This window comes from Equus asinus, chromosome 22, assembly GCF_041296235.1.
Source record: "Equus asinus isolate D_3611 breed Donkey chromosome 22, EquAss-T2T_v2, whole genome shotgun sequence".
NCBI lineage: Eukaryota > Metazoa > Chordata > Mammalia > Perissodactyla > Equidae > Equus > Equus asinus.
Genome location: NC_091811.1, coordinates 56711714 through 56783802, shown reverse-complemented (window position 1 = coordinate 56783802; position 72089 = coordinate 56711714). Strand labels below are relative to the sequence as shown.

The following is a 72089-nucleotide window of genomic DNA, read 5'->3' as shown; positions in this document are numbered from 1 at the left end:
TTGATTTTTAATAACGTTTTACTCATTTAATCACCACAACCTATAAACATTAACAAAAAGAAAATAATTAGTTCTTCTGGTATTGGATCATGATAAACATGTTAAATGATGATGTGTAATTTAAACAGATTCTATAAAGAAAAATCCCAAATTCTCATTTATGTTTATTGCAGTGGGATATTTTATATTAGAAAACACATAAAGGAGTTATCCATGTCCTTGTATTCAATGAACCTGAAGATCCAAACAACAGCAGCAATAAGAAACAAAAAGGAGCCTGAAAATATTGTTCAGTGTGCTAAAAAGGTTGATATAGTTTTCTTTTTATTTTTAAGACAATTGGGGTACTTAATCCTAAAAGCAAACCAAGTAGTATCAATCTATAAAACACCAAACTATTTTGATGGATACTCTGATGAACATACACTTAAATAGCTGACCGCAAATTTCATCTTCCATTCATTGCGCTATGCGGATGCACATAGAGAAGAAAATAGTGAAATCGAATAATTATATTCAATCTGAGTAATGGATCATGAGAAATGTCTCACCGGGTAATTTTGTAAAATAATCACACTTAAACACATTCTACTGGAATATGTTCTTGGGACTTATAGTCTTCCATCTGCTGATTAATGTGGAAGTGTTGTATTAGTAACTGTGAAGGCTACTCTAAGAAAAAGAATGGTTCTAGACTTCTAAAAAAACAAATCAGTTGTTCAAGGGAAAGTCAACCTATATTAAGGAGGGATTGATATGATAAGATTTCTTTTTCTCCTGTCTGTGTGCTAAATAACTCTAGCTTTGGCCTTTGGGAATTAAACTACACTTCCCTAAACAGCGTCAGATAATGAAAGAGAGAAAAACAATCACTGAGATGTAAATCCTTATCTTATATTCAAACCAATTTTTCATTGTATATATATATAGAACACTCCATCCAAAAACAGCAGGTTACACATTCTTCTCAAGTGCACACGGAATCTTCTTGAGGATAGACCATATACTAGAAAACGAGGTAAGCCTCAATAAATTTAAGAAGACTGAAATAATATCAAGCATGTTTTCTGACCATAATTCTATGAAACTAGAAGTCAACTACAAGGAAAAAAGCTGTGAAAGGGGCAAAGATGTGGAGATTAAACAACATGCTACTGAAAAATCAATGGGTCATTGAATAAATTAATGTAGAAATCAAAAATTATCTGGAGACAAATGAAAATGAAAACACACTGTACCAACTCATTTGGAATTCAGTAAAAGTGGTCCTAAGAGGGAAATTCATTGCAATACCGGCTCACTTTAACAAACCTTAACAAACAAGAAAAATCTCAAATAAACAATCTCAAACTACACCTAAGAGAATTAGGCAAGGATCCCTTAGAAAGAATACAAAAAATACTAAACATAAAAGAAAAAATGATAAATTTGACTTGATCAAAATTTGAAATCTATGTTCTTCAAAAGATATAACATTTTATATGTGAAGATAAAACGTGCACAAAGAGAAAATATCCATGATTTATGTTTCTTGACAAAGGGCTTTTATCTTGAATGTACAAGAATGCCTATAAATCAATAATTAAAAGACAAATTCATCACCGTAAAAATGGGCAAAGGAATATAAATCTATTTGACCACAAATGGCCAGTAGTTAATGGAATTGTACTATTTGGCATTACTAGTGTGGAAATTAAAATTAAAATCACTTTACACAGACTAGACTGACTAATAAGAAGACCGGTAAGTGTTGGCAAAGATGCAGAACTACTGAAATTTTCTTACTTTTCTAGTAACTGTGTAGAAACATTTTGTCAACTTCTGAGTTAGTTAAAATACATAAATAACAACTTAATAAAAAACATTATTAAAATATAAATACTCTTTTTTCTTTTCTTAATTGCAGTAACATTGGATTATAACATTATATAACTTTTAGATATACATCATAATATATTTTGAATTCTGTGTAGATTACATCATGTTCACTACCCAAAAACTAATTATAGTCCATCCCCTCCCACGTGAGCCTAATCACCCCTTTTGCCCTCCTGCTCTTGCTCTATGGTAACCACTGATCCAATTTCCATTGCTATGTGTTTGTTTGTCATTGTTTTTATCTTCTACTTATGAGTGAGATCATATGGTATTTGATTTTCTCCATCTGACTAATTTCACTCAGCATAATACCCTCTACGCCCATCCATGTTGTCACAAATAGCCAGATTTCATCATTTCTTATGGCTGAATAGTAGTCCATTGTGTATATATACCACATCTTCTTTATCCATTTGTCCCTCGATGGGCACCTAGGCTGCTTCCAAGTCTTGGCTATTGTGAATAATGCTGCAATGAACATAGGACTACATATATCTTTATGCATTTGTGTTTTCAAGTTCTTTGGATAAATACCCAGCAGTGGGATAGTTGGATCATATGGTAGATCTGTTCTTAATTTTCTCAGGATACTCCACACGGCTTTCCATAGTGGCTGCACCAGTTTTCACTCCCATCAGCAGTGTACGAGGCTTCCCTTCTCTCCACATCCTCTCCAACATTTGTTGTTTCTGTCTTGTTAATGATAGCCATTCTGACAAGAGTGAAGTAATACCTCATTGTAGTTTTGATTTGCGTTTCCCTGATAGCTAATGATGTTGAACATCTTTTCATATGCCTGTTGCTCATCCATATATCTTCTTTGGAGAAATCTCTGTTCAGATCTTTTGCCCATTTTTTTAAGTGGGTTGTTGGTTTTCTTGTTGTTGAGTTTTATGAGTTCTTTGTATATTTTGGATATTAACCCCTTATCTGATATATGGTTTGCAAATATCTTCTCCCAATTGTTAGGTTGTCTTTTCATTTTGTTGATGGTTTCCTTTGCTGTGCAGAACCTTTTTAGTGTGACGTAGCCCCATTTGTTAATGTTTTCTTTTGTTTCCCTTGCCTGCTCAGACATGGTACTTGAAAATATGCTGCTAAGACCAACCTCAAAGAGTGTACTGCCTATGTTTTCTTCTAGAAGTTTCATGGTTTCAGGTCTTACATTCAAGTCTTTAATCCATTTTGAGTTTATTTTTGCACATGGTGTAAGGTAATGGTCTACTTTCACTCTTTTTTTATTTATTTTTTATTTTTTTGTATGTTGATTTTTTTTTAGGTACCCTCATTTTAAGAGAATTACATTTCTCTTGGGAGAAGGGAAACTTGATTTATAAAATGTCACAGCTATAAGAGATTACATAGAAAAGTTGAAAATTAAAGCATAATATATTATTTATGATGATATAGTACATTATGGGTAAATATGATGTACTTTTCTTCTCTTGAGTTTTCTAAATTTTGTCTGATGCTTAAAGCAAAAATTATAATACTGTCTTCTGTGGTTCTAAATGTATATACATGAAATATTCAAGAAAATTACATTATTAGTGGCAGAGGGTAAACAGACATAAAGGGAGAGTAAATTTCTGCACTTAAACACAAGTGATGCAATATAATTTAAGCTTATATTTCTCAAGGGTAAAAGAAGCAGGATAATTATTTACTTAATAGTAAAATATACAAAAAAGGAACATAGATAAACAAAGATATTAAAAATGGCAAAAGTGCAAAATAACAGATTAATACAATTAATGTGAAAGAGATAGATTCCTCTCACTTAAAAATCAGGTGACTCTGCTGTGTATGTGTCGGGGTGGGGTGGGACTAAGTTTTAGAAAGTCACTGCTATAAAATGCTACATAAAAGAGGTAAAACTCAAAGATTTAATAAGACATATTAGGTAAAATCTTTAAAATAAGCCAAGAGCGATATTGATATTAAATAAAGTAGAATTCAGGATAATGCACTTATAAATATAACAAAGAAATGCATCTACATTTCTAAAACATATAACCAAATGTTATATAATACAATAAATCTAAAATTATTGTAGCAGAGAAAATGACCAAAGAAACACAAACGATACTTTAACACATTCAGTTTATGATATACCAAGAAAGCAAAAGTAAATGAAATTAGAGAGATTTGAATAAAATTCTTAATACCTTTGAATTAATAAATACCTTTATAATATGAAAACCTATAGAGGATAAAACTTCTCTGAGCAACTGCCACATAATCTTCACCTCTATAGGCACTGAAACCATAAAACTTCTGGAAGAAAACATAGGCAGTACACTTTTCTACATTGGTCTCAGTAGTGTCGTTTTAAATAACACGTCTCACCAGGCAAGGAAATGAAAGAAAAAATTAACAAACGGGACTACAAAAAACTAAAAAGCTTCTACAAAGCAAAGGAGAGCATCAACAAAATGAAAAGGCAGTCTAAAAATTGGGAGAAAATATTTCCAAATAATGTATCTGACAAAGAGTTAATATCCAAAATATATAAAGATACAATTCGATGAGAAAAAAACAAACAACCTAATTGAAAAATGAGCAGAGGCTCTGAACAGATTTTGTTCCAAAGAAGATGTACACTCACAAATTTTCACCAAATAATACTTATTTTCAATATAAACAATGCAATCAGTTCAAGTTACTATCTGCCAAATAAATGCTCTATGAGAAACGAAATGACATATAACTCTGTTCACACCCTACAGTTAGGTTAAGAAATTCATTCAGAGGCAGTTTATTCTACTTTGTAGGGTTGGGATGACGGTTGACTTGACCATGGAAAGCTCCCTAGCAGTGCCATCTGGTGGACAAAATTTATAATGACTGTATCTGAAAATAAGTCCTGTCTGGATATTATGACACTTTAAAAATATCTGACAGTTTATAACATTCTAGCTTTCGAGATAATATGACATATACAATTTTATTGAGTATAAAATTTATTAACATCATTTAAGTATCGAAAACTATATTAGGGAAAATTTATATACTCTTCTCATTAGCAACAGAATAGTGCCAAGTAATTGAGTAAAATATAATTTTGCATCTTGGTACTAGAAACAAGAGAAACTCTGGATAAAGTTTTTCTAAGGATAAGGGAAACAGTTCTGGAAAAAGAACTTTCGTTTTAGGTTATGTTTATTAAATTTAATTATAAGATCACTATTTCCGCTGAAGGAATAAGAAATGCAAATACATTTTAAACTAACTTCCGGGGATTAAGGAATGTAAAATGAGTTTCAACCAGAAGTCTATTCCTTTAGAGTAAACTTGAGAGATTTTTACCTTTTAAGGATTTTTTTTGTTTCATTTATGTCATTAAATGTTTTTGGCATTAAGTTGTTCATAATATTCCCTAAAAACTCTTCAATATTTGTGAATCTGTAGTGATGTTCTTTCATTCCTGATATTAGTTAATGTCCACTTTTTCAGTTTTCAGTTGGCTAAAGTTTTATCAATTTTTATTGATGTTTTCATAGAAACATTTTTGTAGATAATAATGTTTATTTTTTTCTGTTTTCTTTTTAATTTCAGTGCTTTCTCCTCCTATCTTTGTTATTTCCTTCCTTCTGTTCATTTTGCACTTTGGATGTTCTTATTTTCCTACTTTCTAAGGCTGAAGGTTAAATAATTATTTCAGACTTTTCTTGTTATCTATACATTCATTTCTACACATTTCCATTTAGGCCCAACTTTACCTTCATCTCAGTAATTTTGATGTTTTTTTCACTATTATTCAGTGTCAAATCATTCAGTTAATTTTTTTCTTATGTTCCTTCTTGTGAGGAAGATTGGCCCTGAGCTAACATCTGTGACAATCTTATTCTATTTTGTATGTGGGATGCCACCACAGCCTGGTTTAATGAGCAGTGTGTAGGTCCACACTCAGGATCTGCACCAGCTAACACCAGGCCATTGAAGCAGAGTGCATGAACTTAATCACTATGGCACTAGACTGGCCCCCAAATTTTTTCTTTTTAATTCTTGCTTTGACCCATGGCTTTTTAGAAGCTATTTAATTCCAGCTATTTGGGGATTTTCTAGATGCCTTGTTATTATTATTATTTTTAATTTTTTATTAAATTACTGTTTCCCTATCATGGATTGAACCAGGATATAGTGTGAAGAATAAAAACATGGTAATTTTTGAAGACTCACTTAATAATAATGACTTGTGTTTGACAGGCATAATTGTGACGTTAGAACGAGTAATTTAAAGGTATTGACAAATCTCTTGGTTTGATGTTCATTTTATTTTCTCTAAAATCTGATAGGTACCCGGTTTTTGGAGTTGAATATGGTTCAGCCTGGGGAATAGAGCAAGAAACAGAATATATATTAGTTTGCATGGATTTTTAAATTTAGTTTTTGAAAGAATCAGTGATATGAGGCTGGTATTCTTAAGAATTTTACATGAGAAATCCCCCAAATGTAAAATTATTAGCTCATATGCACACTTCTTATTGGTCCTAATTCACCACTATAATCTTATTCTCCTTATTTTAAATTCCATATTTTTTCATAATACTTCACCCATATTTATATTAGATAAGAAAAAATATTTTTGATAGCTAATTTTTCCCCCAGATCCTAAGAATTTGTATAATTGCTGAGTAAATTTTCTGATTAATTTTTTGTTGAGCAGAATCTCATCTTAGTTATGCAAGAGGACAAAATCCCTTTAAGATATCTTTTTTATCTAAAGTGTCAAATGAGCCTTCGGGAGTTCATAGTCAAAAGAAATTTTCATCTTTAGTGCAGCAAACCCGGGAGAGCAATCAGAAACTCACATAACATTCCTCTACTGTTACCATTAATCATCTTTGTCCTTGGACAATATTTATACGAATATTTTTAGATTAAAGATGAAGTCATCCTCAGGGTAGCATGTTTGTAGTCAGCTCCACTCTGATGGCTTCTGAATAGTGTAATTCCCACTGGATACTTAAAATAATACTCCATCTTCACAGTTAAGTGTGCCAGTTAGAGACCTAAGAGAGACAGAATCATGCCTTCTAGAAGGTTAATGAGAAGATAAGACCCCATTGGTCTTGAGGTACACTTGGGGTGTAGGGTAGCTAATTTCTCAAACTTCCTCAGACAAATTGTTCTGGTTTTGCCATAATTAGCTATAGGTTACAGCAGGGCAACAGATGATTCCCACTGGTGGAGAGAAAGTTTTGTATCTTGCTACAAATTATCTTAAATAAAACCCATGTAAAATAACTCATGGTTTTAATCACTCTCACTGGGCCCTTTTGAAAAGTGAATTTATTCAAAGAACAAAATTAGAAAGAACCTTAAGAAATCCCTGAGTAGGTGATTCTAAGGCAACTTGAGACTGAAATAGTTTTAAGTGGTATGTTAAATGTTAAAAAACAGAGTTAGGAACAAATGTAACAAATGTTTCCTTAAGTTTTCATACTTATACACACATGCAAGCACAAGAATCTCTTGGGTGGATGTCAACATTATTAGAGTGGTTTCCAAGAGGTCCACATGTTGAAAGTAACTTTCATACACATGCAAACACAATTTTCTGATTCCTCCCATGGAGGATTAAATCTGCTCTGCCTGACCATACAACTTTTTAAAATCTCTGCTTGAAAGAATAATTTATAGGGCCAGGCAACTAGGTACAACCCCTATAACCTAAAACTCATTGAAATTATTCAAACTAGCCAATCCTAAACTGTTCACCCTGTCTTATCTTGCCTTCCCCACAGAGACCTCAATGATGGCTCTGCCCTTATGCTTTCTCCTTGCTTTATTAGTTTCTTTTCTTAGTGTCGTGTTTGTCTGATTCTTCATGATCTGTGTAGCCTTGAATTGGTGTCTGTGCATTTGAAGGAGCAAATATCTCTTCCAGTCATTACAGACTGTTTTCAGCAGGTAAAGTCCTTCTCATGTCATTTCCCTGAGCTAATGGGATTACCTCCAGAATCGCAGTCATGCTGGATTGAAGCCAGTTTCAAGGTTGTCGCTGGGTCTGCAGTGGTGTCTCTGGTTGACGTGCTTGTTACCAGGGGTTCAGGTAGGCGTGGATCCTATCTGGTCCTTGGGTGAAGAAGATTGCCTCCAGTAGCTTGTTCGATAGGATGGCACTGGGGGAAGGATCCACTTCAGGGTCCACAGTTGGATTCTCAGTCAGCAGCCTAACAGAAGTGAATGGACAGGAGTGTCTCCCACTGGGTCCTTGGAGCTGCGGGACTGCTGGCAGACTGTGGCTGTGAGGGGGCCTGAATCCAAATACAGGATGCTTTCAGGATCTCTGGGGATGCAGGTAGGAGTGATTTCTACCTAGTCCCTGGGACAGCAGGACTCTTTGTGGACTGCTGCTGGGATGGGCTAGAGTCCAGCTACAGGGCAATTTCAGAATCTACAATCTGACTGAGTTTGGAGGGCTTATTTCCAGCAGCTCCTAAACTGTAGGAGACAAGAGGGGCTGTTGCCAGCTCACCAGCCACTTCAGGGTCCACAGCCAGACTGAGTTTTGTGTGCCTATTATCTGACGCATGGATGGGTGTGATTCCTCCTGAGTCCCTTGACATATGGTACTGTGACAAGACCAAGGCAAATGGGGGTCTATTCAAGTCCTCAGAGGTGTAGAGTTGTTTCTCGGAATGTAGCTGAGACTACATCAGTGAATTAGCCAGCTGGGTGTGGGCCTGAAATCTAAAAGTGATTCTCCTCCATATCGTACTGCACTGGGGTTTCACAATCTCCTACTCGGATCCCACAGCTTCCACAGAGGCATTTTGTCCACAGACGGATGACAAATTATTATTGTTCAGAAGGACTATAAGAGGAGAAAATCTTATTCTGTCATCATCCATTCCTCTTTGTGATTTTTGAACAATATTTTCCTATTGCATCATGTAAAGGATTTTATAATTTTCCACATTTAGGTCTAATATGTCTTTTGCTAAATTATTCCTAAATCTTCAATAATCTCTGATACATGGTGTAGTTTTTTTAAATTGAATATTGTAGTTGTCTACTGTTGTCGTATGCGCATGTAACTGATTTTTATGCGAATACAGACATATTAATAAACACTTCTTTCAGATTTTCTTTGGAAATCATCACATAAGTGGCAGTTTAATCCTATATTGTGTTCCCACCCTGACCTTGCTTGTTACTGGCAATGTGAAATTAAGCACATTACTTAATTCTTCTAAGATACAACTTCTATATTCATAAAATATGTTAATATAAATTACACATTTAATACATATAATGTTGTCTTCATCATAAGTCTGATTTTAGGAATAAAGAAATATACGTGAACTTTATATAGTACCTGACACATATAGAACGGTTTTTTTAATTAACATCAACACTTTAAAAAACTGTTGATGGAAACTTTGCAAAAACTGACGCTACTGGCAGTCTTCAAATCTACTATTTAATTTAAAAATTCTAAGAATTGAGCAAAAGTTTAGTAGGTTGAACTCATACAAAATAAAATAAATAGTTATTTAAAAGTTCTCTGAGTCCTAAAATTATCAGAAAATAGAAGCTAATAAAGATTTTGTCACAATAGCAATTAATATATAAAATACATGGAAAAATGTTTACTGAAAAATATGTGGCTTCAAATATGGAAACTCTACAGCATTGCTAAAATGTAGAAAAGATGATAATGATAATGGTAATTATAATAATAGTAGCACTAATTGAATACTTTCTGGTGCTAAAAGCTCGGGTTATACTATTTTATGTGATCCTCTCACCTGTTGAACGAAGTAGGTAAACTGACAGCATCCCTTCAAGCTTAAAACCACTCAAGGACTTCTCACAGCTGTGATCGGGGCAGCACAGGGACTTACACCTAGGCTGTCTGACAGCAGAAGCAATACTCTTGGCCTTGTTCTCACAAAGGTGTATTCAAAATAAAGTCAATTACTTGCTAAATGAAATTCTGCTAAAAACAAATAGGAGTTATTTTTTTAAACACAAAATAATTCTGAAGCCGCTGAATTACTGAGTAATATTAGCTGAGAAATGCTCGAAAAAAGATGGAGCCCTACCAGGCATTCAATACTACTGTGCAACAAGTATGTGACACCAACACAAAAACAGACAAACAAATTGATGGAACAAAGCAAAAAACTGGAAAGACAATGTAATATGTATAAAATGCACTGTACAATCACAACAATAAATTTCATGAGACAACAGAAATTATCATTTTGTACTAATTTGGGTTATTTGGGTCCAATTGATTACTATCGAAATATTAATAGAAGACCAGTGGTTTCCTGATTCTGCTATAGCCAGGTTGTGTGTCCTATCAATATTTATTATCATCTTGCACTTGCTAGACTTCTACTAGAATGCTGAACTGTATTTGAGGATAAAGGGCACTTTGTCTTTTTCCTAATTTTAAAGAAAATCCTTCTAAAATTTTGCCATTAGAATAAGTCTTCATTCAGTTTTTATAGATATTTAACAGGCTAATGAAGTTTACTTATTTTTCTAATTTTACTAAGTTTTTCTTTATTTTGAAGATTATCCCTGAGCTAAAATCCACCACAAATCCTCCTCTTTTAGCTGAGGAAGAATGGCATCGAGCTAACATCTGTGCCCATCTTCCTCTATTTTATATGTTGACATCTGCCACAGCATGGCTTAATAATCGGTGCATAGGTCTATGCCCAGGAGACAAGCCAGAGAACCACAGGCCGCCAAAGCAAAACACAAACTTAGCTGCTACACCACTGGGCCGACCCCACTTTTTTTTTTTGGAGGAAGATTAGCCCCGAGCTGACATCCACCACCAGCCCTCCCCTTTTTGCTGAGGAAGACTGGCCCTGAGCTAACGTCCATGCCCATCCTCCTCTGCTTCATGTGGGACACCCGCCACAGTGTGGCTTTACAATTTCCTGAACACATATTTATATATTTCTATCTGCTTCTACATCCTCTATTCTCATTTTTCACTTAATTTTACCTGGTTTAGTCTCAGAATCCTAACATGCAGAGGAAAACTACAGTTTCACTGCTTCTCTTGATTTTGTTTTGGTGTACAAAGTGGGAAGGTTGGGAATGACACAGAGGTTGAGGGGATGAGAATACTAATGAAGATGGCAAATAAATATATTCTCAATGCCTCATAAGCATTTATCTGAAATTTGATCTCAGCCATTAAAATAAATACAAGAATCAGGCATTTGAGTTTTATTAGTTTAGTAAAATGGTAAAGGTAAACTAACCTTGTTTATTTATAACGGCTAGGTTTGCACGTGTGTGGGTGTGTGTGTGTGTTGAATTCAAAACAGGGGTTGATGTACTTGTAATGACAGGTATCATTTTGGTTCTAGTGTGCAAACCTCTTAATTGAATGGGAAATGGCCTCCATCCCACATCTTCCAAAAATCGGAAAAGCAAAAAACATTTTTCAGTGCTTTAAAAGTCCCTTAAATTTCTCCCTAATTCGTTCACATAAAAACAATCAACAATTACTATCATTATACAGGTTTTCTTGTGGTATAGTTACAAACTAAAGATTGAATTCTCTGTCCAGATATGCTGTAAATGCAAATATTGTTCTTCCTAGCAGAACCATCTTTATAACATGAATGAGCACTGTGTTACTCTATCAGAAATATTGCTTTGTGAACTTTACCTTAAACACTAGTTATCACTGTTATTTTTCCATTGGAATGATCGTTTTCTTTCTTTTTTTCCTATTTAGACATGGAATAGTAGAGGACAGTAATGGGAAACCTTACAAAAGTGACCGTGTTTATCCTAGCAGGTTTGACTGATGACCCAGAATTATTAGTCGATGACATATCACCTCACATTATTTCTAATAGAACCACTACCATTGGCCTCTGGATTCTGAATCTTCAGGTAGTTCAATAGTGGTTTTTGAATTTATTTATTTATTTATTTTTGCTTGGGGAAGTTTGTCCATGAGCCAACACTGGGGCCACTCTGCTTTGTATATGGGACACCTCCATGGCATGGCTTGAGGAGTGGTGTGTGTGTCTGTGCCTGGGATCTGAACTTGTGATCCCAGGCCACGGAAGCAGAGTGCACGTTTAACCACTGTGTCACCAGGCAAGGCCCATGCTAAATCTTTTTAATTGTCTTTTTTTTTTTCCTTTTTTTAAGGAAGATCAGCCCTGAGCCAACATCTGCTCCCAATCTTCCTCTTTTCCTCCTCTTTTTGTTGAGGAAGATTAGCCCTGAGCTAACAACTGTGTGCATCTTCCTCTACTTTATATGTGGGATGCCTGCCACAGCATGGCTTGACAAGCAGTGCTTAGGTCCACACCTGGGATCTGAACTGGTGAACCCAGGCCTGCCAAAGCAGAGTGTATGAACTTAACCACTATGCCATCAGGCTGGCCTCTAAATTAGGTCTTGAGCAAGTAACATAGCTTCTTAAATAGAGGTACAACTTATATCTTAAGAGAGCTTCCACCTGAAATGCTGAAATGCTTTATCCTGAAATGCTTTCAGCTTTTCTTATCAGTGAAGGAAGCTGAACAACAATCTGATAAAATAAAAGATCTTTATATGTATGGTGATGGATAAAAAATAGACTATTGGTGAGGCTGCCCCCATGGCCGAGTGGTTAAGTTCACAGGCTCTGCTTTGGTGGCCCAAGATTTCACCAGTTTGGGTCCTTGGATCAGATATGGCATTGCTTATTGAGCCATGCTGAGGTGACATCCTACATAGCACAACCAGAAGGACCTACAGCTAGAATATACAACTATGTACTGGGGGGCTTTGGAGAGAAGAAGAAGAAGAAGAAAAAAAGAAGATTGGCAACAGATGTTAGCTCAGGTGCCAATGTTAAAAAAAAAACAAAACAGACTATTGGTGGTGAAGATGATACAGTCTAAGAAAAACGGGTATATAATAATATATACCTGAAATTTACACAATATTATAAGCCAATATGACCCCATTAAAATAATAATAAAAAAATAAGTTCTCTATTTTGTTAACTACTCAATAAATTACAGGCATTAGTAGGTATTTTATATGTAATTCTGGAAACAAGAGTGTGATATAATTATTATTATTAGCCTTATCCATAGGAGAAACAGATAGCTCAGTAAGAATAAAAACATTTTGATAGACACAGAGCTAAAAAATAGAATCGTGAAAATTCAAAGTCGGATATGCTTAGTTTTCATTACTCCAACTGAGACGTAATTAATTAGGTAATGATTAGTAAAAGATTATTAGTAGTAATAATTAGAAGTAATAATTAGTAAAAGGGGAGAAATATAGAGAGGATCAGAAAAAGGGAGACATTAATAAAATCAATGTTTTTCCTAACAGATGCTTAAATTGGGAGCTCAGAGAAAGCTATTAAACAAGTACATCAAAGAAATACTAGTCATAAAGTACCTGTAACAGAATATGAAAGAGTTTAATAATAATGTAAAAATAACATGGGTAATAATATGGATAGTTGTAGCACTTGATGATTTTCAATAATTTTAACTTCCAGGGTAATCCTGTTAGGACATATTAAAAAACCTGTGTTTGAATTGATTTTGTGCCCTAATTGCTCTGGCCAATACCTCCAGTACTGTGTTGAATAGGACTGGCAAGAGTGGGCACCCTCGTCTTGTTCCTAGTCTCAGAGGGATGGCTTTCAGTTTTTTGCCATTGAGTACGATGTTGGCTGTGGGTTTGTCATAATGGCCTTTATTATGTTGAAGTACTTTTCTTCAATACTGATTTTATTGAGAATTTTTATCCCATTTGCAACAACATGGATGGAGCTGGAGGGAATTACGCTAAGCAAAATAAGCCAGACTGAGAAAGACAAACACCAGATGATTTCACTCATATGTGGAATATGAACAAGAACATGGACAAAGAAAACAGTTCAGTGGTGACCAGGGGAAGGAGGGTGGTGTGGGCACAGGAGGTGTGGTGACAGACAAGAAATAATGTACAACTGAAATTTCACAATAATGTAAACTATTGTGAATCTCAATTTAAAAAGGTCTGTTTGGGTAAGTCTGGCCAATTTTTAAATGGTAAAATAAATATTTGAGTGTAAAGGAAATGCAGAACTCAAAGAGTTAAATGTAATGAAAGTGTTTTCACAAATATTGGAGTAAGGACCATGAGAAAGTATTGAAGACCACTGCCTCATGAGCAATAGACCAGAATGATAATTGCAGCAAATACAAAACTCTGGTTTTGAAAATCATCCAGATAGACAGATCAACTTTTTATGGTTTGTACAATGATAAATGAGTTGAAGGAATTGTAAATTATAAATGATGCATTCCCTGTATGTATCCTTAAGGAAAATGAAATTAAGGAAGGCGCTTTTGATTTCTCTTCTATTTAGTTTTCCTATAGTCATGTTTCTTCCGTTATATCAGACAGATTTAGGAAAGCATCAACTCATTTTTTGGACTTAATGTCAAGTGATAAAACAGCAGATAGATTGAATTTTTAATCAAAAAGTGGGATAATGATAAAAAATAATAAACAAGATTTTTCTGTGTTGGATAAATGTATAGAACAATATTCAGGGTTTATAGGTTAAACTTAGGAGCTGGATGAAAAAAGAAATGTGAAAAGCATAACATTGGCAGATAAACATGGACTTAAAAGTCTTGCTGAGGAGAAGCTTTGGAACATGGATTATAGTTGACAGTGGTCTGTATTCCTAAATTCCTGATAACCATGGTGACAAAGATTAGACAATTTCCTAGAGTGGTGGTGCAACTCAATTACTTTTCTTATCATCTTTTGGAAGCTTCATCATTTTATGTTCTATGTCCTATGACTATTCTATTGTGGTCTGCGAACCACTTCATTGTCTGATCGTTATGCGCAGCAAACTGTGCTAACAACTTGTATCAACTCGTCCTCATCTTATGGGAAATGGATTACTGGATTAGTTTCTTAATATAGTTTGAGGAACAGATCAAAGTTCATTCGATGGTATTTGGATATCCAATTGTTTCAGTAGCATTTGCTGAACACTATGCTATTTCCACTGAATCATCAGAGAAGAACTCTACGAGAGAAAAACAGAAAAACCAGTGAAGACAAAAACCTAATATTTAGAATACAAATATAAATATAATTGCTATACCTCTCAGTAGAACAGATCCAAGTATTTCTTGCTTGCTATCCTATAAATAATGACAATTAGTATTGTTAGGGGGAACATAAAATCTTAGGTAACCTCTTTGTACAATAGTGTAAGTTTCCGCTACTATGGCTGGTTTAGGCCATTTGTCTAAGAGGGTTCCTTTGGGTTACCCTTTGAAAGGCTTCCTTTACTTCCTTGTTCCTCAAGGTATAGATAATGGGATTCAGAGCAGGTGTTACAAGGGTGTACATGAGGGCAGTGGCTTTGTCTGTTTCTGGAGTGTGTGCCATCTTAAGTAGGAGATAAGTGAACAAGGCAGTGCCGCAGAACAGAGAAACAACCAGGATATGAATGAGAAGAACAATGTGTCTGCCAGCTGCTGAAGGGATTCTCAAGATGGTCACAAGAATGTGTGTATTGGAGCACAGGATGAGGACACAGTGACTCATAATGAAGAGCACAGAGACTGCAAACATCACAATCTCATTGTAGGAGGTATCAACACAGGCTAGTTTCACTACAGGCATGATGTTACAAAAAAAGTGCTGAATCTTTCCTGTTCCACAGAAAGGCAGAGAGAAGACCCAGGTGGTCTGGGCTGACTCCACCACCACCCCGTGGTCCAACATGCTGCAGCCAATTTCAAACACACATGAGGGTCCATGAGAGTTTAATGCAGCGCGTAACAAAGCTATAAAGCGGTCATAAGCCATGGCTACTAGCAGGCAGCATTTTGTCAGTCCCAAGATGGTAAATATGTACATCTGAGCTGCACAGCCTCCACACTTATGATCTCAGTCTCCGGCAGCATGTGAACCAGCATCAGAGGCACCACACTGGCAATGTAGCACATTTCTAGGAAGGAGAGTTTAACCAGGAAGAAATACACGGGGGTGTGCAGGGAAGGGATGGCCCAGATCAGGCAGATGATGATGAGGTTTCCTCCCACAGTAAACAAGCAAATGATTAAGAACACAAGGAACAGCACAGGTTGTAACTCTGCTAGAGAGGAAAAAGCCACAAATGTGAATTTGGTGCAAAGGCACTGTTTTCCACTCCTTGTAGACTCAGAACTGGACATCTGCAGAGACAAGAAAGAGGGGCAAATAACATAAGGAATCCAGTCACCTAGCATAGGTCTCTATCAAACCTCAGAGAAAGGAGCTTTCCTAACATCAGTGGTCTGACACAAGAACCTAGACACTTAGATTCCTTTTGCTAAACCTTTCTAAATAACTGCCCAATGAAAATGGATGCAATATTCCTTCCTGATTTGGGCTTCTGGATCTTATGGTATTTTCACAGAAATTTAGAGAAAACATAACTTTAAGTTACATAATCTGTTTTTTTTTTTTTGTTTTTATCTTATTGATATTCTAATCTTATATACAGGCTATAACATAAGTAATGCATGAAAGCATTCTAATTGTAAAGGAGTGACATAAAACTTAAATGTATAGAGTAAAATATAAAGGTGCTCTATCCTGGTCTTCTCAATTCCACAACCTTCCTTAAAGCCACACTTAAGAGTTTGGAAGGGAGTATATTTTCAGTCATTTTTCTATTCATTTTCATGCATATTTTTGCTCATTTATATTTGAATAGAATAAGCCAATGATTAGACAGCTAAAATCCATGAAAATCGAAAGGAATAGAATCTCCTTTCCACAACCTCAGGTAACTTTACAGGAAATTATCAGTAGGTAAACATACCTAGAAACACAAGGCAAATTTTCTTTTCCTTGTTGGACTTCTAGACTTCCTACGATTCCACATTACAACATGGTAATGGAATACGCAGTATTTCAATTCTGACTAGAGACCATACGGATTGCATCCACTGCACAGCTTAATTATATTTGTCTCAAGAGGAATTTGTTCAGAAACAACAACGAATGTTCAATGCAAATTTTGTTTTCATCTTTTGAATGCATTTTCCAGAGATAATGTATTGCTATTAGTTCCATCCCTTAAGTTTCAGTGTGTAACACTAAACGTTTCTATTGCATTCCTATCATGCAATTAATATAATTATTGCATTTTATGGGTGTTTGCCACAGCAATCCACTTTGAGCTCCTCAAATGGAAACAGACTTGTCAGATCTTTGTGATATTAACAGGCACAACACAGTATACAATAGTTTCCTTAAACTCCACAGATAGCATTCATTTTATTAATTATCTATGATTAAATTGTTAGAAACATACATAAATGACCTGATTAGGGAAATTGAAAATTTCCAATGGAATTATTTAAAATAATTTATAAACTTAAAAATGTGAAAAAATGTTGCGTTGCAATGTCCTCAAGAAATGAAAATAATAAACATTATGAGTATGTGAAAAGAAGGAAATGAAAGACCCAGAAGAGAGAAAGAGGATCCCAAATCATTCTGGTTATTCTCCACATCTTCAAAGAACTTATTTTAAAGAATGTGAAGGTACTTGTTTCTACCGTCACTTTACATTGCTGAGAATGCAGGGTAATCCTTGGGGATAAAAAGGTGGTATAATTATAGATGTAATACAGAAGCTCTTCCTCGTTAACAGTTCAGTGATTTTTAAGACATCTTTAAAAATTCTATACATTCATATTTATAGAAGAGTATTTAGTAGCAAAATAAATACTAAACAATCAACCAAATAAGTAAACCAAGTTTTAAACACAAGCAACCAAAACCAAATCAAAGATTCTAATTACCTGTGTTAATAAATAAATAACTGGCCCAATACTTTGATTTTTCTCAATTCTTTTTAGACATTTAGTATTTTGGATCCCAACCAACTGTACAATTACTATCAACAAAGATATATACCAATTAGCTAATACATAAGATTTTCTGTCACATGCCAACGGGGAGAGTAGAAGCTATTCGAATGGCTATAGTAAAAAAATACTGAAAAACAAATGTTGTTGAGGATGTGAAACACTGAAATTCTTATAAATTTATAACCAATTTTCAGAACAGTTTGATAGTTTCCTGTAAGTTTAAACATATCATGACACTTTTACCCACAAATTCCACTCTTAGATGTTTAGCTAAGAGGAATGAAAATAAACATAAAATATACAACACACAAAGACACATACGAGAATGTTTACAAATGCTGTAGTCATCACAGTTTGAACCAGAAGCAACCCCGATATTCATCAACAATGGAATGGATAAACAGAATTTTGGTCTATTCATACAATGCCACTAAAAATAGGATGAACGACAGACTCACTCAACCTCATGGATGAACATTTACTTGAGTGAAAGAATGCAGACACAAAATGCCATATACTATATGATTTCATTTACTGGAATTCCTACAGTAGCAGAAACAAATCTATGGTGGTAAAATCAGAAAATGGGTGCCTTAGGGTGAGGGAAATTGACTGGAAAAGCCATGAGAAAACTCTATGGAATAATTAATTTTGTTTTTTGCCTGGTTGTATATAATTGTCAAAAACCACTAAACTGAGAAGCTGAGTTCTGTATATTGTATTGTTTTTGTTTTTGTTTTTTGAGGAAGATTAGCCCTGAGCTAACTGCTGCCAATCCTCCTGTTTTTGCTGAGGAAGGCTGGCCCTGAGCTAACATCCATGCCCATCTTCCTCTACTTTATACATGGGACGCCTACCTGGCTTTTGCCAAACCCTGCCATGTCCGCACCCAGTATCCGAACTGGTGAACCCCAGTCCCTGAGAAGCAGAACGTGCGAACTTAACCGCTGGGGCACCAGGCTGGCCTTTATTATATTGTTTTTGTTTTGTTTTTTAAGATTTTATTTTTTTCCTTTTTCTCCCCAAAGACCCCCAGTACATAGTTGTATATTCTTCGTTGTGGGTCCTTCTAGTTGTGGCATGTGGGATGCTGCCTCAGCGTGGCTTGATGAGCAGTGCCATGTCCATGCCCAGGATTCGAACCAAGGAAACACTGGGCCGCCTGCAGCGGAGTGCGCGAACTTAACCACTCGGCCAGGGGGCCAGCCCCTCTTTGACCTTATTTTTTAAAGAAATTTTCTAAATATTATTTTAATTTCCTCAAATCATGTGAGTTCCAAAAATTAACTTGTAGGTTAATAGACAAGTGTAGTAAGGTTATTACAAAGATACATCCCTTGGTTTAAAATATACAAATAATATTTTACACATCTTTAGTTTTTATATACTTTTAGTATTTACACACTACCTTTGGATGAATTTAATTGTGTTCACTATTCCCAAAGAGCCTGATATTCTCTGGATTAATTAATACATTTAAATTCTGAAACTGAAGTCTATGGACCAGACCCCAGACCAATGTAAGGTCATATTTTGTCTTTTTTCATGAGCCACTAAACTGCTTCTCTTGCTGCCATGTCTTTGTTCTTCACTCCTTCAAAATGAATTTCATCAAATGAGAATTACAAACAATGTAATCTTTTCGAGATGAGGGTTTTTGTCTATTTAACCTTTCAAACCTACTACTTAGCACAGTGCTTGCCACTTAGTAGGTGAACCAGAAAAATCTATGGGAAAGGAATCATTAATTTATTTCCAGGCAAATCCAAAATTATAACACCATGAAAAATTTTCAGGTAAAATAATTAAGATGAATTACCCACAGGTAGGCAGAAATACATAGTCAGTGAATGCGTACGATATGACTGTAGGAATTGCTTGATAGGGAGCTGGACTACTCCAGAGTGGCAATTGGACACCACACAGTGAGCTGTATTTGATTTGATTTTTTTGTTGGTGGTGGTGGCGGGGGAGCTGGTATTCATTTAGGAACCGATAATGCGGAAGTAACTCCGTTGACATTTACCTCATCTTCAGATACCGGGATTTCCACGGTCTCCCTGATGAGACCTTATAAAACTTTTATTTAAAATTTTTAAAAACAAAGTAAAAACCTGATACATGATTCAGTAATGCACCATTTCTTCACTTGATTTTTCTTCTCCAATGTTAAAAATATATCCTTCAGTATGGTACATGGATATTTATTTGGTGCAGGTATGAACAAAGATGGATAGATGATTAAGATATATTTTATGTTATAACCTTTTTCTTTGAAATCGCTACAGATTTGTTTTACTCAATCTAAAGGTAGATGTATCCAATTGAAAATTTTACAAAAAGATTTTAAACTACCATTGTTATTTAGTTTACTTAGAAAATAAGGATTAAGGAATTTTCCTTTAATTTCTGCAAATGTGGGAAGCTTCTCTTTTTCTTTTCCATAAAGAGGTATATTAGGAAGTCATGAAGGTTCCTGTGTAGCTATTTGTTATGTCTCCGGTTCAGACTTAGGTTAACCTTAAACTCCTGGGGCCTTTTCAAGGCTTTTTGCCCTCCAAAGATTTCATTAGAATTTTTTGGAAGCATTCCCACTGTGCTAATTTTTAACTTTTTAAGTTTGTATTTGTTTATGAGTTGGTTCTACAACAAATATATTACAATAAAATAAAGACAGTGACTTCCACGGTTTTGTTAGCTTTACAAAACACTTCAAAGAATAGTGCTGTGTCTCCACCTTCTCAATGAAGATAGTCTCAGAAAATCCAAGGACAAAACATTTCAAGGATTAAAAAAAGAAAGAAAAATCGCTTATTTCTTTATGACACTGACCACGTTGGATATAAGGTACTGCTTCCATGAAACAACACATGAATCTTGGTGCTGTTTACATTGTTCTGGTAAAACAAGTCAATAGCCCCACTATTGAAGGTATAAGACAACACTAAAAAACAGGCAATTGTCACCTTACCTTGATGTGTTTCATCGTTTAAAAAAGATCATTGTTAGGAAAATATATGTTTGAAATAATAAAATTTTTATAATGACAAAAAATGAAATTTAAAATCATATAAGTTTCAGGGCTGGCCCTGTTGCCTGGTGGTTAAGTTCAGTGTGCTCCACTTCAGCTCCCAGCTTATATTCCTGGGTGCAGAGCTACGTTACTCATCAGTAGCCATGCAAAAGAGAAGATGATTGGCACAGATGTTAGCTCAGGGTGAATCTTCCTCAGGAAAAAAAAAATCATGTAAGTTTCAAGGGCATAATGCAAATTTCTCTTTTCTGTATTGGACCAAAACCTATCCCACAAAAAATACAAAAATTTTACAGGGAAAACTAAAATTTATATTCCTCATATAGTCTTAGCATATTCATAGTTGTAATCCCAAGGGATTTGACTAGTGTGCTCTATAGACCCATGACAAAATATCCGTTATTGAGAAACACTTATTGAATTGCAGTCATTATAACTTAAAGAAAATATAGCCACAAAAATTCTATATTCTCCCCTGTGAGACTAAAACAGTAGTTAAATTAACAGTAGTTCCTTTTAATATCCCAGGGGTCATTTCCCCAAGGGAAGTCACGTTTTTAAATATTATTGCTAAAATATATCAACCAGTACTGTCAATGCAAAGCAGGTCAGTCTGCTGAAGGTGTTCTCAATTCTGAAGATTTGTGATAATCGACAGATTTCAAGATCAGGTAAAAATTCTCACAGACTATTACTTCTATTTCAAAAAATCATTAAAATTCTAATTTAAAAAGAAGTATGAGTATTAATTTGGTAGAGATATATTCAGATATTTCTTTATGATTTATCTTGTTCCTCAATTTTTTTAAAAAACAGTTTTATCTGTGCATCTGTGTATAACAAAAACATTTTAAGAAAAATAACTATGGGACTCCTTATGTAAAAAGGGATAACTTTATGCTTTATTAAAATGGAAGAAAACAAAGAACAATAAGGCTCTCGCTCTGTCTAGAAAGCCATAGATTGCTAAGGAAAAGCATATTAAGGAAAGAATAGTTGTATATTTAAGAAATGCTGTGGATTATAATCATACAAAGTGTTTCTTTAATTCAATACTGAGGTTATTTTCTCTCCAATTTTTACTAATTTATATTTCTGGCTGTTAGAAGTGCTGTTGCAGTAAGAGAAATTCAGTGATGATCTCAGCTTCAGGTTGTGCTCCAAATACGATGATGCAATTGTGTCGAGCCATAATCATTTTTATGAGAAAATGTAATTGTGCGAAAGCTGGCACAATGAGAGATTAAGTGTATTTTCTCAGAAAAGGTGGAAGTAGGCCTGTCTAATGGGAAGTGAAAAAACTCTTTGGCCTCAACAGGACATAGTCCATTAAAATAGTGGGCTTAAGTAAACGCATTAAATTACCAAAATGCCATGCAATAAATTAAATAGTAGGTTCTCTAGAGCTATGTAGTAATCACAGCAACTCAACCACAGTTTAAAAGTTTTTAAAAAAGACATCAGTGTAAATGTGTGGTAGTGATTGCACGTCACTGCTGGTGAACCTCCTTTTTCAGTAGGTTTTTTAGGCTATAGAAAGACTGAGAGGGATATTTGGAGGTACATTCTCTAACACTATAAACCTCGAGTACTTCAAAATTTCATTGAATTTAAATGTGTCAAGGCAAAGTAGAAAGCGTGCAACACTAATTATCAAAAAATTTTTTTAAATTGACAATTTTCTTGGGTAGCCTTATTTATGCTTCATTGTGGAGACCATGGATGGTGCACTACAAACCTTGATCACTCAAGGGTCAGCCATTCAACTCAGTGCTGCTGTCTGCCTCGTTAACATCAGAATTCTGAGGGATGGTGGTGGTGGAGTCAATTTAGGGATACATGAAAAATTGCTCGTCTGTTATTAAAATCTTGATATCTTCATCAGCTTTCCTATTTTTTGTTTTATTATCTAGACAAATGATGGAGTATTTTTAGAGCCTTAAGTTTAGAATTTTTGCAAAATGCGGGTAAGCATGATAATGCATATGAAGGTTTTTATATGCTTTGTTAAATATACCAGGAATAATGATGTTGTTGTTATTACTGATGATGAGAATAGTATAGAAGCAGGTTTTGCAACAGTGTTGAGAAAGTAATGATCACAATCACTGTCACATCTGTCACCTATTATTCTGGGACTTCAAGGAGCACAGACAGCCTAGGATCATCAAATTTCCTTTCCTTTTGCTATTGATGATATTGGTTTGAGAACTACAGTAAGCAAAGTAGACAGATGAAATATTACCAAAGTATGTATCTTTAGAGTTAGAATTAAAACACAGAATCTTTCAAATGGGCCACTTGTTTCAGATTAAATCTATAGGTTGTGAGTTTTAATCTCTTTACTTTTAGATTAGAAATCTATTTTAAATATAACTTTGACTATAAAATAACCTAGTTAAGTTTTTTCTGAATTAAATTTGAAAAATTAATTATAGAATAATTGATCCAACATTTGAAAAAAATGAAACATTGTTCAGCTCAGCTCCAATGCAGCATTATGAATAATTGGTTTTCCAACATATGTTTCTGTTAGGTATGCTATCGCTAAGTGAGACCTGTACAGAAAATATTTATATAATTCTACTTTTGGTCAAAATATTTCACTCTAAATAAGATATAGTGTTTGAGTTCATAATAGTTGAATTAGTACTTTTATGACTGGACTTTTAGTGGACACACAATAGTAAGTGACTTGCTCTCGTTGCCAACCATGCTCTTTGGAGACTGACAGCCTGTTGAGATTTCAGCTAAACTACTCCGTAATATCACTGACTCAGTATCCATTTTGTGTGTCCAAGTGGCCTGCAGAGGCCTTGGACTGACATTAAGCTGTCCCTTGAGTGCATAACCTAAATAACAGCGCATAGAGTCACAGATAGACGTAAGTTCCTGATACGACTCCCTGACTGCCCTTGAGATAAACAGTCTCCCCTGCCTCCAAGGGCTTCCCCTTGTGCACCTCTTAGATAAACCCTGGTGGAAGCATACCCAGGCCTTGCTCTTTTGGGTTTGAATTGACCAATCTGGCTATAGCCAAGAATCCCCAAATTACTCCGCCCTTTGCCCCTGATAAAGGCATGTGCCCCAAGTCCTGCCATATTCTTTCTGCCTGCAACCTTCCCTCACTTCCCTATGTGGTTCCTCGAGGTGTGTCCTGTACCTCCTCCAGGACCTGTGAGAAATAAACTTCTCTATTTCACTTTCTCTTACAGTGTTTTGTTAAATCACAGGTCACCATCCTACATCCCTGGGCTCTACTAAACAAGCGTTAATTTAACAAAGTCTCAACACATTGGGAAGCAGAACTATTTTGATGGATGGGAAGTAAAAAGAGTGTTAGAAGCAGGACTTCCCTATTGCAAGTCAAATTTGTTCAGAAGTTTGTTTTCAAGCCCAACTCAAGTGATATGATTAGACTTATGTGCATAATAAGAAATGGAGGCCCAGTGAAGCGAAATTATGTTCAAGAGACAATATCAAAAATCACATAAATTAGCAATCTCATGAAGACTACAGGAAAACACCAAAATCATAAGCATATGTTATATTTATGTATTTGTTTACTATGTTTATATACTGAGTTTATCTCATATATACATATATGTGTGTGCATGTATATGTATATAAATGTATATATGTATAATTATGGTGGATGGAATGGTGTAAAATGTACTCCGTTCAGTACAAATATGTCATTTATATAATCAAAGATTGGAAAAGTCCAACTAGCTCATAATTTATCTTTTGCACTCTAGATTTCTTTTTAAAAATTATTAGATGATTCTATTTTAATTATCTGTCTAAACTCTTTATATTTAATCCTGAGAAATAGTATGCCTCTGATGAAGAACACGAGCTGTAGGCTATGACCACTGATGGAAGCAAAACTGCATCTAGATGATCAGCAATTAGTAGGATTCGTGCAAAATGTTTCTTTTCCCTTGATTTTATGTTATCATACATGTTCTCTCTGCTTCAGAGAAGTAGAATGATATGACACTGAGAACAGAGACGCATTTATGGATTGTACTGATATTGTTGAGATTATATCTATATTCAAAGACTATCCTTTGATTCACATAGTTTGATTCTTAGAGAGAAACTAGTCTAAGACATGACTTGTGAAAATAACACCCGAGTCACTGAATTTATTCTTCTTGGTTTTACAAACAATGCTGAGGTGCAAGTTTCTCTTTTTGTTTTGTTCATCTACACAGCCACCTTGTTGAGCAACTTCCTTATTGTAACAGTTACCAGTGTGGATCCTGCTCTTTACCCACCCATGTATTCCTTTCTCTGAAACCTATCACTTCTTTTTTTTTTTTTTTTTCTTTTTTTTTTAAGATTTTATTTTTCTCCTTTTTCTCCCCAAAGCCCCCCGGTACATAGTTGTATATTTCGTTGTGGGTCCTTCTAGTTGTGGCATGTGGGACGCTGCCTCAGCGTGGTCTGATGAGCAGTGCCATGTCCACACCCAGGATTCGAACCAACGAAACACTGGGCCGCCTGCAGCGGAGCGCGCGAACTTAACCACTCGGCCACGGGGCCAGCCCCGAAACCTATCACTTCTTGAAGTCTGTTTCACCTTAGTCATGGTGCCGAAGATGCTGGTAGATCTAGTGTCCTGAAGGAAAATCATCTCTTTTGTAGCCTGTGGTACCCAGATGTACTTCTTCTTCTTCTTTGGTAGCTCTGAATGTTCCCTCCTCTCTATGATGGCTTATGATGACTGTGTGGCCATCTGTAACCCTCTCCAGTATTCAGTCATAGTGAGTAGGCCCGTATGATGGTGGATAGCCATAGTCCTTTTGATGTCTAGAGTTCCTGTCTCTGTGCTACAGACAACTTAGATAATGGCCCTTCCTTTCTTTGGGTCAAACACTGTAGACCACTTTTTTTCTGATGGTCCCCCAGTGTTGAAACTAGTCATTCAGGATATGACCACATATGAAATTAAGCACCTGCTTCCACACTCCTATTTATTATGTTTCCCTTTTCCCTTATTTTGGTCTCCTACACCCGCATTAAGACAACCATCCTGAGGATTCCCTCTGCTACTTGTCACCAGAAGGCATTCTCCACTTGTTCATCACACTTCATTGTGGTATCCATTTTCTATGGAACAGCCAGCTTGACCTACCTATGGCCCAAATCCAACCAGTCCCCTGAAAGCAAGAAGCTAGTGTCATTGTCCTACACTGTCATCACTCCTATGTTAAACCCCATCATATACAGCCTAAGGAACAACGAAGTGAAGGGGGCAGTCAGGAGGACAATCACTTGAAAAGTCTTGCAGAAGTTAGATGTGGTATTAGTCCTATTGTGTAGAGTTTCTCTAAAGAAAGTAGGGACAGCAGAACCCAAGAATAATAGCTAAAAGGAGGAGAAGATTTGCTCTTATTTTTTCGGTGTCACTTACTATGGTGGGTGGCTCTAAGTATCTCAGAGTCACAGCAAGAAACATTTGGTACTTTCAGATTGGAATAATTGAGAAAATCTTTATGAGGGGACTATTTACAAATTGGGGAGTGGGGTCAGGCGATTGTCACACAGTTCATATGATGTAAATTCCATATCTCTTGACCTGAAAGGGCAAGGAGAAGAAGTATTAACTGAAACCTGGAAAATGCCAAAACTATGAGAAAAAGCCACCCACTAGGAGTTCTGTTCTTTAGTAGAGGAAGGCTGCCATCTCAGCCTTATTCTGCTTTGACTTTATCAAATCTACTGCTGGTGCCTGTTTTTTTTTTTTTTTGAAGAAAATCAGCCCTGAGCTAACTGCTACCAATTCTCTTTTTACTGAGGAAGACTGGCCCTGAGCTAACATCCATGCCCATGTTCCTCTACTATATATGTGGGACTCCTACCACAGCATGGTGTGCCAACCGGTGCCATGTCTGGACCCAGGATCCTGGCCAGCGAACCCTGGGCCGCTGAAGCGGAACATGAGAACTTAACCGCTGCGCCACCGGGCTGGCCCAGCTTGTGCCTCTTCTTGATCAAACCAATTTTGAGACAGAAGACAACAATGTCTGTTGATGCAGTTTATAAAGGTCAGCCTGCTGGGCATAGATCAGGATGGAAAAGGTTATGAAGGGTAAATGAAAATGTCCACCATAAATCACTACATATTTTGCAGCTAATATGATGTAAAGATCAATCATGTAATGTGTTTTAAGTGACTTTTTAAAAGACATCTTGAAAGGTGGAAATTTGTAGTTGCCAAGAATTCATGGTGCAAATTCTTTATACGAGTTGCTGGCTTAAATGAGCTTTTTAATAAAATTACCTTAGTATTAATATTTGGTGACATGATTCTGGACTTCTTTGATCATTGGCTAAATAAGGTATTAATTTTTATTAATCAGCTATTAATTCTTAGAATTTACACAATTTTCAGATATTTGAGAAGATATAATTTATGTAAAATGATGATATGAAGATTCATTGTGGAATGAAACCTACAAACTTGGCAGTCGGATAATCACTAATTTGAATTCAGAATCCAATACTCAGAATCAATTTATTTATCTCCCATGAATCCCCATTTGGCGCAGGTTTATGGTAGTCTTGTGAGTGTTCACTGCAGTATTAGAATGTAATATATTCAGAAAGGAGGGTAGTGATTACTTATGGGCTGCTTAGCCTTTTGACTCTTCATTTCGTGAGTCTTGGGGGAAGGCAGGAGCCATTTCCCATGGAGCAGATGTGAACGTCAGATATATATTTTACCAAAGTCCCTTACAGCTAGTTTGTAGGCATCTAACCTAAGTTCAACTACTTAGATTTTGAAACGTGATTTCATAGTGCAAAGAAATGGGGACAGTGGGGATTCACATGAAGCCACACAGAGACCGCAGTGGCAGTGGCAGTTCCCCGTGTCCAGTGCTGGCAGTGCAAGCTTAAACTGTGGCATCCAAGTTTTAGTTGTGGCCGTAACAGTGTGCTTTCACAACTGATTCTGGAGTATTAATTTGGATTTTTAGTGTGGTCCCGACTTCTGCTTATTCTTGTATTCCCTTCCCATGTCATATGTGGTGTGCTTCTCAATATCTTTTCAGTATTTTACCTTTGTAAATCAGTGAGTCAGTTTTGGGTTTTCTCAGTGAAGAATTCCAATGGATAAAAATCAAATCAGGAAACAAATGTCACTTGACTTGTCACTTGTCATTTATAAGTTCCATCGAAATAGTTCATACAGAAGTCTTATGGAAAACACATTTTGAATATAGAGGCAAAAAATGTTACCTATATGAATAGGTGGGACATACTGATATGTAGAGACAGAATTACTTCTTTATCGTAAATTAGATGTGAATAACTTCCTGTGATTGTGTATTTGGGGCATCTGGAGGGGTGAAGAAACAAACAATTTCGAAAAAGCCCATTGCATGTGGTCTTAAAACTATAATGGTATTTTTTATTTTCAGATTACTTGGGTGTATTTTCTTTATCTACAACCATTGGCAAATTTGTGGATAAAAATCTGATAGAAAGAAAAGATAGATAATTTGTTCAATCAACTTTTTAAATCAATACAAATGAAACCGTATATAAATAAAGCAAAATCCAACACATGGTAAAAGAAACACTAATCTTAGTGTTTAAAAACCTAGATGCATGTAGATCAATGAATATTTGACAAGGTAGCCAAGAATACTCAATGGAGAAAAGGCAGTCTCTTCAATAATAATGCTGGCAAAATTGGATATCCACATGTAAGAGAATGAAACTAGAGCCCTATCTCACACCACCCAGAAAAATTAACTCAAAATGGGTTAAAGACTTAAATGCAAGACCTGAAACTACGAAACTCCCAGAGGAAAACATAGAGAAAAATCCTCTTAACATGAGCCTTGGCAATGATTTTTAGATATGATGGCTACAGCATACACAACAAAATAAAAATAAATAAATGGGACTACATCAAACTAAAAATCTTCTGCACAGCAAAAGAAACGATCAACAAAATGAGAAGCAAACCTACAGAATGGGAGAAACTGCTTGTAAATTATGTATTTGACAAGGGGTTAATATCCAAAATGTATAAGGAATTCATACAACTCAATAGCCAAAAACCCCAAATAATCCAATTAAAAAATGGGCAAAGAATATGAATATTTTTCCAGAGAAGATAATCAAATGGCCAACAGGTACATGAAGTGGTGCTTAATGTCACTAATCATTATAAAATGAGATCAAAACCACAATGAGGGGCCAGCCCGATGGCACAATGATTAAGCTTGTACATCCTGCTTTGGCGGCCCGGGGTTTGCAGGTTTGGATCCCGGGTGCAGACATGGCACTGCTTGGCAAGGCATGCTGTGGCAGGGGCCCCACATATGAAGTGGAGGAAGGTGGGCACGGATGTTAGCACAGGGCCAGTCTTCCTTAGCAAAAAAGAGGAGGATATGCAGCAGATGTTAGTGCAGGGCTAATCTTCCTCAAAAAAAAAAACTCACAATGAGATATCACCTCACACAGGTTAGAATGGCTATTATTAAAAAGACAACTGATAACAAATAATGGTGAGGATATGGAGACAAGGGCACCCTGGTACGCTGTTAATGGGAACGTAAATTGGTGCAGTCACTATGGAAAACAGTGTGGAGTTTCCTCAACAATTAAAAATACAACTATCATATGATCCAGTAATTCCACTTCTGGGTATACATCCAAAGGAAATGAACACTATGTCAAAGAGATATGTGCGCCCCCATGTTTGTTTCAACATTATTTCCAATAGCCAAGGCATGGAAACAACCTGATGTCCATCTACAGATGCATGGATAAAGAAAATGTGATATAAATAAATAAGCACACACGCACACATTGAAGTACTATTCAGCCATAAAAGAGAAGGAAATCCTGACATTTGTTACATGGACGGAACTTGAGGGCATTATGCTGAGTGAAATAAGTCAGACAGATAAAGACAAATACTGTATGATCTCACTTATATGTGCAATCTAAAAAGAAGACTCATAGGAAAAGAGATCAGATTTGTGGTTGCCAGAGGTAGGGTGAAAGGGTGGGGGAATTGGATGAAGGTGGGCAAAAGGTGCAACTTCCGGTTTTAAGATAAATAAGTACTAAAGATGAAATGTACAATGTGATGACTATAGTTAATATAGCCATATGGTATATTCAAAAGTTGCCACGAGAGTAAATTCTAAAAGTTCTCATCACAAGGGAAACAAAAATTTAACTGTATGAGGTGGTGGATGTTAACTAAACTTATTGTGGTAATGACTTCACCATACATGTATGTCAAGACATTATGTTGTACATCTTAAACTTATACAGGGTTATATGTTAATTATACCTCAATAAAACTGGAAGAAAGTAAATAAGACTAGTGAAATCTGAAAATAAAATAAAAATAACAACATACATCATATTTCTGATTCTTTCATTAACTATCTTTCTTCCTTTGTCAAGATATAAACTATTTGAGACTCACTTTGATCATCTATATAGGAGAAGGTTCTAAAATTATATGATACAAAAATCTGACAGCAAATAAATAATAAGGTAAGAATCATAAACGGCAAAGTAATTGGGAGCTGGGTTAGGAATTTTCATTGGGAAATTTGCAAAATGAGTTTAAATTTAAGTTGAAAGAATAGCATGCCTTTTTCATGACAAGGGAATGCAGATAGCGGAGGGCAAAAAGAAACGAAGGAAATTTAGTTAGTTTGCATGTTAATTGGCATTTCCTCTTTTTCCTATACAGTTGTTTATAGATTGGGCTTTTATATTTTATGAATTTACAGGCTTATGTTTCCAACAATAATCAGGATATTTGGTTTCTCCTAAGCACTTTCCATAAATTATATACGATCACTGTTGTGGACTGAATTGTGTCCCCATGGGAGATACGTTGAAGTCCTAAACTGGATTACTTGTGAATATGACCTTATTTGGAAATAGGATATTTGCAGATGTAATCAGTTTAAGATGAGGTTATACTAGGTTAGGGTGGGTCCTAAATCCAATGACTAGAGTCATTATGTAAGGAGAGAGAGATTTAGAGATGCAGAGATACACAAACCCATAGGAAAGACAGCCATGCGAAGATGGAGGCAGAAGCTGGAATGATGCCACTACAAGCCAGGAATGCCAAGGATTGTTGGCAACCATTAGAGGCTAGGGGAAAGATATGGGAAAGATTCTTTCTCTCTCTTGCACCCACACGATTTCTCATGAGAACAACACAAGGCTAGCCTTCTGGAAGAGAGAGATCTATTGAAGCACAGCTCACTCATCCCAACTGAGGCTATTCTACATAAGCTACAGCCAATTGATTCCTTCAAATCTGGGAGAACCCAGGCGAGACAAGCAGAACCTCCTAGCTGAAGCAGAGACTCATGCAACATGATAAATGGTGGTTGTTTTGAGACACTAAGTTTAGGGGATATTTATTTAGAAAAGGCAAAGTCCTAAAAGATGCATAACTAATTCCAGGTAATGAAATTAAGAGTCACATCTATCAGATCCATCCTTGACTCTAGCAGAAATTGTTCATACTATGAAGCATGGTACAGAAAAGCTGTAAATGTTAACCATGTATTGTAACAGAGCTAATTTCTCATGCTTGTCTTTATTTTTACCCACTTGATTTCTTGAATCTTCCTGTCTTCATCTGTCTCTCTCTCTGAATATTAACTCCATCCTCAAGTTTCCAGTAGTTTTTTCTCTCGTTTACTTGGACTCTTTTACATTCTGGTACTGAATACTACATTGATCACAGCATCAACGATAGCTTTAGTTAGGAAATAATTCTAACAACCCCATTAGCCCTCAGATAGAACTACTCTCAGTATAATCCCCATAAATTACTACTTAGAAAATGAAACACTCATCTACTCACTGAAGACTATAACAAAAAGGTGATTAATAATAGCTATAAATGAGATTTACAATATTTAAAAACTGTAGATGAGAAAAAATGGTAATTCCCTGATTTGGGGTATTTGGGGAAAATATGCAAAGGAAACAGAAATCCAGATATATTTCTTTATTCTTGTAATGCTTAATTGAAGAAATTAGAGTTGGCAATTGGCAAAAATAGGTCCTCTATCCCTTTCCTTCTGAATAACACTTCACTGCACAGTTGCTAAGCCAATAAATCCTTTCCTGGTGAACTTATCTACTACGTGAGAGCAGGCTCTGAGGAGAATCATATTAGAACTTAATACTTATATAGCACTGACTATATGCCGGTCTCTGTTCTAAAGCTTATTCATGTAGTAAACCCTGAGGTAGGTGCTAATAAGATCTCTACTTTACAGAAGAGGAAACTGAAGCACAGAGATATTAGATATGTTACTGAGATTTTCTTAACTGATTTCCTAATGCAGGTTCATATATCAATCACTTCCTTGACCCATTTTCAACCCATATCCTTAGGACTTTATCTTCTGTCATCAGTGATGTCATGTCTTCTTATTAAGTAAGTTAAGTTCATTCACTAAAAGTAAATATAATGCTAGCAGGTGAAAAAAAATCAGCTATTTTTCTGCTCACCCTGCTACAATGCTGTGGTATAGAAGGTATCCTGAGAAATATTTTGTATTTGAGAATTCACACATCATATTTAGAGGACTAGAGATTCTCTAGTTTGAAGCGCTACAATGTTCAAAGTTAACTATTGGCAAAAAAATTTGAAACATATATTTATGCCATGATATAGAACAATCTCGATGCCAGTCATTGTATTAGACATAGTATGTGGGTAATGGTGTGATTTTTAAGCAGGGTAATTACAACATTAAAATTGGAGGAATAAGGATGATGGGTGGCACAAAATACAGGCTGGATTCAGAGAGACCAATTAGGATATTACTGTAGCACAGCTAGTGTGTGATGTTAACCTCCTGTTATAGTACTAGGGGAGAGACTGAAAATAAAAGGAACAACGAAAAAGGAATCACAAAGGAGATATTTGATAATTCACTGGCTTTATGAGACAAGATAGAAAGAATAACAAGTATATTTCAGATACAGGAAAGTGATGGAGTCAGTCACAGATTACAGACTTTTGCCCAGGGATTTCGAGAATGGAGGATGGGGAACAGTTGAAAGGACAGCATTTGATGAAGCTTATAATCATGTAATTTTGTACACATCAATTTTTTTACATATTGCTAGCACACTTCTTTGTATATATATGCTTATGACTTTTCTTTAAAAATATATCAGTGTGAATCTAGGTAATATAAATACTATGAGTGAAGAATTTTTTTTCTTGTTTTGTTCACATATCTATTACTGTGTTCATGGGTTGGAAGACTCAATATTGTTATGTCAGTTCCACCTAAAGGTTGTTCTAGAGATTCAATGTAATTCTAATCAAAATACCAATAGGGGCTGGCCTGGTGGCACAGCAGTTAAGTTCACACGTTCCGCTTCGTCTGCCCGGGGTTCACTGGTTTGGATCCCTGGTGGGGACATGGCACTGCTCAGCAAGCCATGCTGTGGCAGGCGTCCCACATATAAAGTAGAGGAAGATGGGCACAGATGTTAGCTCAGGGCTAGCCTTCCTCAGCAAAAAGAGGAAGGCTGGCAGCAGATGTTAGCTCAGGGCTAATCTTCCTAAAAAGAAAAAAAAAAAAGACAGCATGCTGGAATAGCTCATGCCTACAGAAAACTGATATACAATAAGATTCAGGTAAAAAGCAAGATTTAATTAATATATATTTATAGGATTTCAAACATATGCTAGTCACTTTCATAAGTCCCAGAGATCCAGCATTAACATCCTTCAATTAATGGAGCTTACAATTTACTGAAAACAATAGACAATAAACACATAAGCAAATAAAGAAATAGTAGAATTTAGAAGTAATAAAATTTTGATGTGAACAATAAAAAAAATCTACTATGTATAAATTATCAAGCAAGTGAAGGTGTTCGACAGTGGCTGAGTAGTGGCTGTCTCGGATCGCGTGATCAGTGAGGCCTCCCCGAGGCACGCCCAATTCTGAGACCTGAGTAACAAGAGGGGGCTAGTCATGTGATGTCTGGAGAAAGAACATCACAGAAAGATGGAACAGCAGTGCAAAGGCTTGGAGTTGGCGATAGACCTGGGTGACTAAGGAATAGCCAGATATCCATTCATAGAGAGCAAAATGAATACGAAAAGCAGTGACGGATAAACGCCAAGAGCAATGGAACGGTAAGGGAGGCCCGGCAGGGGATCGCAACCTGCTTCCATGCTCTAAAACAGGGCTGCCTTTGTTTTCTTCTTACCTGCTGATTTGACCCATCTTTTTTAGGACAGAAAGCAAGGCATTCCTGAACATTTGAAGCAGACAAGTTCTGATGGCCCAGGGACTGTTTCTCATTGGGTCCTAAACCTTTAAATTCTCCAGTTCAGCCACAAGAGGAGCTGATTTGGAACTAAGGCAGAACTGATTCACCCACTTGAGGTAGGAGAGGGTTGGCGACGGCTGCATTTAACTGGAGATGTATAGTCTCCTTATTGTTTTGTTTGTGTACCTTTCATGTTTGCTTGCTGCCATAACCGCGCACACGTTTTTTAAAATAAAATTTGGAATGATTTAGGTAAATACAGGCAAAAAATTCAAAACATAACATTTTAGCACATTTATATTTTCAGGCAGAAAATGTTCCACCATACTCACAGAATTAAGCTTAAAGTGGGAAAATAAATCAAATCACATTTTTTCTGTTTTTCCACTATGCTCATTCCTACTTCCCATAGACTCAATTTTCTTAACTTTCCTCTTAAAAGTAATCTAGAACAATGCTCGATAAACTAATAGATATTTCTTAAAGCTTTAGGGCCCACCACACGGAGACAGAAGCTAAACATGACAGTTACACATAATTCATCATGAAGATAATTTTTCTTTGAGAGAAGGAATTCCTAACGAAAGATATCCAGAAAAGGTTGGGGAGTTCTTCCACATCTTTTTAACTAGACATAAACCTTCTGCTTTTTTTTTCAGTGTCTTAGCAGTAAATCTGTTGAAGACAATATATTTTTTGCCAAATAAGTCTTGTTTGGATCACATATTATTTGACCTTATACATATGATTTTATATATGTATACACACACACACACGTATATATTCTTTTCATGTGAATAGCACAAATCTTTATTATAAAGGATTATCATCTTTTATTGTGCTGAAAGAAAGATGTTTGATGTAAATTTTTCTTATTTAAAAATTATCGTTTAGTTCATCTTTTATTTAATACATGATGAGATCACTTACTTAAACATCAATTTTCTACAAAAGTGCAAATTGGCACTAATATTATAATATTAGGAGCTCAGTTATTTTTGAGATATAATTCTACTGGACAATAAATCTTCCTAACTTGGCAAAACTGCCCTTTGTCTGTATTAAATGTTTCTGGAAATTTTACCTTGATCAAGGTATAAGATGCGTGACTATTGGTAACTTATTACATCTTATAATGTGAAATATGCCAAAGTATGTGGTGAAACAACTGTTAAAATGAAAATAATTTTATAATTTTTCAGTAGGAAAAAGCATTCTTGTAGTAACATTCATTCATTTCTGATCATAGAAAATATGAAAAAAAATTCCGAGGAACTGTATGCGTAAACTTAATTGGAGCTTCTAGTCACATAAAAACTATCACATTCAATAAAATAGGCCCATGAATCTAAAGAGAAGTCAAAAAAATATTTTGTATTGAAATTTTTACCGTATCTGTACAGTTTCTGGCCTCTGTATAAAAATAGAAAGGAAAAAGATCCTATTCTTGTGGGCAATTTATTCATGTTAAAGTTGGACAGATAAACTATACATATTTGATATAACTTGAAAATAGCTTGACTTTATGACCCAGTGTTATGTTATGGTAAATTTTTTTAAAGAAGAGGAAAAACAATTATTGCCACTTGGGATTGTTAGATAAAATTGTATGGAGAACTGAGCTTGAACTGACTTTTTAAGGAACTGTGCTGTGTTGATGAGCAGATCCTGTGTTCAGCAAGAAAGCACAATCAGTGAGATTATTTTGATTTACTACTTCACCAAGGACTAATCTATATATGTATATTAAATGGTGATGGCATTTATCAAGCCCTTGCTATGACCCAGGAAGTGTAAGTAATATGAATTCCAAATACTGTGCCAAGAATTAAGAGAAAGATCTATCTAGGCCTTGAGCTTCAGTAGGTGCACAGTATTATTATTCAAAATGAGAAGGTTGAAATAAACAAAAAAATACAAAACAGCAAAAAGAAAAAATCAACTAAGCTAAATGTTATTCTTATAGTTCATACCTTGGATTAAATTTACTTTGTTGGCTAATAAACTGAGAGTTAAAAGACTAATTTAGGAAATCTTAATAAACCTACTCTCTAAGTTTGCTTTAGATTTGTTTATGCACATGTGACAGCATCCAATAATGAAGAGAGGAAAATCAGAAGAGAAAGAATAATAAGACAAATATAAGCAAGTGGGATAATAGTGAGAAATAAATGTTGGTACAATTTAGAAGAAATAATTGACAATGTCCCTAAGAAGCAGGACCTTCATTATTTCTGAAGTAAATTAAGAAAATGGGTTAAGCTTTTCATTAAAAGATATATTAATTTTACAATAAGGAGTAGAGGAAGATTCAGAGTTTTGACTTTTAATTCTAATTCTTTTTTACCTTGATTTTATACTTCAGTAAAAATCTATAAACATTTGTTTTATTCCAACCTTTATCATTAGTATTATTTTCTCCCTTAATTTGTCTGAAGTTAATGATGGGAAACCAAACATCAGTGAAAGAGTTCATCCTTCTTGGATTGACAAATGATGCTAAGCTTCAAGCTGTGCTTTTCCTGTTTCTGCTGCTAACTTATGTCTTCAGTGTCATGGGGAACTTGACCATCATCATTCTGACCCTGCTGGATTATTGCCTCCAGACTCCTATGTATTTCTTCCTCCAGAATTTTTCCATTCTGGAAATATCTTTTACCTCTGTCTTTGTTCCCCAAATGCTGGTCAACATAGGGACTGGAGACAAGACTATTTCCTTTGCTGGTTGTTTCACTCAGTACTTTTTTGCCATCCTTCTGGGAGCAACCGAATTTTACCTTTTAGCAGCCATGTCCTATGATCGCTATGTTGCCATTTGCAAACCTCTACATTACACAACTGTAATGAGCAGGAGACTCTGCATTCAACTTGTCCTGTGTTCTTGGTTTTCTGGTTTTTTAGTTGTCATTGTGCCACATATAATGACTCTCCAGCTGCCTTTCTGCGCATCCAACATCATCAACCATTATTACTGTGACTACATTATCTTACTGCACTTAGCTTGTTCAGACACACATTTCATAGAAGTGATTGAATTTGCCACTGCTGCAGCTACCCTCATCTTCACGTTGATGCTCGTGATCCTTTCCTACATATGCATTATCAGGACGATTCTGAGAATCCCCTCTGTTCAACAAAGAAAAAAAGCCTTTTCTACATGTTTCTCTCACATGATCGTGGTCTCACTTTCTTATGGAAGCTGTATCTTTATGTATATAAATCCCTCTGTTAAGGATGCAGAAACTTTTAATAAGGAAGTGGCTATTTTAAACACTTCAGTTGCCCCTCTGTTGAACCCTTTCATCTATACCCTAAGGAACAAGCAAGTGAAAATAGCCTTCAAAGATATGGTCAGGAAGATAGCGAGTTTTTCAAGAAAATGAAACTATCTGAGGTTCATTATTTTAATGCATAAAAAACATTTAGAAGACCATAGATGTAAATTATTGTAATCTAAAAAACATTTTCTGTATTATATCATTAATATTCCTGTCTGAACATGGAGACAGTAAAGCTACCTATTTAAGTAAACCAATTTTATCATCACTTTACTGTTCTCAAAAATTTAGGGGGGGGGTTTGTGTGTGACTTCTAACACTTTCATACTATTTTTTCTTCATTTTTACTTCACTTTTAAAGAAAAGGTTTGGGGGAAAGTCAGTATTGGAAATATGACTTCTAATAGCTTGTTTGTTCCACGTGAATTTTTCCTATCTTATCCATTGCCATGTGGTTTTCAATCTCTGTACTTGTAACCGAATAATTAAATGCATACATTGAAGAAATTACTTTAGCTTATTAATAATAGCTTAGGTAATATATTAGTGAATTGATATAAAGTTGAATATTTTCAAATTGTAATATTCAGATTTAAAGTTCAGACTTTCCACAATGATAACTTAATAAGAACCTCAGCATACTCAGTGTTTGAGGTAAGAAATAAAGAAGAGAAAATCAATATATGTTTCCTTTAATATGGATGGAAAAATGCTTAATAATGATTTATACACAGATTAAACTCTTTGAATGAATACATGAAAGAGGTAAAGGGATGATTCAAATTTAAGCTAATTAGAAATACATCATTATAGCAAATTTCATATAATTTAGTGTTGTGCCCAGTAACTGTTCTGGTTCTCATTTACAAGAATCTGAAATAAAACTGTATTAATATTATCCATGGTGTTAATGATTTTATAAACTTAAATCATATTCTTTGTTAACTTCATACTAAACTTTAAAAGTTTATAATTTGATATTCTTCGACAGGGTCTCCGTCACAGAAAAAAGATGACATTTTCTGAATATTTCTTGTCCATATTAATTTTTCAGAATACATGGACCAAATTTATAGCATAGGCAATTTTAAAATTTAAAGATGTTATAAACATTGCTACTCCAATCTCTTCAAGATACAGATGAAGAAAACTGAGTCCTAGAGATGTTAGCGAGCTTTTACCAAGGCATGTATTTAATTAGTGCCAAATTTGTACTCTTGCCTTCTTTACTTGTCTATACAATGATAGAGAATCTATTAAGCAGCAGAGATCCTAAAAGTGTGTGGTGGGAAACCGTGTAGGAGAAAGATGATTGAAAATGTAGAATTAGTCACTTCCTACACACCGCGCCACAATGACATCAAAAACATCTAAATACCTGACACATAATTGATATTAAAAAAGTGAGTTAGTTTGGTTTTTCATCAGTTATTTAGATAGGCAGGTAATTGACTCATTAATTCACTCACTTCTTTGTTTTTTGAAAGATCATCATGAGTTCACCAATCATAGTCATCCAAAATATGATTTCACTGTGGTCATTGTTCAATTTCGGAAGACGGATTAAAGAATTATATACAGCTAGGTATTTTATTAACAGAGGTGATTTCTTTCAAAACATGCACATACACACACACACACAAACACAAAATTTAAAGAGCCAATTCAGAGTTGTCTGTTGAAACTCACCCCAAACTTTTTCTGAAAGGAAACTAGTAACTAATAAAAATTGCAGAAGAGATGAATTAGTACAACATTCCATCAACCTGAAATAGATATTACCCAGAGATTCTGTGACTCTACAGAACTGGGATAAGTGATATTCAAAATTATATGCATCTTGCATGTCAAATTCAAAATTATTCATAAAAAACATAAAAATGTTGATTAGAGGTTTAATGTTATCTATTTCATTTTTGAGCCTTTGAAATCAGCAATATATGTGGAGAGCATAATCTTGTTATTCAGAAGATTGAATCCAACCAACCAAAAATATCTAAGAACATCATGCTAAAATAGCTGAACATCTGTAGCAAAGAGAAAAAAATAAGTTAAAGTCAAATGAGGAGCATTGGGAAATCCTGGTACATCCAAAGGAGTAATAAGAGGCAATAATAATTGAGTTCTAATTCAATTAGAGTCTGAGCTGAATTCAGGCTGAGTTGCAAGTTTTTTGTTGTTGTTATTTTGCCTTGTTTATTTTACAATTTTATTAAGTTATAAGTTATACACAGTAAAGCACAACTAACAAAGTTCATAACTTTAAGAGATTTAACATATATATTATATGTATATATATATATATATAACTTCAAAAGTTTTCTTAGCCACTCTGGCAATACATCTCTGGAGGCTTTGTGATGTTTCAACTTGACTAGGCTGAACTATTGTTCTAGGATTTCCCTTCCTTCTATGATTCCTGGTAGAATGAACCACAAGAGAGATTATTTGGGATATTTGGAGGGTGGAGTGAAGCAGAAATCATTTTGTGGCTCGCACAGGTTGCTGCTTATCTGCTGGTGTATTTTGTTGGTATACAGCTGGAAGCAGCTGCCAGGCTTGTAATTATTCCATTTTTATCTGAATCCTCTTTCAGCTTTTCCACTCTAGATCAGGGAATGTATGCTTAGCTCCATGACAAAGCGTCCTGGCTTCTGTAGAACGTAGTAAACCTGAGTTCAGAACTAACACAACTTTCAGCCCTTCCTCATGTGATTCTGCCCATGCTTGACACAGACCTTACACTCCTCACAAAACTGAACTCAGAATGGATCATGGAGCTAAATGTGCAAGGAAAAGTCTAAAACTCCTAAAAGAGGTCATAGGAGAAAACCTAGATGACTTCGGGTTTGACGATGATCTTTTAGATACAACACCAAAGGCACAAGCCATGAAGGAAGTAACGGATAAGCTGCACTTCATTACAATTAAAAACTTCTGATCTGCAAAAGACAATGTCAAGAAAATGAGAAGACAAGCCACAGGCTAGGAGAAAATATTTACAAAAGATACATTTGATAAATGACTGTTATGCCAAGTATATATAAAAAAAAAACTCTTAGAATTCAACAATATGAAAACAAACAACCTGATTAAAAAATGGGCCAAAGATCTTCACAGGCACCTCACCAAAAGTGATCCACAGATAGAAAATAAGGACATGACAAGATAATCCACATCTTACATTGTCAGGGAAATGTAAATTACAGAAAAACAATGATAATGGGGGCTGGCCCCACAGCCTAGTGGTTAAGTTCAGCATGCTCTGCTTCAGTGGCCCAGGCTTTTGGGTTTGGATCCTGAATGCAGACCTACCTCACTCAACAGCCATGCTGTGGTGGGACACACATACAAAATCGAGGAAGACTGCCGCAGATGTTAGGTTAAGGTGAATCTTCCTCAGCACAAAAAAAAAAAAAAGAGAGAAGAAAAAGAAAAAAATGAAAAATGAAAAACCACTACATGCATATTAGTATTGCCAAAATCTGGAACACTGACAACACCAAATGCTAGTGAGGATATGGAGCAACAGGAACATTCATTTTTGCTGGTAGAATGCAAAATAGTACAGCCGTTTTTAAAGACAGTTTGGTGGTTTCTTACAAAATTAAACATACTATTACCATACAATCCAGCAATCACCCATCTTAGTATGTACCCAAAGGAGTTGAAAACTTATGTCCAGACAGAAACCTGCACACAAATGTTTATAGCAGCTTTACTCATAATTGTCCAAGTTTAGAAGCAACCAAGATTCCTTCAGTAAATGAATAGATAAATAAACTGTGGTACATCCAGACATTGGAGTATCTTTTAGCTCTAAAAAGAAGTGAGCAATCAAGCTGCAAAAAGACATAGAGGAACCATAAATACATGTTACTAAGTAAAAGAAGCCAATCACAAAAGGCTGCCAATTGCATTTGGACAAATATATAAGGACACGTATCCATAAGTATGGTGTCATAGAGTATTTTCACTGCCCTAAAAATATTCTGTGCCCCGCCTATTCATCCCTTCCTCCACCCCACATCCCCCCGCAACTGCCAACCTTTTAACTGAGTCAACTGGGTAACAGTGGACATATATTACTCTAGGAGGTGACTTAGTCAGTGACCATTCTTGTATTTTTCTCAAAGGTATCCTGTACGTGTGTGTATGTATGCACATGTGTGAAGAGACAGAGAGAGAGAGACAGAGACTATGATTATTTTTGTATTTATGTGTGTGTGGGACTGATGGTGGCTGGGGTTCATGCAGAACACGGTGAATACAGAGAAACATTCTTCTCCCTTGACAGTCAATTTATTACTAGGATTTCTTTCCAGTTTAATATAAGATTACTAATATCCACTGGACAAGAACCCTGTGCCTGGGCATTAAGTGGGCTGGAATTACAAAGAATCAGGAGCCACTTTCATTGCAGGCTTGTTCCATTACAGGACTCAGAGTGCTGCCTGAAGGATTCTGCATGGCACTCCCAGAGGAGGGTTAGTAAAATGTGCCTCACTCAATCTAAACATCTTTCTGCTTCATCCCAGAAGAGATAGGACACCACCTTAGCACAGTAACCTTTACCTGAAAATTCTCATAAAGATTTTCTACCTAGTTAGTTCCCTATTTTCTCCAATAAACTGTATCTTAAAAAATGTGGATGAAAATAAAGATGAAGCTCAAAGAAAACCATTCCAGTCCAAAATCAACAGCCAAGTGAAATATAATCCAAATGTATTCTTCAGCTGTATGTGCAAGGAATTCATTTACATAAACTCACTAAGAGTAAATATTTATAAGATCGATGTTGCATTCTTTGAGTATATGCTTCCCCAAATTGTCATAATATCCAGATCTTTCAGTTATATCAATTTTAATGTAAAGTTAAATAATTTTTCCCCCAGGATCTTTCTCAGAACTTCTTTGACATCTTGTTTGTCAGGGTGTAAATCAAAGGATTCAACATGGGAGTGACTAAGGTAGAGCATAAGGAGCACACTTTACTCAGCAAAGAAAGTTTGTCAGGAGTAAGATATATAAAAAAGATAGCACTATACAGTATAGTCATGACTCCAAGGTGAGAGCTGCAAGTGGAGAAGGCTTTCTTACATCCCTCAGTGGAGCGTATCTTTAGAACTGTGGACATATTATACATATAGGACACAATAATATAATTATGGTAGGCAAAATAATAATGATGCATAAGAAAAAAGAAACCAACTTATAACTGTAGAGATCAGAAGAAGAAATCCTCTGAAGTGGACGGTTGTCACAGTAAAAGTGGTCAATGGTCCAAAAAGGACAAAAGGGTAAAGTAAATGTCATGCTAATCTGAAGAACCAAGCTGATGTAGCCACAAAAAGAGGACAGCCACCAAGTGAGTGCAGAAACGTGTTGACTTCTGGATAGGGTAGAGGAGTGGGTTGCAGATGGCAATGAAGTGGTCATAACTCAATGCTGCCAGGAGAAATCCCTTAGTCACAATGAAGAGGGAAAAGAGGAAGAGTGGGTCGCACATCCTGTGAAGGGGATGGACTTGTTCTCAGACCCGAGGTTGATCATAGCCTTGGGTGTAAGAACAGATAAAGAGAAGAGATCAATGAAGGAGAGGCTGCCCAGGAAGAAATACACTGGTGTGTTCAGCCCGGGATCAGTCATGATAATGGCCATCATCCCAACATTCCCCAGAAGGATCATGGTATATACAGGCAGAAATAGCAGAAAGAGGAAGATGTGGAGCTCTGGGCAGACCATGAAGCCTACAAGAGTGAAGTCGCTCACTTCTGAGTGATTGCTTGTTCTCCTGACCCCGTGGCGGAAACCTGCTGAGAGGCACAAGGCAAATAAATGAACTCTTGCCTTTCATTCTAGTGACATAAATAGTCTGTTAAATGTAGAAATAAATTGTTTACTGCTTAATATTGCATAAAATATTTTTAATGTCGTGAAGAATCAAGAATCTGGATTGGATAACACTAGGTTTCTGAGACTACCGTTCTATTAAGCTGTGAATATATTTAGTCATTGTATTTAAATAATCCATGGAGTTCAGCAAGAATGCAGTATATTTTATTACCTAATTTTACTCACTTTCTGAATTTCTATTCTCAATATATTTACATTCAAGAATTATCTTACGTAAAAATAGGAGTATTACATATAATCAAAAATAGAAGTATTGTGTGTAATGTCTAAGATAGTGTTTGTAGTCATTATGGTACTCAGAACAGTGTTTGAATCACTGTATGATTGTAATAAGTATATTTTAAAATGTTTTTACCTTATTTTACTACAAGCTATTTAGTTTCCATTTTTTACTATATCCATATTTGAAGTAGAATAAAAATGGATGTTATTGGTACGTTAAAATTAATAACGTCAAAAAACCACTAAGCCTGGATACAACAAAATTCTCCAAAGCTATTTCCAAATATACATTCATTTTCTCAATTCAAGACCATTCCTCAAAATAAGTGCATTTTTACTGACTCATTATAAATATTTCACTTCCATCAGTAGTTGCTTAATTAAAAAAAATACCAGAATCTGGTGAATAATCCAATCCTTATACAGCAGTGAAGGACTTTCTGCCAACACTGCATCAGTTCAAAAGGCTTTGCTTCTCAGTCAGGGAAAGTAAACTTAAAGAACGCATGTATAAAGGAAAATTCCTTTCCTGAATTTTCATATACTTTATAATTCTTAAAACAAAAGTAATGAGATAACTACGGATATTTAAGGAGCATGGCAACCTTGCGTCATCCAGAGTCCATCATCTTCTGCTACAGCATCAACAGCGGTTAATTATGATGGCCTCAGTTATTTTTACTGCTCTGAAATCTTTTTTAAGGATGTTTCAGCCTGGAGGTTTGGCTCATCCTCTGTGATAGATTCCACTAGGAGAGGAGTGGTCATAAGGTAAATTACGGAAACATCGGCACAGGCTCCTGGGCAGTTGTTTGTGAGGACTGCAGCAACCTCAGAGACAAACGAATAGTCTAATAATAGTCCAAATACAACGAACTTTTTCTTCTCTGGTTGTGTGTATCCTTTGGAAGTTTCTCTGGACTTTATTCTCTTCATCCGCAAAAAAACACCTTTGTGGTGACAATCACAGCAGACACATTGATAGCCATAGAGAAACAGATGAAAAGTTTGTACACTATGAGAAAAGTTTTAGATAAATGAATATTTTAAATTATATAGTAAATTACATTTGCTATGGTTTTAAAAAGACAAAAATTCATTCCAAACTATAGTTTACCTTTATTTTTTGATGCACACATATTTCGTGATATGACAAAGACCTTCTAAATCACAAACTCAAAATAAGATAATGTTTTGCTAATTTTATGCTTTCCCATATTTAAATAATAAACATAAAATATAAAGGAAGATATGATAACATTCAATAAAATTATTTTTAAAATCCTAAGTAAAAATATTTATAAGAGACCAGGACCTATATTTTAAAAATCCTCTAAAAACGACTATGGGACTAAAAGACAACATTTAAATCAGGGGCATAATACTCTATTTAATCAGGCTAGTATTATAGGGCTACCATTTTTTCATAAATATTTCCATCACTTAATTGTAATCCTATTTTTAGAAAGTTCCTTTTTTAATTAAAAATTATTCCTAGAATTTTTCTGGAATTTTTTTTTCGTGTATAGATAGCAAAACGATATGGGGGCCAGAGTTTCTCTTTTTTATAATACAGTATTAGTAAAAGTTTGGTCAGTGTAGGAAGAAAGAGTAGTTTAATTATCTTAAAAGGAAAATATTAATTAATGTGAATTTCCAATAAAATTTGGAAAGGCTGGAGGAACTTCTGGCTGACACTACTGTAATGATACTTACAGCAATATAGGATTAAATCACAAAGAGGGCTACTATTGGAGGTATGATTTAAAAACACAACACCATCAGGGCCAGCCTGATGGCATAGTGTTTAAGTTTGTGTACTCTGCTTTGGTGGCCTGGGCTTTGCCAGTTTGGATCCTGGGTGTGGACCTAGCTTGGCTCATCAAGCCGTGCTGTGGCAGGCTCCCACATATGAAATAGAGGAAGATGAGCATGGATGTCAGCTCAGGGCCAGTCTTCAACAAAAAGAGGAGGACTGGTGGCAGATGTTGGCTCAGGGCTAAACTTCCTCAAAAAAAAAAAAAAACACACACACACAGAACTGTAACTCTGATCTACTGATCAGATACATTGACAGAAAAAGATATTACTACTTCCTCATCCATCAAAATAGCTTCTCTAGGAAGGTAGGGACACAACAATGCTGCAAAAAGAAGCCCATTTGTTTCTACAAACTACCTAACTGGTAGAAAAGGTCAAAAGGAAAAAAATGTTGATGCCATTCCAAATTCTAAGTTTGTATGGATCTAACTGGTAGAACAAAATCTGTGTCAAGTACTCTAGAAGCAGGAGACATTTTAACTTTCCAACATCTGAGACTAGAAAGTGCATGGGGTGGAGCCTGCATATCTAATATATAAAATATACCAGTTTCCAATATTCTTTTTCTAATCTTTAAACTTCCCACAATATTAGCAATAACAACACACTACTGCTTATACATACAAAAGAAACACTTACTGACGTTGACGAAAGATGGGACATAAAGAAATCCTCAACAAATTGAAAGATTGAAGTCATTCAGTTTATGTTCTTTGATCAAGTCAACTTAACATGGAAATCAATAACAATTAGATAGCTAGAAAACTCTGTGGCCATGGACATTAAATAAGCACTTCCTAAAAATGAATGGATAAAAAAGAAATGAATGGGCCAGCCCAGTGGCAGAGTGGTTAAGCTTGCACTCTCGGCTTCGGTGGCCCAGATTTCACAGGTTTGGATCCCAGGCGTGGACCTAGCACTGCTCATTAAGCCATGCTGCAGCAGCGTCCCACATAAAGTCTAGGAAGTTTGGCAAAAATGTTAGCTCTGGGCCAATCTTCCTCACAGACACACAAAAAATTTCAAACGAAATTATAATAAATTATGATATATCTAAATTTCTGGGATGCAGAAAAAGAACTACTTAGAGAGATATACAAAACCTTATAGGAAAATATTATATAGGAGAAAGGTAGGGGCATCTAGATTAATCTCCTGTCTTAGTAATGTGAAATAGAAAACAGCAAGTGAAAACAAAATAAAAGAAAGCGAATAATATAGATAAAAATTAGTTAAAAAATATGGATAATATAGGATACTCACCTTGATCCTCTGAAACATTAGTAAGATGTATAAAACCCTAGGCTTCTTAACAAACATTACTATAATTAGTAAATGAGTTTAGAAACTTTTCAGAATATAAAATAAATACAAAAATTAATTCTATTTCAATAACTATAAATTAAAATTAAAATTATTTTTAAAATACAATTTTGTGTTATAAAAATTTGGAATACTTAGGCATCAGTTTGACAAAAATTTGCAAGACATTTTCACTGAAAACTCCACAGCGTTGCTGAGAGAAATTCAGAAGACCTACAATAAAATGAAGAGATAAAATATATTCAGTTGTCTCGGTCCGGCCCAGTGGCACAGTGGTTAAGTATGCACATTCCGCTTCAGCAGCCCGAGGTTTGCCAGTTCGCATCCCGGGTGTGGACATGTCACCACTTGGCAAAGCCATGCTGTGGTAAGCGTGCCACATATAAAGCAGAGGAAGATGGACACCGATGTTAGCTCAGGGGGTCTTCCTCAGCAAAAAAGAGGCGGATTGGCAGTGGATGTTAGCTCAGGGCTAATCTTCCTCAAAAAAAAAAAAAAATATATATATATATATACATATTCAGGGGTCGGATATAATGGTCATAGGTCAAACTCAGTACTTTTCAGATGTGAATCATCCTGAAAATGATCTATACTGAATGCAATCTCATTCAAACCCCAGAGAGTGCCTGGTGTGTTTGTGTGTATGTGTGTGTAAACAAACTGACTGATTCTTAAATTCATATAGAAATACAAGAGACCTAAAATCACCAAGACAGCTTTAGAAAAGAACTATGTTGGAGGACTAACACTACCCCTTTTAAATATTTACTATATATCTACGGTAGTCTATGCAGTGTAGCATCATCCTAAAGTAGATAAATAGATCAAAAACACAGAATGCAGTTCAGAAATAGAGAACACCAATATAGAAACCCAAATTTTTAAGAAAAGTTCAAAGACAAATCAGTTGAGAAAGGATAGGGTTTTTCAAAGGGTTGATCTGCTATTGTGTTTCTTGTATGAGAGCAAAGTGTTTGGGCTGCCGTTGGACTCTGAATTCCTGTAGTAGAGCTGAAGCTTTCTTATAAATGGATGGTAGTAAGCAATTTTTCCTCATATTTAAAGACTAATAGCAAATCTTTGATTTGCTTTTGATGACTGTTTTTAGTGTCATAACAAATTCTTTGGAGACTTTGTTTCATAATATTTTAGAGTCTAATCTCTGATATGATATATGTAACCAATCCCTTTTACTCATTATGTCAATACACTCCATATGTTTCAGATATTTAAATTCTCCTAAATAGGCCCTCATGTTACAAAATAAGTATACCATCATAGTTTTATTTTCCATATTGCAAAAAGAAGCATTCTCTTAAAATAAAATTTAAAACCTTAGACAATATTCCAGTAATATACAATTAAAACCCTCATTTTAAGATTGAATCTATTTGCAATATTAAAGTTTGCTACAGAACTATTATTAATCATCATCATCATTATTATTATTTTAATAATAGCGAGAGAAAGTTTCTTATTGAAAAGAACTAGACCAGCAGATTTTCCCATATTGTTTTAGGACTATGAAACAATTGACAATTCTGTTGCAGTTTCCCAGATTAAAAAACAAAAATAATAACCAAGTGGATTTTTTTTCTTTGCAGATAGATAGTAATTCCTGAATACCAGTCTCTAGGAAAATTTTACCTATCTTCTTTGTTTGCTGATTCCCATAGGTTCCCTTGTGTCTTTATTGAGCCAAAAGGTGACGCTTTAGGTTGGTTAGAATCATGAGATATGTTAAATTTCTGTAACGTTGCATCCCTTTCTAGATTTGATCTTTGATACAACATTTCCAGTTAAAGACTGAGAAAAACTTTCTGAAAATTTAACCAAACTGGGAAAGATGATGGAAATACATCAATGTTCTTATTATCTGAATACTGAGATGTGCAGAGAATCTGAACTTAGCTGAAAAATGGGAAACATTTTGAAAATTAAATAAAACACATTTCCTCTTTTACTTGAACCCTTCTGAAGAAAACTTTGGTTTGCTACATCCCTTTAACAATTGAATAATGTCTGAAACGATCATCATCACTCTTAACGTAGGTAGGCTATGTATTCTACTATATACCGTGACATCAAAACAAATCCCAGTATCTTCTGTGTAAGGTAAGTCAAATTTTAAGTTTAGCCCTTTGAATGAGAAATTAGAGAAAAATTCTGGACATACAAGTAAGAGAATTAAATTTGTCTTTAAATTGTCTCATTTGATCTATTCTTTTTGATAGAGAAGCAAAAATTGCTATGTAATTTTACTATGCATATAAAGAAAACACAATAATGTATTTTTCTAAATATACAAATGAGTCTTTAATTCAGTTTTTGTATCTAACTCTGAACTTGTAGTTGCCTTGGTTAAATCACGGAGGAAAAATTAGCGCGCAGCTATTCTTTACATCTTGAAGAAATGGAACAAACACATTTACACTTAGTTCAAGGTTAAAGACAATTACTATGTTTGGCGAAACTCAGAAGATTATGAAAAATAGGAAAGAGCAATGCAATAAAGATGTAATGTCCTTACTAGTTATATTTGGTCTACCACATCATAAAAATTCCACAGATAATGAATGAAAAATGTAGATTCATATTTTATCATAAGAGAAAGAAAGTGATTAATGAAAAAACTTAGGACAATCAAATAGATATATTTTTATGTTGGAATACAATAACATGTTATTCACAAACAATAGACTAAAACTGGGGGCAACCATTCAGATATATTTAAGACAAAGATTCTAGGGATTCAGTGACTTTAAAAAAATATGTGTGATTAAAAGAGTAATATCAAGTGATCTAGAAAACAAGGGAATGTCTTTGAATAAATTTAATTGAAAAGAAAAGGAAAATACTTATGTTGCATTTCAATTCTTTCTTATTATAGCTTATACTTAAAAGGAGGATAAAAGAAAAAGGAAGCCTTTGAATGTTTCCTGGAAATACTGAAAATTGGCTGAGACGAAGTCTTTAGCTATGACAAAGAATATGATTAGCAAAAACCAAACTACAGTCAGTAACTATGAAATATTGCTCTAGCACTATTCAGTAACAAGAACTGTAATTATGCTTAACATCATTTCACACTGAAATAAAATGATACATCTTCTTAATCTGCTCTGCCCAATCTCTGCCTCTCTTTCTTTTTCTCTCTCTCTGTCTCTTGCCTTCTCTCCCTCAGTGCTCTTTTTATCCAAATGCATCAGCATCGCAATATAACAAAATTAAATTTGGGAGCAAATCTTTTCGTTAGAGGAAATGAGAGAATTGTCTTAATTCAAAAACAAAATTTAATTCTTAGAATTGCTATTACTGTAGAGTAAAAGGGCTCAGGTCAATGCAATGATTGATTCAATATCTCATTCATTTATGTTTTCCCCCTGGAATATACTCCTAGGAGATCCAGTTGAAAATGTAAAGTAAGGAGTAAACTTCCCAGTGATGTGAGAATACAACTCTCCTAAGCAATTTAGCTAAGAAAGACTCCTTGATAGAGATCCTGGAAAAGTGGGTGGGGAAGTTCCCAGGCGTGAGATATGAGATCAGCCTCACGTGTCACACCTTGAAAAAAGTGAGGGTTCTGTCTTGGTGGAGAGAAATTTCCACTACCTGTTGGTGGAGGGGGAGGCAGCTCTGATTACTGTATTACTTAACAAAATATTAAAGAGCAATAAACCAGAACAGTTATAATTAGTTTCTGGTTAAAAAACTGTGGCACTACTCCCAAAGCTCAGATGAAATAAAACATTACTTTTCCTTGCTTTGGCTTTTTGAGAAGAGATATAATTTCAAGTGAACACACACACACACACACATTTACATACAAACAGACAAATATTTCTAAAGTTTTCTTGTCTATATAGATGTTTGCTTTGTTATGTTAAAACAGGCCCCCAGAAAACCTTGCCTTCTGAAGGGAGGAGCGGCCTGTGAGGAAGAGCGGCTGTGAGAGGTGAGGGAAAAACGTGGTAATACATCATTTCTCTGTGGGATAAATGGATGACTTAAGGGAATGTTAAAACAAATTTTAAACAATGAGAACCTAAGCCATACTCCAACATCTGTCAAGCTAGGAGTGAAGCAAATAATAATTGTAACAACAAAACATCGAAACGTCTGTTTCTTGGTTCATTTTGATTCCTTAATAGATTGAGAAATCTGGTCCGTCATAAATAACTTGCATTTTTTTTTTTTGTAATTTCTGTGTGACCTAGAACTTTTATGAGGTAATTATAAAATGCTTCCTTAAAATCATTTAATGTATATTTGGTGAGTGTGGAAATGGCGAATGAATAAGAAGGAGTAATCTTCCTCCCACTCCGTTATCCCTACAATCTGAAATTTAAAGAAAGCTCTCTCCTTTTCCTGAAACATCTCTGACTCTATTATCTGTATTTTAGAACTGCTGTCACATTTATATACTAAACTTCATAATTGCTCAATAGTTTAAAGGAATGATCTCCTCACTAGTGCCTTTGACACTAAGACAGTCCATATCCAAAATCATTTTCAAGAGTGATCTTTCAAAAAGAGAAAAGCTGAATATTAGTGTTTACACTTTAAATATAGTTTCAAGGATTCTCTTTGCTGGCACTGTCTGGTAAAGAATAGCGCTTCAAAACAACCTGGATGTATATTAAACATAAGATGTATTTATGGGATCCCAAACATAATGACCTGGACACACTAGCAATGGTAACTTGAAATTACGTTTATAAGACTACCTAGTTCATTCTTATGTACCCAACCTTTCGAAATTACTGATATATCAAATTTAAGTCTATGACACTGCTCTGGAACACAGGTCATCTCATGTTTTTTACCACTGTCTTCTTAAAAGCACATCAAGTAATAGTTGCAACACGTTTTTGGTTTGTTTTAAATAAGTGTCTCCTTTTACTGATTGATAAACAGGGCTAACAGCATATATTTACTGAACTATGAGGTGCGGGGTTATATTTCTCCTACTTTACACATGGAGAAACTGAGGCATAGAAGGTTTACATATTCTATACAGTGTCCCACATTGTGTATGTAGTGAAGTCTTTACTGAAGAGGCTGGAGTATCTCAAAATCCTGTTCCAATAGTTAGATATACCAATTCTCCAAATGCATGTGGTTATCGAACACCTCTGTTGTTTCCATATCTTTCTATCTCAGACTTCTTTCCTTATGTACATTTTTAGTCTCAGCATAATTATTACTTTCTCCTGAAAGGCTTCTCAGATCTCCAAACTTACATTGAAGCCATCCAATATGCCCCACAATATTTTTGTAGACCTTTATTACAACACAAATTATACAGCATGTAGCAATATTGGGGTGATGTGTTTGTCTCCTTTAGGTAACGCAAGCTTCTTAAAGGTAAGGACAGAGCTCCTGAGAATTTCCAGAATAAATAGACACACAATAAATATACGTTGAATTATTTAATGAATCATAGGACAAGTTACACTTACACCAGGCATAGTTTCTTCGAAGTCATGGTTTCTGGAAACTAATAGGCAATAAGGGGATGTTATTTAAAATGTGGAAGCCAGACTTGACTAGAGTAAATTATCATAGCAGAATGAAATGTTTTCAAAAGGAAAAATGAAACGCAAGGGTGGAAATCAGCTGCAACATTCTTCAAAAGACTCTCCTGTATGAGACAACTGATGACGTAGACAAACGTTATCAGAAGGAATGCATGAAGCATGTGTTTGCAGTTTTTATGGTAAGGTGGTGATTTGTAGCATTTTTTATAATAGTCTTTTCGAAAAACACATCATCTTTTGTAACATATCCCAGAAGACTTCTTTCACCTGCTGGTTCCTTAGGGTGTAAACGAAGGGATTCAGTACAGGGGCAACTGAGGTGTACAGCAAAGCTACACCTTTGGAGACAGTCACTCTTTCCTTTGCAGATGGTTTAACGTACATAAAGATACAGCTGCCATAAGTCATGGAGACAACGATCACGTGGGAAGTGCAGGTGGAAAAAGCTTTGGTCCTTTGCTGTGCAGAAGGGAACTTCAGAATGGTCTTAACGATGCAAGTGTAAGAGAGAATCACTAGCACCAGTGTGACCACAAGTGTCACCACGGCTAAGACAAGAGACATCAGTTCCAGGACACGTGTATCTGTGCAGGAGATCTGCAGGATAGGAGACGTTTCACACATAAAGTGATCAATTATGTTGGAAGCACAGAAATCCAGCTTGAGTCCCATGAGCAATGGGGGAAAGATGATTAGGAATCCAGTTACCCAGGAGCTGAGTACAAGCTGGTAGCAGACTTTGCTGCTCATAATGACTGGGTAATGCAGGGGTTTGCAGATGGCAACATAGCGGTCATAGGACATGGCAGCCAGAAGGTAAAACTCTGTAACTCCCAGTAAAAGAATAAAAAATAATTGAGCTGCACAATTATTATACGAAATGGTTTTTTCTCTAGTCACAAGGGTTATCAGGAACCTGGGAATACATACTGTTGTGAATATGATTTCCAAAAATGAAAAATTTCGGAGAAAGAAATACATTGGTGTCTTGAGGCGAGGATCCAGCAGGGTGAGGAGGATAATGATTAAGTTCCCCATCAGGCTCAATGAGTAGTTAAGAAATAGAAACAGAAAAATCAAAATTTGTAATTGTGGGTCATCTGTCAGTCCTAGGAGAATGAACTCTATTTCCATTGATTGGTTCTTCATTTCTCTTTTTAGAGCATGATCAATTCTGCATAAGAGGAGAAGAAAAAGAATTGAAAATATATGCATATATATAATGTAATGTAATATAAATTAACCGATATATATTAACCTGTATGTAAACCTGTATATATAAAAATTAGCCTAAATGTGTATAAATACCCTAAATATGTATAAATTAACTTACATATACAAGCTAAATTATCACATATTAACTAAATAAATACATTACATGCTACAGTCAATTCTACTTTCTTTCCTATATCTTAGTTCTCTTTATATAATCGTCCTCAGAATTTTTCCTTTAGAGCTTGAAGCGTCTTTTGGTTAATATGCATTTTTGCCCATCCCTTCCCTATTGACTCTACTCTGCATGTATAATTTAAATAAAAATATATAAGTTATTTTAAATGGATTTTTCTATCATTTTTATTCAACCTGTGCAAATATGCTAAGTTGGTTGGTCTTATTAGAATGAGTATCAGGGTGTTTAGGGTGATATTACAATTCCCTTGATGGTCAGTGGCTAAGACAGTATTGATATCCACTGATTAGATAAATATCCTGATTATAATAGTTTTGAAATTTTCTCTGTACTGAGAATAAGCCATTATTATTACCAATTTTCTTCACTGGCTTTGCTGTATACAAATGGGCAGTTGTTTTCCAGTATATACAACGAATAAAACAAAGCAAAACATGACAAAAACAAGCAATATATTTTAGTTAATAATATATTGTGTCTTTTTTTCAATTAACTTTATTGAATTGTATTTTTTATATGTTACATAATTTTGGGCACTACTTTTTTACTTCCTCCATGTTATTTATAGAACTGTTAAATACCCCAGAAATTACATTACTTCCTGTCCTTTCTACATATAAGAATTCTACTTTCTTCCATGTTGTACTGTCCCTCGGTTATGTTAAGCATGACAGTCTATTTCATTGCATCCATTACCTGCAGACTCATAAAAGAAATGGTTTGCTAGAGCACTCTTTGCTATCTTTATTCTTTTGCATTTGACTTAATATCGCTATCCTATTACTTTCTTTTTTTATTTGTAAAAAATAAAATTAAGCTTCTCCAAGCTTAATGTGATTTTCCAAAGAAGATATTAGTGAATAGCTTTAATGTTTTTAAAGGCATCTGAAGTTTGCAGACTTCAACTACTAATTGGTCACAAGATTATATTGTAAAAATATGTATTTCTGTCCTTGCTATGACTCTCATCTTCCTCTACCTATGATTTGAAAAGGTGTGTTCTAGGAGTTAGTCATACAATTGCTATCACCATGTGGGTCTGACACGGTTCTAGAACCGTGTTATCTCAAATTATAGGGAAGAGGCACTCAGTATCTTTCCACATTCCCTTACCCAGGACAACATGTAATTCATAAAGAGAGTCAGAGGAAATGAATCTTAGATGCAATTGTATATGAATAAAGTAGATTACAACAGCTGTTAATACACAACTTAAAATGACTCTACCATTAAAAAAATTGTAAAGTATAAAAATTTAGTAGTCAAATTTAATTCCCTTAATTGGACTTGTATATTTGACTTAATTTCTGAGTTCGAAGTTGAGTCAAAAGGATAATTGACTTACCTTGTTGGATCTATTGAATTTATTGTTCCCTTATGTGTGTATGGAAGAGATGTATGTTAACAAAATTAATTATTATTTTAATCTCTTTTATGCTCATATTTTATTATCAATAGGGAGATTTATAGCCAAGGATTTTTCTGGAAAGAGGCAACATGCACATATTGTGCTTCTGTAAAGAATTTCCATATTCCTTCAAATTCATACTCCTTGTGAAGTTTGGAACTCAGGTATCAATAATTTTAATGGACATCCATCTTCTGTTCCAGATAAGTTGTAATTTATGAAATTTGGTTCTTATAATTGTTGTCATTCAAAACCTCAAAATAGGTTTTCATTCCTCAAAATGAAATAAAATAAAAAGTGATAACTGAAAAAGCTCTGGACATCACCTGATGAAAGGTAAGCCGCTGCTCCAAGAAAGATTCCACATTGCCAACTGTACCCTTATAAGATGCGGCAGTTTTATCACTTTCTACTTACCACAGACTCAAGGGATCTATAGAAATAAAACAAAGAAAGAAAAACTCTTCTCTGGGGATCAGATTCCAGAGGACTAATTATTGACAATAAGAGACACCTTTGCAATCTACTTTAAATAAAAGCTGAAGTGAAAGTATTCCAGATGAGTATCAGAAGTGCTTTAGAAAAATCAGTGAAAGACTGAACAGGATCATTAGCAGTTCACTGTCCTGGGGGAACACTGGGGAATTTCAAGCTGGTTTCCACCAGCACAAGACATTGCTTTGCTTCCAATGAGCAAGAGAGGCAATTTTAGACTTTATTATAAATTATTTTACACTCTGGCATCTAGTAGTGTATATACATTTTATTTATAAGTATTAATTATGCATAAATTATTATCAGATTAGTAAAGTGAGGCTTGGGGTGGATTTTTGATGAATTTTTTTTTCATTCTTCAACTGAATTGAATTTTACCCATTAGATACATTTTACATTAATGCCCAAACCTGGAGACAATCCAATGTCCATCAGCTGATGAATGGTTTAACAATTGTGGTATATGCCCATAATTGGAATAGACTAATAATATATAAAAAATTCAGTTGAAGTTTGGAAATATTATTCCAAGCCAACAAAGCCAGATACAATATCTATGTATTCTGTGATTCTATTTCCATAATTATGGAAAACACTATAGAGACAGAAACCTTATCAGTTAGGAGCTGAGGGTGAGGAAAAGTGATTGACCACGGAACTGTCAGGAGGAGATTTTTAGGGTGATGGAAATATTTTATGTTGTGATTGTAGTGTTGGTTGCATGCCTCTATGTCTGTCAAACTTTATTAAACTATACACTCCATAAAGGTGAACTTTTTTGTAGTTAATTCTATCTCAATAATCTATCTATCAAATATATTTGGATGTAACTTACCTCTTTTGTAGTAGGCTATTGAGAAGATTATTTAGATCTGTGCTGTCCAATATGAAAGCCACTAGCCACATGTGGATATACAGTATACATAAAAGTTTTAAGTAATGAGTATTAAGTTACATTAAATATTCAGTTCCTCAGACACACTAGCTTCATTTCAAGTGCTTGAGAGCTATAGGTGTCTAGTGGCTACCATATTAGCCAGCACTGACTTAGATAATTGATGTTTATCTTTCATCATTAATTACATAAATTTTCCGTAAAGGTGTCTTTAGTAGATGTTTTATAATTTCGATATGCTATATTTTATCATATAGTTCAAAATTTTCTCTAATTCCAATTCTTGACCAATTGGCTATTTAGAAGTATTTTTCTTAATTTCCCAGTATTGGAGATTTTTTAGTTATTTGTCTGTTATTGATTTTTGCTTAATTTCATCATAATTAGAAAGTACTTGTAAGAATTTAATACCGTGGAATTTTTTTTTTACTTCATTTATGCTAAGCTCACAGTTAATTTTGTAAACATTTCATGTAATTTTAAGAATATTAGGTATTTTGAACTTACATGCAGCATTTCCTATTTATCCAAAGGGGGTGAAAAATACCAAAGCTTAAGTTCTTTTTTATTTTTGTAAAGATTAATACACTTGATAACCGTTTAATTGTAATTTTCCTCTCCATAATTTCTTTTTGTTTTCTTATTTCATTTTTATATATTTGCATTTTGTCCATGCACTGCTTTCTTGACTTCTCCACATCTTCCTTTAGTTCTTTAGAATCTTTCAGATAGTTGTTCTGAAGTCTGTCTAGTGGATCTAGAGGCTTAAGTCTTTTTCAGGGACAATTTCTGCTGGTTTGTTTTGACTGGGCCATGCTTTCCTGTTTCTTTTTATGACTTGCTATTTTTTGTTGAACACTGGAATTTGAATCCAATAATGTGGTAACTCTGAAATTCAGATTCTTCTCACTTCTTAGGGATACGCTTTTTGTTGTTATTGTTTCTGTTTTTATTTTATTGTTTATTCTTGTAGGCTTTCTCTGAGCCAAGTATCAGCCTGAGCGTAAACTTAAGTTCTTCTCAGGTATCTTCTGAGCCTGTGCTTTCCCTGGGCATGCACAATCACTTTCTAATTTTCTTGTATATGCATTTTCTTATGAATGTCCTTGGCTTTAATGTGTGGTTCCCAAAAAGGGAAAAAGCAGTAAACGAAGAGGGGGGAAGACTGCACCAGCCCTTTCAATGCCCTGAAAGTCCCTTCAGCCACAGGGGGAAGGACTTACTACAATGTGGGGAAGGTTTAACAATAACGGCTGCCTGCCTTTTTGTATGCACCTCTGAAGCAGAAGCAGGTGTCAGACTACAGATTGCTGATATTTGGAGGACAGGATCATTTTTGCCCACCTTGGCTCCTGCAAGCTGATCCAGGAACACATGCATTGCTTTCTGCCATGAGTGTGGTGGTGCAGGATGGGTAGGTGCTACTGTGCTAAGAGCTGAAATTATGATAATTAACAATAATTTGTCACCCCACTCTTCCCTTGGAAGTTGCAAGCCTTCAGTAGACTGCACAGTTCCCAAATGATTACAGCAGCTTCTGTCAGTGCAGTTGTTGTCTGGGCGGGGAGACAGAGTCCTGATCCTTCCTCCTTCACCTTTTCCCAAAATTCTCTCACGGATCTACCCATTTTCATGACTGGCTTCTAAACGCCAAGTAAATAACATATTTGTCTCAAATTGATTCATATTCAAAGTCAATACATACCTTTTTTCTACATTAATCAGTCAGTGTATCAGATATCAGGTTTTTAACGACTGTTCTCTAATAATTTTGAACACAATTTATTTTAACTAAAAATTCTGAATTTTAGGGATAATTTCTAACATGGATTTTTTCTTTGTGGGAAGAAAAAAATTATCGATACTGAGCAATGGGATCGCTCTGCCAGCCATGATCTAAGCCAATTAATAAAAACAAGTTAGGGATTGAGAAAGGGAGTTTTCATTAGATCAAATTAGCTGGTAAATTGGAAGATGGGTGAGTAGTGTCTCAAAAAATCTGCCTTCCAAAAATTACAGAAGCATCAGGTAGTTACACAAGGAAAATGGCCAGTGAGGAGGGGGCCGAGGGATGTTGGTCTCCAGGCATGAAGGGCACCAGGCATCACATTGTTCCATTCTTCTGTCAGCTGTGATGGACACCTTGTTGGAGCGTTCCCACCAGCGTCAGCCTGTTACTGGAGAGAAACTCGTAGAACGAAGTTTTAATTTATCAAGTCATAGGGGACTACATGCGTCAGCGTAGGCTATAAATCAGGAGAGCATGTGAATTTAGAGTATGTGCAGAGCAGCGAATAGTCACATAGAGCAGGGGCTGGGGTCATTTAGTGTAACAAGATGGCCTCACTTATGTTCTCTTACACTATGTCCGTAAGATATTAATTTGGTTTGGTGAGATTTTTTTTTGCCCCATTTCATGTCTCATTGACTGGGCTGCAGAAACATGTGAAAAGAAAGTCCCTCTAATCTTGTGACAACAACTTCCCTGTTTTTTCAGACACATACGCTTGTCGAATTTCACATAATCTGTTTAGGTTCTGCAAAATGAAAACTAATAAATAAATACCACCAAAACCTATTATTTCTCAAACAAATGGCACATCTACTTAACAGTCATTACTAGCCTCCTTGAAATGCTCTTTGCAATCCCAGCTCCAAAGTGCTTAGCTGTACTGTGACACTCAATTGATCATTCCAGCATTTCTTTCCTAGTTGGCTAAAAGGAGATGGCGAGGCTTTGTTTTATTATGGAGTTATTATTAGTATTGATGACATAATATTTGTACTTGACTTAGCATTTAGTAGTAATCAATACATGTATAATGCATTTGTCAATTTAGTTATCACAGTACCTAAGGAATGTAAGGATAACAAAACAAACTTGGACAATGAAATAAATCAAATTTGATGCTGTGAATCAGGATATATTATTTGAAAAGAATTGATTTCCATGGGAAAAGACCATAAAAATTATAAACTTTACATATTTCCATGATCCTCATCACCAAATTGATGGACTCCCTCTTAGCATATTAATTAAAAATAAGTAACCAGAATAATGAGAATAATAAATCTACTAATAAGGAGATAGTGATGATTATGTAACTGATAGGTCAGTAATGGTTTCCAAAGATAATAGGACTTAATCCCTGGAACCATGTAAACATTACCTGCTTTCCAAAAAAAATGGTCTTTGCATATGTGGTTAAAATAAAGATCTTAAGATGGGGAGATTCTCCTGGTTTATTCAGGTAGCCCTGAAATGCAATCACAAGTGTTCTTATAAAAGAGACGCAGAGCGATATTTGACACAGGTAGAAGAGGAGAAGGCAACGAGAACACAGAGGGAGATACTGGATAATCTGACCTCAAGCCAAAGAAAGCCAGCAGCCCCCAGAACCAGGATAAGGCAGGGAATGGAATCTCCTCCCAGCACATCAGGAGGGAGCACAGCCCTGCCAACAACTTGATTTTGGCCCAGTGAAACTGATTTCAGACTTCTGGCATCCAGAAACGTGAAAGAAAATTTTCTGTCTTAAGTGACCCATTTTGTTTAATGTGTTACAGTATCCTCAGAAAGCTAATACACTGCACAGTAAAAGAAGTGGCAATATGTACATAGTTATAGTATCAATATTAATAAAAATTCATCCTTAGAAATATAAGAAAGGAGAGTCTTCTACTTCCTAAAATATGGCATTCAGAAGTCTTAAAAAAAATCTTTCTGTTACAAAAATCCTAAAAGATCTGAAATAAATTGAAAAAGAAAATGAAAAAGTGAATATCTAAGCTGGGGGAAGAGTAAGTGAAATCTGCAATGTCTAAAAAGATAGAAAGAATGAATGAGTCCTGAAACAGATCATCACAGGTAAGAGACAGGGAACAAGCATTGGCCCAGGTGTGGACTTTACTGGGCTTCAGAAAATGGGGTAATGAAGCAAAATTTGGGTTCCATATAGAGTGGTTAGTTGTGTTGAATGCAGATATGCTGAGCTGGAACCAGGGAAAGCTATCTTCCTCAAAATCTGAATAAGAGATATAACATCTTCACCAAAGAGAGATAAATGTGTGAACACTTGCCTCCCTTGACCTTGGCTATGGGTGGAAGAAAAAAAAGCTTCCTTAGGAACTTCTTTCTCATCCCTACGCTTAGACATATTTGGAAGTGAATTGCGTACTTCCCCAAAATTTGAATACCAAAAATTCAAAATTAATTTAAAAGCTATGAGAGTCAATTTTTCAAAAACACCAGAAAATGATGAAAATATAAGCCACACATTGAGAAGCAATATTTGCAGCCAGAAAGGATTAGTATCTGTGATATATAAAAACAGACCTGTGATACGATAGGGAATACATAAACAACCTGCATACGACTGCCTTAACTTCACAGGGCTTGAAACATCGAAAGATGAGTTTCAACCTCTTTTCTTTAGAAAAATGTCATTCACATCACTATGAAGAAACAAATTTCAGAGAACTTTGAATACATATCAATCCTCAGTGGGAAAAGTGTCGGAAGGAAAGGGAAATATGAAAATCATGTGCTTGACATAAATTGGAGAGATAACAAGATAAGGAAGAATGATCAGTCCATAATACGGGGAAGCAAGATCCAGGAAAATAACTTTAGCCCTTGGGCCTCATTTTCCCAAGAGAACTGCTGATTCAGAAGTGTCATCACTGAGGAAACACCAGTGTTTTTGGCTGATTCCTTGGTCCAGGGAGACAGAGATAGGGCGCATCAGAGAAGACTTGATGAACACCTCTAATTTTGAGTTGAGAAATTCTAATAGGCAGACCCTCACAGGTAGTATATTTTCAGCTTTAAATTGTCTCAATATGTGCATTTGGACTGAGATTATCCTGGATTACTAAGGGCTTCAGGCGCCTGGCAAAATCAAAATTTAAACATTTTTGGAAAAATTAAGATTATCTTTTTTTCCAATTGCACATCAAATGAACTGGAATTCTGTGCTTCCAGAGTAATTGATCACTTCATATGTGACACTCCCCCTGTGCTGCAGATTTCTTGCACAGACACTCATTTTCTAGACTTGATTTCATTTGTCTTAGCTGGTGGAACACTCGTGGCTATGTTGCCGTTAGTAGTTTTTTCCTACACATATATTATCAAGAACATTCTAAAAATCCCTTCTGCTCAGGAAAGAACTTGTTCTTCCCACATGATTGTTTTCCTTCCACATGAAGTTTCCCTTACTTATGTGAGCTGTATCTTTATTCACGCGGAGCAATCAACAAAGGAAAGGGAGCCTTTGTCCAAAGGTGTAGCTGTTATCTACACCTCAGCTGCCCCTTTATTAAACACTTTCATTTACACTCTAAGGAACCAGCAAGTGAAACAAAACTTCAAGGATACTCTCCAAAAGATTTCTTTTCTTCAAAAATAAAGAAAAAAAATTCATTTTAAACTTGGAGAAAAAGTGAATAAAAATTTTTACTCATTTTTTAAGTTTACTTAATCTGTCCTTCAGTTCGTTAACCTTCTCCTAACATTTTAACCAAACCTTTCAGCACAATGTGGCTTTTCCCTCCTACTTCTCTTTATGATTAGCATTCCTTTCTGTGCTATAGGAAGAGTCCTCTCTTCTGGTTATCAACATAAATGCTAAACTTCATTTACTCTGCAAGACATGCTACTGACCTCCTCAAAAAAACTGAATTTTAATTCTATATAAATCATAAGACAATTTTATAGACATAAATATTACAACCTGTACTACCACTAGGCCTTTAGGAAGCATTTCAAATGTCACTTGCTGTTATCACAAGCCTGATCATGAAGAGTGTAGACTGTTGAGCCAGTTGGCCAAGGTTTAAATCCAGATATGTGTGTGAGCTTGTTCAAGTTTCTCAAATTCTTTGTTGCTAAGTTTCTCCAGGTATAAAATAGAAGTAATAATAATAATTATTATTTAATAGGGTTATTTTGGGCATGAGATGAGATAGTATATATAAAGTGCTTTTAGGTCTGCATCTGGCCCAGAAGGAACTGTCAATAAATGTTAGCTGCCCTCGGGGGAAAACGTTGCCTCGGTTTAGATAGAATTCAACAAGGCAAGAAAAAAAGACAGGCTTCAAATCATGAAAAGATTGTATGTCCAAAAATGTACTACAACTTTAACTGGTAGGTCTATAGACTTGAAAATTTGGAGTGAATAAGAATCACCCAAGTCATTAGCATATTTAAATACAAAGTCCATGTTCTTATCCTTAAAGTATATTTTCAATTTACCTGGTGTACCATGTAGAAACATAGACTGTAGGTGATTCTGAGGCAGGTGGTTCATATAAGAGTTTTCAATTTGATTCTAACAATCTGTGTGATCAGATTTTTATTTTTTAAAAATTGTTATGTTAACTGTATTGAAGGTGGGTTTTTAGATGCTGGAGTCAGGAAGACAAGTTAGAGGCTAATGTATTAGTTAAATGTGCTACCTGAAGGTTAAAACACAATAGTGGCAATGAATCTGTAGCTCAGGGAGATGGTTCCAGAGATATTTCAGAAAATAAACTGAGGGAAATGTTGAGCATTGGATTTCTGGTATAAATGGAAGGAGGTTTTAAAACCTGCATTGAGTCTTCTTGGGACTTCCCCTCTGCTCACTCCTGCACATTCTCATCCATATAGTTAATGCCTTTTAAGAAATGGGTATTCTTGATATCTTGTCACATAAAAAATATGACCTACAAGGAAATCCCTAAAATATACAGAGTTTCATATTGGATATAATATACCATCAGAGAGTTACTCGTATCTCTTCATATTGGATATAATATACCATCAGAGAGATACGAGTAAAAAATAATTAATATATTTGATGGAAATGTTATCCATGCAGCCGCGAATAGAAATAATTTAAGTTCAGATTTGCGTTCTGCTTCATTTTATTATTTTTAGGCCAACACTACTATCTATCTACATTTCTTTGGCAAATAGGAGGAAGAAAGTCTATGTTACTGTATTCAATGCCCTGAAAGCTTTTCAATAAGCCTTTTAAAAACTAGTGGACTCTTATTAGATATATGATTTGTCAATATTTTTTCTATTCTATGTTTTGTCTTTTCACTTTCTCAGTAATGTTCTTTGATCACCAAGGTTCCGATTTTGATCAAGTCAAATTTATCTATTTTTTTTCTTTTTCGCTTGTGCTTTAGTTGTCATATTTAAGAAACCATTACCTAATCCAAAGTTACAATGATTTATTCCTATGATTTCTTTTAAGAAAATTAATAGTTTTAGCTGTTAACCTTTAGGTCTTTGATTTCTTTTGAGTTGATTTTTGTATTTGGCATAAGGTAGAGTTGAAAATTTTCTTTTATGTATACATATCTAGTTATACAAACATGATTTGTTGAAAGGACTATTATTTTCCCATTGAATAATCTTGATATCCTTGTTAAAAATCAAGTAACAATAAATGTATGGTTCTGTTATAAGACTCTTCATTCTATTCTATTCATCTGAATGTGTATTGTTAGGCCAGTATCACACTCTCTTGATTATTGTACCTTTAGAGTAAGTTTTGAAATTGGAAAGTATGACTCTTTCAGCTTTTTTCCTCTTTTTCAATATTGTTTTCACTATTCAGGGTCCCTTGCAATTCCATGTGAATTTTAGTATTGTCTTGTTCACTTATGCAAAAGAGTAGTTGGGATTTTTATAAGTATTACACTAAATCTGTGATCCATTTGGGAAGTATTGCCATCTTAATTGACAATGTTAAAGTCTACTATCCATGAACACGCAGTGTCTTTATATAGGTCTTCTTCAATGTCTCTAAAAAAAGTGCTGTCATTTTTTTCTACAAGTATTGCACGTCCTTGGTTAAATTTACCTAAAATAACTCCTATAACTGAATGATAAAAAGACCAAAACGCAACAAAAAATAGGAGAATGAGTAGACATTTCTCCAAGGAAGATGTACAAATGGGTAAAACACTCATGAAAAGATGCTCAAATTCAGTAGTCACGAGGGAAATACAAATCAAACCCACAATGGCATACCATGTCAGAGGCACTAGAGTGGCTATAAGACACATACATAACAAGTATTATATATGATGTGCAGAAATTGGAACCCTCATACGTTGATGGGGGGAATGCAAAATGGTGCAGCAACTTGGAAAACAGTCTGGCAATTCTTCAAAAATTTATATATGTTATCATATGGGTTAAAATATGATCCAGAAATTCTACTTCAAGGAATTCAAAACTGTTCACACAAAAAAAGTATACACAAATGTTCATAGAAATATCATACGTAATAGCCAAAAATTTACCGCATTAAATGCATAGTTTGGGGAACAATAAAATCATACTATGTATATATATATGTGTGTGTGTGTGTGTGTTTGTGTGTCGTGTGTGCGTGTTTGTATGTCTGTGTGTATACACGCAAGTAAATGGTACTTTTGAAATGAAAACATGTTTCCACCTTAGAAAATTTAAGAAAGAAGTGCAAAATAAACAGAAAGCAAACAGAGGAGAAGACAATAAATATTACAGCAGAATTCAATGGACTTGAGAACATGAAAACAGTAAAATCAATGAAACCGAAAGATGTTCTTTTAAAAAGGATTAGTTAAATTGATAAACAAGTAGCAAGGCTAACCAAGACAGAAACTACCAATATCAAGAAAGAAGGAGAAGGCATGACTATGTTCCTAAAGATATTAGAGGGAAATAAGGGAAAATTACAAACAACACTATGCTCATAAAGTTGATAAATGAAATGGACCAATTCCTAAAAAATACAACCTACCAAAATTCGCTGAATAAGGCATGAGTATCTCTATATCTATTAAAGCATTTGAATGTCTAGTTCAAACACTTCCAAAAATAAAAGTCCAAGTGCAGATGACTTCATTGGTGAATTCTACCAAACTTTTAAGGGAGAACTTATACCAAATCTGTACAACTCTCTCAGAAATGAGAAGAGTTGAGAAAATTTGCCAACTCTTTTAATGAGATTAGCGTTATCCGAATTTGAAACAAGAAAAAAATAAATTACAAGAACAGGAAACTACAGCCCACATCTCTCTCGAACGTAAATACAGAAATTCTTAACAAAATTTGATTAGCAATTCAAATACAGCATTATATAAAAAGAGTGAGACATCACAATCCAGTTTAGCATTGTGCGTCTCTACTTGGCACCCAGATATATAAATATGGATCAAGTAAAGCTATTGCCTCAACTTTAGGTAGCTTTTTAGTGGAAACACACATATGTACAAAAAATTGCAACAGAGGAAGGTAAGAATACAAATATTTAGGAGAGCAGAGAAGAAAGAGAAACTAATTCTGGTTTTGCCAACAGGTAAGATTTCAAAGATTACATGACATTTAGACGAAAACTTAAAGAAAAATATGTGTGTGTGCATGTGTGTGAGAAAATGCCTAGCAATTACAAGAAATGGTGAACAATTTGATGAGGTCAGAGCAAAGGTCATACAGGGCCTACGTTCAAGAAAAGGTGCTATATACTTCATTAATTTTTTAAGAGTGACGAAAAGAAGAAACAACTGTCTAAAACAATTATCTATGTTAATAGAAATGTTCTACAATCTGTGCTGTCCAGTATATTAGCCACTAGGTTCACTTGACTACTGAGTATTGTAATTAATGTACTGAAGAATTTATATTTTATTTAATTAATTCATATTTTTAATTTAAATAACTACATGTACAACTTACACTGAAATTTAAGGTCTAGCAAAGATGTCACCTGGTTAGCAATTAAAATGTGTTTACTACTGCAAAGAGGAAGCACAGGGCATTATGGGAACATATAAGAGTTTGAGAAAATCAAAGAATCAGAGAAGACTGCCAGAATGACAGTAAAATTAAGGTAGAATTGCTGAATGAGTAGAAGTGAATAGAGGTGCCGAAGAAACAACTTCCAGGAGGCAGAATACAGAGGTGAGTGTGAATGCTCTGAAGGAGAAGAGAAAGTGTCAGATATTAAAACAAAAATAACAAACAAAAACCACAGATATTTTGGAATGGAAAAAGTGAAGGTGGTTGGTATGAAACGAGGCTGAAATGGTAGGAGCGGGTTAGAACTCATAGGGCCTTGGATCTGTTAAAATTATCCACTTTATGTTGAGGATACTAAGAAACCTATATTTTTTCCTGAAATAGAAGAAGTATGAATTCTCAGGCTGAGATTATATTTCAATGGACTCAATTCCACCTCATGCTGAAAGATGACACGTGGAACTTGTTAATGAGAACTCTTGGCTGGAAGCATTGCTAGGAGGGGGTAGCATGACATTGGTGCTCTTTGTAACTCACTGTCCAAACTCTGATTGTCTCTCACCTAATGATGTTAAGGCAGTTTGCTATCTGTTAAAAAAACAATAAAAATAGACCCATATTTCTCATCTAGAATAAATTCTGGATGAATTAAACATGTAAGTATAAAAAGCAAAGCCATAGAATTATTAAATATAAACGAGTATTTACATAATTTTGAAGTATGTGTGGAAGGATGTGCTAAGAAGAATATGTCATCAAGAATTCATGATAGCCTATACAATCTTTTTGAGTAGAGCCACACTATAAAAAAGGTAAAAGATAAGGATAGGCGATAAAACACATGTTGCAACATATAAGACACACCAGGGGTTTATAGCCATAATACATAAATATGTCCTACTAATAAATAAGATCACATAAACACAATGAAAAGTGAACACAAGTTATGAATAGGCAATTCATGGATGAGAAATATGAATATTAAGAAAATTCAGTTTCTCTATTGACTGAAGAATATGAAATTTAAGAGAATATATAATGTTTATACACTAACCCCTTATTATGCCCTAACTACACTGCTAAGCACTGTTATACACTATCTCATTGAATCTTTACTATATCCTGAGTTAAGACTATTACTGTTCTCATTTTGTAAGTAGAAAAACTGATACTCAGAAAAATTAAATAAATTTTGCAAGTTTACAATGATAGTGGATGTCTGTAACCTCGAAACCCAGGCATCGTGACTTGGTCTTTATGTTACTGTCTTTACAACTAAATGAATTGTGGGATCACTTTTGTCTCTCTGTTTGTAAGATTTGTAAATGATTCATAATATCCAGTGTTGGTTAGGATGTAATGAAAAGGACTTGTCTGTAGGAGGGAAATATTTAAGTATAAAAATTTAGCACTCACGTATAATACCAATACTTGTATATATGCAAAGGAATGCATAAAAATGAACAGCGTTGTAAATAATGGTATGAAATTGGGAGTAACCTAATTCCCTAGATCTTAATAAATAATGAAATTATTAAATTATATATGTCTACTATATATATAGTATTCTATGCAATTGCTATTAAAGAATGAGTTCCAACAACATAATTTGACAAGGAATGATATCTATTACATTCTGTTAACTGAAAAAAAGGAAAATTGCAGAATATTTTGTGTAGTAAAATTGCATTAGTGTATAAAGAAAAACAGTATCTCTTTGATTGTGTGCATATGACTGTGTGTGTGGGTGAGTACATAAAAATAAATCTGGTAGCACATACTGTAAGTGTTTAATACTGATTAATTTGGAGATCTAAGGACAAATGGAGGATTGATTGGACACATAAGGGCCGTTCCATAAATCACTGTATTCCATTAATTTGACAATTGATTCACTGACACTTGATTCTCATATCATTAAGTATATATTGCTCTTCAAATGTTTAAAAATGAAAAACTAAAGTTTCAATACTCTTCTGACTTTTAAAGATATTAAAATGCTTTCTTTATTCATTAATTCTGCTTTGTTATTGGGGAGATGTATGGATGAAAAAAACATGAATAATACCCTCAGTGAAGGGTCCACTGTGGTGTAGCTCAGCCCTGTGTTTAACCAACCCCAGAGGAATTGAGATAAATAATCTCCCGAGTGTAGACTGAGCACCATGTGCATATTCGGAAAATCAAGTCCAGCCAAAGGGAAACCAGGTTGATGCTATAAGGTGGCTGGTTCACTCCTGCTTTTCTCTGACTATGTTGCTTAGGTTTTTAGAAAAGTTTATGTCATGACATCACTACATCTCTTGGGTTTCTCCTCCCTTGCACCCCGTCTTTCTTCACTGTGGTCTTTTGAGGATTTATCTGATGACCAGAGAAGGTAGCATTGTTTTATCTTTGGGTAGTTTCCAGTCTTCATCTCAGCCAGGGGACTCTGAAATGTTTTACCCTCCAGTCATTCAGGAGGATTCCCTGGAAATTTACATAAAGTACTCTCAAGATTGCAGTAGTAACTTCTTGAAGTTCAGGTCAGACCAATGTTTATGTTTATATGGACCAATGTTTATGTTTATATGGAAAGATAAAAGAGATAATGAAGAATCTTATAGCAGAATCTACAGAAAACTTGCATGCAATCAAACCGGTACTTTCTCCATGTGAGAGGCTTCTATGTAATAGATGGAGGCAAGGGAGAACGAAATGACAAAAAGTCTCCTGAGGTACATTATGAATGCTTTACATCTCATATTTTAAATAAATTAAGAAAAATCTGGCATTATATTTCTGATTGAAATTATTGAACATATCAAAAAAGTATGTTCCCTATTTGTCAATAAATGTAGTTTTATCTTCCTTGCATTCAAAAGTTTATTTTGTTAGAATAATTGCAGGGATCTCCACATTATCACTTTAACATATTTCCTATTACTACTTCTATATTATAATATTTCAGTCATTGTTCAAAACATAGTAGCAGTCTCTGCCTCTTGATCTTCCCATTTTGCTGATATGTTAATAACAAAAATGTGTATATTCCTAAAGAAAGAGAATGTTGATTGTGAGAAATCAATAAAAGAAAAAAAGGCTCAATTCAGCTTTGATACTTATCAGCTGCTGACTCACCCAGTTCATGCAGTAGAAATAAAACAGTACAACAAACGTTATTGAGAACCTATATTATCGATAAAATGCTGGTTGCTAAGAAAAAAGAGAAAATGGGTAGATAAAAATCATTTAGATTACATTTTAGAAATTGTTAGTTTCTATAAGGTAAATCTTAAAGAGAATTTTATTTATTCTAATTATTTCTAAAAAGAAGGAAATGAGAGATTTTGTCATCAAAAAACTCCCGTAAGTGGTCCTTCTTGTCCTCAGGCACGTTTAAGAGTAAAAAGGCAAAGTGGAGATAGTAAAAAAAAAAAAAGTGTATATATATATATATATACATATATATAGGGTTTTTAATCTAAATAAGGAACATAAACATGACACAATCAGATTGGTATATTGTAGAATCATATTACTATTATAGCTCTATCTATGTGAGCATTAATCAATTTCTCTGGCTTCTGGTTTCTTTCCCATTAATTAAGAACTTCACTTTTGTTTACAACCAAGGCAATTCTAGTCCTATCTTTCTGTGATTGCAAACACATTTACTTCTGATGGTCATATTTAAAAGAATATGTATTAAGAATAAAAATTATTATCTTAGCTATTGTTAAGTTCAGGAATTGTGACTGGGTCATCAATTTCCATCAAAGCCTTGCAAGTCAATAAAATTTGTAACTGGCATCTGAATTAAAACCCAAATGAGATATTTCAGTCCTAAAAGCCACACAATCTTCAAAACTGGAAAAAGATGTCTTCATATCCAAACTAATTAATAAATATTGTTGTAGAAACATATAATTAAAGGTGTATTGCTCATATAGACAATGTGGTTACATGTAGATGTTTTGGGAAAGTCTTTGATGTGGGGACTTTTAACGTACATCCATGAATACGTTTCCTTTTCAATGGAGGATGTGCGAAACTTTTCTGCTTTAATAAGAGTGAGTGGATATTGCAAACATGCTATAGGGAAGAAAGTCTATTGCTTCATTCCATTGGAGCTACTAATACCAATATTTAAATCTTCGATTCATGTACAATTCACTTATTCTATCTTTTTCTTTGTTTTTCGCCAATAGGTTTTGCTTAAAGAAAAAAAGTCAGTATGAGAAACCACACAATGATTACAGAGTTTGTACTCTTGGGCATATCAGACAACCCAGAGCTTCAGGTTGTAATTTTCACCGTTTTATTTATGGCTTATGTATTAAGTGTCACTGGAAACCTAACCATCATCATCCTCACCTTGATAGACTGTCGTCTGAAGACTCCTATGTATTACTTCCTCCGGAATTTCTCCTTCTTAGAAATTACATTCACCAGTGTTTCTATCCCCAGATTTTTAAGGGCAATCACAACTAGAATCAAGACCATTTCCTATAACAATTGTTTGGCTCAATTATTTTTCTTCATCTGCATGGGTGTGTCTGAATTTTTTCTTCTAACTGCCATGTCTTATGATCGTTATATTGCTATCTGTAAGCCTCTCCGTTACGCCACCATCATGAACAAGAAAATCTGCACTCTGCTTGTCTTGTGTTCATGGCTGGGAGGTTTTCTTACTATTTTCCCACTGCTCATGCTTATCCTCCAGTTAGATTTCTGTGCTTCCAATGTAATTGATCACTTCTCTTGCGATTATTTCCCCATTTTAGAACTCTCGTGCTCAGACACATGGCTTTTAGAGACAATTGGCTTTTACTTTGCTTTTGTTACTCTGCTGTTCACGTTGGCATTAGTGATTCTATCCTACCTGCGCATCATTAGCACCATTCTGAGAATTCCATCTGCCAGTCAGAGGAAAAAGGCTTTCTCCACATGCTCCTCTCACATGATTGTCATTTCTATCTCCTATGGAAGCTGTATATTCATGTATGTCAAGCCTTCAGCCAAAGAAAGAGCATCATTGACCAAAGGAGTAGCAATTCTCAACACTTCAATTGCCCCAATGTTGAACCCTTTTATTTATACCCTGAGGAACCAGCAAGTAAAACAAGCTTTCAAAAACTTGGTTCATAAAGTAGTGTTTTCCAGAAACAAATGAAAGCATGTGTGAGCATGAATGAACGTCATTGTGAAGAGGCAATAAAGGAAAAATGAGTTGTAACTTCTGCAATGTCCTCCCACATCCATCTCGCAGATACCTGCAATGCTGAGCTCACTTGCTTAAGCTTTTTTTCTAACCTAAAAGCGACTATGTTGTGTTTTCCTTTCAAACTACCTGTACGGTCCATGGAATCATGGATTTATAATTTTGAACAGGAAACCAATAGCTATAGAATGGGAATCATTTTACTTTTTGTCCCCAATAATAAAAATACTTTATAAGGTAAGGGCTAAAGCAGTGTAAATTGTTTTGGTCAAATTACTCAATTTTTTTCTTGGTCCTAATATAACGGTTTCTTTCTTGAAGTTATAAGAAATATGACCTAAATTGAATATTTACAACAACCATATTTTTGCACACTATCTGCAGTATCTGTTCAATTCTTCCCACTTATCTGATGGACACGGATATTTTATTTTCCTACTTACAAATAATTTGTAGTTAATAATATCCTATATTTCTTAGTTATACTGAAGGTATGTATGTCTCATTTTATATATTTTCCTTGTTTATCAGTATTATATTTAATAAAACGTAAAAGGAATATTTGCATAATTACCGTTAGTCTTATGCCTCCTGGAAATTTGATAGGAATTTCATAAATAATATCTCTTCCGTAGAGAGCATTTATCCTGCGTCATATGCTAAACTAG

At 34.9% G+C, this 72089-nt stretch overlaps 3 protein-coding genes and 2 pseudogenes across 3 annotated transcripts; 3 read left to right on the top strand and 2 right to left on the bottom strand.

Moving 5' to 3' along the window:
• Positions 1 to 24919: 24919 nt before the first annotated feature.
• LOC106842358 (olfactory receptor 10A7-like) lies at positions 24920 to 26089 on the top strand (annotated as a pseudogene).
• Positions 26090 to 36566: 10477 nt separating this feature from the next.
• LOC106842357 (olfactory receptor 2AP1-like) lies at positions 36567 to 37505 on the top strand. Its single transcript, XM_014858826.3, has one exon. The coding sequence runs from the start codon at positions 36567 to 36569 to the stop codon at positions 37503 to 37505; it is 939 nt and encodes a 312-aa protein (XP_014714312.3).
• Positions 37506 to 42253: 4748 nt separating this feature from the next.
• On the bottom strand, positions 42254 to 47007 carry LOC106842356 (olfactory receptor 9K2-like; annotated as a pseudogene).
• Positions 47008 to 52429: 5422 nt separating this feature from the next.
• LOC106842363 (olfactory receptor 6C6) lies at positions 52430 to 53374 on the bottom strand. The gene has a single exon (XM_014858829.1). The coding sequence runs from the start codon at positions 53372 to 53374 to the stop codon at positions 52430 to 52432; it is 945 nt and encodes a 314-aa protein (XP_014714315.1).
• A 17060-nt stretch (positions 53375 to 70434) lies between these two features.
• On the top strand, positions 70435 to 71373 carry LOC106842362 (olfactory receptor 6C3-like). The gene has a single exon (XM_014858827.3). It carries the CDS (start codon positions 70435 to 70437, stop codon positions 71371 to 71373), a length of 939 nt encoding a protein of 312 aa, XP_014714313.3.
• Positions 71374 to 72089: the final 716 nt, after the last annotated feature.

Coding starts and splice junctions, on each gene's coding strand:
- LOC106842357 (XM_014858826.3), top strand. CDS start 36,567: ATGGGAAACCAAACATCAGTGAAAGAGTTCATCCTTCTTGGATTGACA.
- LOC106842363 (XM_014858829.1), bottom strand. CDS start 53,374: ATGAAGAACCAATCAATGGAAATAGAGTTCATTCTCCTAGGACTGACA.
- LOC106842362 (XM_014858827.3), top strand. CDS start 70,435: ATGAGAAACCACACAATGATTACAGAGTTTGTACTCTTGGGCATATCA.